At 42.6% G+C, this 72,089-nt stretch overlaps 2 protein-coding genes across 6 annotated transcripts in view; one reads left to right on the forward strand and one right to left on the reverse strand.

Moving 5' to 3' along the window:
• Positions 1–9,286: 9,286 nt before the first annotated feature.
• Positions 9,287–49,861, forward strand: fbxl16 (F-box and leucine-rich repeat protein 16). 2 transcript variants are annotated; one of them, XM_030725571.1, is made up of 7 exons: positions 9,287–9,619; positions 26,757–27,462; positions 33,795–34,037; positions 34,404–34,669; positions 42,611–42,695; positions 43,518–43,581; positions 47,324–49,861. In XM_030725571.1, the coding sequence occupies exons 2-7, from the start codon at positions 26,764–26,766 to the stop codon at positions 47,470–47,472; spliced, it is 1,506 nt and encodes a 501-aa protein (XP_030581431.1). In that variant the 5' UTR covers positions 9,287–9,619; positions 26,757–26,763; the 3' UTR covers positions 47,473–49,861. The 2 variants fall into 2 exon arrangements, with proteins under 2 accessions (XP_030581431.1, XP_030581432.1); XM_030725572.1 differs by lacking the exon at positions 43,518–43,581 and having other exon boundaries at positions 42,611–42,669; positions 47,383–49,861.
• An 11,722-nt stretch (positions 49,862–61,583) lies between these two features.
• The window catches only part of glyr1 (glyoxylate reductase 1 homolog (Arabidopsis)), a 20,088-nt gene continuing 9,582 nt past the window's right edge, over positions 61,584–72,089 (reverse strand). For 2 of the 4 annotated variants that reach the window (XM_030725528.1, XM_030725527.1), the window contains 10 exons: positions 71,872–71,925; positions 68,089–68,139; positions 67,850–67,923; positions 67,629–67,728; positions 67,316–67,426; positions 66,642–66,743; positions 66,319–66,481; positions 64,805–64,984; positions 64,471–64,595; positions 61,584–64,314 (listed from right to left, as the gene is read on the reverse strand). In XM_030725528.1, coding sequence (XP_030581388.1) covers positions 64,240–64,314; positions 64,471–64,595; positions 64,805–64,984; positions 66,319–66,481; positions 66,642–66,743; positions 67,316–67,426; positions 67,629–67,728; positions 67,850–67,923; positions 68,089–68,139; positions 71,872–71,925 — 1,035 coding nt within the window. In that variant the 3' untranslated portion in view covers positions 61,584–64,239. The remainder of the gene's footprint in view (positions 64,315–64,470; positions 64,596–64,804; positions 64,985–66,318; positions 66,482–66,641; positions 66,744–67,315; positions 67,427–67,628; positions 67,729–67,849; positions 67,924–68,088; positions 68,140–71,871; positions 71,926–72,089) is intronic. The other 2 variants (XM_030725530.1, XM_030725529.1) reach the window with 2 other exon arrangements.

The raw sequence follows: 72,089 nt of genomic DNA on the forward strand, positions 1-72,089 counted from the left end.
AGATGTAACCCAGTATTTCACAGCTATCTGAGCTGATCTCCATCCCCTACACTGACAGCATACAGGCTGTAGAAATGTTGGATTCAGTGAATGAATCTCAGCATCAGCAGCTTTGATTCAAACTCATCTCTGCTGCACTGATGTAACCTGTAACTCTGACCATGAACACAAACACTGTGCTCCAGTCCAACACAGAGCTTTACTGTAAATACAGTACAACAAGATAACCTGTTTATTACGTACTAAACTGCAGTATTTTCATACAATCTTTGAATAACACAAAGTCAGCATACTTCAGTTTATTTTCCAGTCCTTACCTTTAAATCTAGCCTCTCTTCTTCCTCTCCTGTCCTCTTTCTCCATCTCTGAGTGAACTTCTCTCTCTTTGCTCTCCCTGAAATACAGCAGCTCTTCTTTTAGCTAGCAGACACACTGTGTGACAAACTGCACACACTTTGTGTGTTTGCTGATATTTGTTGAGCATTTAGAAACGTTGCATTTACCTGCCACACGTTACTCCCTTCATGCTCGCTCCTCTTCAGTAGTGCTAGCTAAGCTGTTTATGTGCCGCAGCGCAACTTACGGACTCGGTCCGGCCCGCTGTGACCCCTGATTATAGCGCTATAAATGAGACATTAATTATATGGGTTTGTGTATTTAATCCCTTTGTACCCGATAAGCCCCGGTGATGGAGGATACGCCAGTATGATTGTCTCTTATATGTTAATATTCCTCCAGCTCAGATCGCTTGATGACTGACGGCGCACTGACCGAAAACGCAAACTTCTCCCTGACGTGTTAAAAAGTAACGAGTCTGTTTGAAAATGTAAGAAGTAGAAAGTACAGATACTTGTGTAAAAATGTAGGGAGTAAAAGTAAGAAGTACTCAGAAAAATAAATACTCAAGTAAAGTACAGATACCTAAAAAATCTACTTAAGTACAGTAACGAAGTATTTGTACTTCGTTACTTCCCACCTCTGACTGTTTGAATGTTGGTAGTGTGCTTGAAAGGGAGACGTGGTTAAAATCTCCAGAGATGAGAAAAAATGAGTCTGAGTATTTTCCTTATAGTCTCACGATAGTCGCGTGTACTATGTCACAAGCCGATTCAGCATGTGCTCACATGGCAGGTAGTACAGCGTTAAACTAACAGCACAAGTTCAATGTCCTTGTTACAAATACGCTCCCTGAGTGTCACATGCCCCAGGTTACAACATTTGTTGTTCACAAGCAGAGCCAGGACCCCACCTTGACTCTTACCGCTTGCTTTGGTGTCTCTGTCCGCACGGATCGCCAGGAAGCCGCTGATGCTGCTGTTGTTTTCTGGTATAGAGTCCATTAACCACGTCTCTGTAAAGCACTAGAGTTTCTGGCCTCCAAGGAGGGGCTTGAGTTCCTTCATCTTGTTGTGTATGGAACGAACATTTCCCATAACGACGGATGCAAGTGTCAGTCTGTAAATCTCTTTCCATGCTCTTCTCCATCTCCAGTTCCTTTTCACCCCAGCACGTGTGCCCTGACATCTACTTTGTAGCAATTCTGCCAGAATGTTGTGTTTCATCCTGACATGAGAGAACGAAGCTAAGTCTAGTAGCTCCTGTTGGGAGTAAATAATGGCCGGCCAACTCTGCTGCTCTGCTCAGGTAAATCCTCTCAGCATCTAGAAACCTAGTAACCCTTACAAAAATCCACTATGGTTAACTATGGCATAAAAACCATAGTGGATTTTCGTAAGGGAACAGACTGATCCGCTCCATTCTACTTGTGGTTACAGTAGAAAAACAATATCAGAGCAGAAGAGATAGGTACTAAAAAACGATTTATAACAGGCCATGAGCTAAAAACTAAGCAGCTGAGAAGCTGCTGTAACAGGATGTTAATCTGTGGAAACCATGTTACACAGAAGACTTGATATTGAAGTAAATGGATGGATGTATAGAGAATTAAAGAAAAATTAAGACAAGGTCACAATTTACATTATTAAATAGCTTGAAAGACCTATGACACAAAGTCAAACTTGAATTTACACGGTTTTTTGAGTAGATATAACATGTTCTATTTAGTAAATCCAAAATAATTGCCATCCAGATTGAGTAAACATTTTCCTTTTGTAATTGATTTATATTTACTTAATATTTTTGGGCTATATTGCCTCATTATTTTTAAAACTACTACTAAATCCAACACATTTATTTTGTTTAAATATAGTTGATGTATTCATCCCATCCATCCATTCTCTTCCGCTTTTCCGGGGCCGGGTCGCGGGGGCAGGAGCCTAAGCAGAGAAGCCCAGGCTTCCCTCTCTCCAGCCACCTCCTCCAGCTCATCCGGGGGGGACCCTAAGGTGTTCCCAGGGCAGCTAAGAGATATAATCTCTCCAGCGTGTCCTGGGTCTACCACGGGGCCTCCTCCCGGAACACCTCACCCAAGAAGGGGCCCGGAGCCATCCTAATCAGATGCCAGAGCCACCTCAACTGGCTCCTTTCGATGTGGAGGAGCAGCGGCTCTACTCTGAGCCCCTCCCGGATGGCCACACTCCTCACCTTATCTCTAAGGGAGAGGCCAGCCACCCTTCGAAGGAAACTCATTTCTGCCACTTGTATTCGCGATCTTATTCTTTCAGTCACTACCCAAAGCTCGTGACCATAGGTGAGGGTAGGAACGTAGATCGACCGGTAAATCGAGAGCTTCACTTTCACACTCAGCTCCCTCTTCACCACGACAGACCGGTGCAGCGTCCACATCACTGCAGAAGCAGCCCCGATCCGTCTGTCGATCTCCCGCTCCTTTCTCCCATCACTCGTGAACAAGACCCAGAGATACTTGAACTCCTCCACCTGGGACAAGAACTCATTCCTGAGCTGGAGAGGGCTCTCCACCCTTTTCTGGCTGAGGACCATGGCCTCAGACTTAGAGGTGCTGATTCTCATGCCAGTCGCTTCACACTCGGCTGTGAACTGTTCCACCGTTGATGTATTCAATCCATTTAAATCAAACTTAAATCTCTTTGAATGTATTCAATCTATTGAATGGATGTGGATGTTTAGGACTGAAATCTTTCAGGCGTTACTACTTTGTTGTGGTTGACTTTAGAAAACTGCAGAGCAGACTCCACAACCAAGATAATGTACCAAGTTTGGTCATTTGTATTCGCAGCCTCCTGACGATCCTGGGGAGGATATTGGATAACTTTTGGAAGAGGTCACTGCATATGTGAACACAAGCATGGCAGTATGGACATCTGGGAAGGATGCTGTTGGCTTTACAAATCTCAAAATGCTAACCGCATATGATATTGGCCCCATTGTGTATTGAACCAGGTGAATTAGAAAAAGTGACGTTGGTAGTTGGACTTATGTTTTGCTTGAGCATTTCAGGCAGTTATTTTACTGTGGTAGCTCAGAAAAAGCCTTTCAACATAAATATATATATATATACAATATGTATAATATATTTATACATCATCCATCCATCCATCCATCCAGTTCAGGGTCACAGGGGAGCTGGAGCCTATCCCAGCTGTCACAGGGCGAGAGGCAGGGTACACCCTTTACAGGTCGCCAGCCTGTCGCAGGGCCAACACAGAAAGACAGACAACCAGTTACACACATATTCACACCTATGGGCAATTTAGAATCCCCCATTAACATAACCTCACTAACTGCATGTCTTTGTCTAAGGAAGCTGGAGTAACCGGAGACATGCAACATGCACACTCCACACAGAGAGGCCAGATGGTGGATTATTTATATATATATAAATATTATATATTTTTGCAATTGCACTCATTTTAGAATCCTCTCAATTGCTGAACTAGTGACTTACATCATTTTCTAAGTGCTATAATACACACAAACACACAACCACAGTGGTCTGTTCCTCAGCAACCGCAGTTACTAAGAGACTGACTGCAAAGAGGCAGTGTTTCCATGGCAATGCTTGTGGCTGAGTCATCTTCACTGCAGTACATGCTTTTATATGAGTTCACATATATTTGACTGTGATTTAATGGACACTTATTTATATTTGTTTGGTTGTAAATACAATAACTGGATATTCTGAAAATCTAAATTATTACTTGTTTTCAGAATGTCACATCAGTGCCAATGATAGCACAGAGTCAGGGCTGGAATAGACTGACAGATGATTTTTTTTGCCTTAATTTGGAATAAAGTGTAGGGCTATCCAGGAATTGAAGCTCCAAACAAATTTCTCTATATTTTTTCACTCTTTTTGTCATTAAATTAAAAAAAAAAAATGCATGTGGACGAGGTGAAAAAGTAGCAAATTCCCACGTTACTGCACTGAGCCAGCACTTTGTATTTGAAGTGCTGATTTACACACTGGTGCTTAGGATGGGGTGCATAATCCTTTTCAGCTTCTGCTACCTGTTTGTAAAGCAGAAAAGCAGCTTGAGTAAACCTGATTGGCCACTTAAGCGGACATTCCAAGTGTCTCACATAGAGTTGTAGTACACCCTTTTGGATGGTGGCGAGTTAGGTAATGAAGAGCTATTCCACCTAAATGTTATTCATCCATCCATTTTCTTACACTTATCCGGGGTCGGGTCACAGGGGCAGCAGCCTAAGCAGGGAAAGCTAGATCGCCCTCTCCTCAGCCAACTTCTCCAGCTTATCTGGGGGAACACCAAGGCGTTCCCAGGCCAGATGACAGATATAATTTTTGCAGTGTGTCCTGGGTCTGCCCTGGGGCCTCCTTCCCTTGGACATGCCCAGAACACCTCACCCAAGAGGCCCCCAGGAGGCATCCTAGTCAGATGTCCAAACCACCTCAACTGGCTCCTTTCGATGGGGAGGAGCAGCAGCTCTACTCTGAGCCCTTCCTGAATGACTGCACTCCTCACCTTATCTCTAAAGGAGATTCCAGCCACCCTCAGGTGGAAGCTCATTTCTGCTGCTTGTATCTGCGATCTCATTCTTTCGGTCACTACCCAACCACCATAGGTCAAGGTAGGGACATAGATCAACCAGACCAGATCGTCAGCAGTGTTCACCACCCACATACCATGTCTCACTTGCCAGCCTCAGTAGCTGGGGCTTGACTTGTCAGTGCCTCTGCCCTTGATTGTTACCCACTACACATTGCACCTGACCCCTTTGATCCCTCCTGCAGGTGGTGAGCCTACGAAGGGGGGTGGCATGCCTCCTCTGGCCCTCATCCAGGACCAGTTTACCTTGGGAGATCATGGGGCAGAGCTCCCAGACAACATAGTGCCTGAGATAGACTTTATTTACTTTTTAAATACACAAAATGCAAAGGAAAATTATTTAACTGTGCTTTAGATTTAATTTAATGCTGATGTAAATTATTCAGGTAATTAATTCATAGACCATACCTTGGACAGTGAAGGAATTTTTGTAATTTGCCTCTGTACACCACCACAGTGGATTTTAAATCAACCAGCCAAGATGTGATGGAAGTGCAGCATCTCAGCTTTAACTCAGACTTTAACAAAAGTACTGCAGAGTCTTGCATTTTTCAGAGGCTCAAATGTTCTGTACAAACTAACATCATTTGATATATTGGGATTGTTTTAATACTTTGCTGAAAATCCTTTGCAGTCTAGAACCCATGGACATCACCAGATGCTGTGTTTCAGAAACTACTTTTCAGTCAATTTACCAATTATTTTTGAGCCTCTGAAAATGATGGTGGTGGTGGTGGGGTATTATAAAAATGGCTGTAATCCCTAATATTATAGCCCTTGATTAATAATAACATGATTAATAATTAATAACATCTTGATTGTTTGATTTAAAATCGCCTGGGGTGGTGTACAGAGGAGGCCAAAGTCCAAAACTTGAGCCATTATCCAAATGTATCATTGTCTCCACTGACTACAATCAGCACACATGTTAAAATGGCACTGGAGTCTACTTGTTCACAATAATTACAAGAATTGAGAAACTGGCACATTTCACACATTTCCCCAATCTTTTTTTTTTATTACTGGTGCACTAAGAGCAGTGGTAGTCGATTTACTTTCATATCACAGAGCGAGTTTATCTAAATGATAAAAAAGACAGTTTTACAACAATTTGTTGCAAAACAGTTTATATTCTATAAGTATAATTTGTTGTTTGGAAGGCATAACCATAAATCCATCAGTTTTACTGCTGTTTCAGGCAAAAAGATCAAAGAAGACTTTCAACTCAGTTTTTAGTGTTTATGTTTAACAGCTGTGTCAGACAGCATTAGGCTATTGCTATCACTTCTACTGCTGTTACTACTACTACTGCTACACACACACACATGAAAATGGATGGATTCTTTACAGAAGCTGGGACTCCTTCCCCCTCTATCCATTCTAGGGAGAGTTCCTCTTTTCCTGCTAAGAATCCTGCATTATTAATGCTGTAGTGTGTGCATATCTAATTCTAGGTTTTTATTAAGCTTTGCTTTTAATCCTGCATAAATGCCTACATTTACTTTAAGCATGTATGTGCGTGTGTGTGTGTGTGAGTGTGTGTGCACGTGCATGCGTGTGTATACATGCTTTGTGCAGTAAAATGCAATCTTTTGTTTTGTGCTTGAATGCACACTGTCTACGGATGCTTTGTGTGCATCTATGTGGGTGTATCTCTTTGTGCCAAAGTGGGTGGGAGGCTGAACAGGCTTGTAGGATTCTAAAAATAGAAAGCTCTCCAGCTTCCTGCCTCTTTGGACTGAGAGAGAGAAGCAGAGGAAGAAAGAAAAAGGGAGAAAATGGAGAGTGGCTGGAGAGAGCAAACATAGGAGGAGAGGCTACCATGGCGTCACTTCCTTATCAAGGCAGTGCTTATAAAAAGATACATTTCCAGTGGGAAGCAGTTGTTCTAATAGACTATAGAAAAGCTGGACCCAGCTTCTGGATCTAAAACTGAAGTCGGTACTGAGGCGCCTTAAATCTGCATCCTGGATGATTTGCTAATGTCTTTGGATCAAACCTGACCTCAGGTTTGATCCAAATGTTGCCTAAAGGTACCGTATTACTACATTTATCAGCACCACATATTAAGAGCCAGATGTGACATTAACTACCACAGCCCCTAAATAATTATCAATCAAATAAACATATCACACTTAAACACAACACAAACAGCAGGAACAAGCTTGTTACCTGGAAAAAAGTCACTTTTGGTTGAGAGGTCCTGTGTGTGACTGTTTGGAATATTGAGGAATAAATGATAATGTCATATAGCGGTTGCAACTAAAAAGGAAGCCCATTTCTCAGTGTTCACAGCTGTGCATCTTTCCTGCTTCAGTTCTTTATGACCTCTAATGAAGTCATATCGTCCCTCATTTAGTCTTTGGAGCTTTTTGGCTGACCTTAAGGCTGTAGGGGAGAGTGGGGTAAGATGAGCAGCTTTTTACTTTTTTGGTTCTACAGACAAAATTAAAGGACACAGGAGTACAGTGAAAACGTCAATGTATAATTTGGATTGTTGTCTAACAAATGAAATTATAAGAATGAGTCTATAATAAACAGCTTTGGAAATATGACATCACAAAGAAAAGTTTTCCAGTGGCTCAGTTTGCCCAAGGCGCGGGGTAAGTTGAACCAGTTCACAGGGTAAAGCGACCCGTCTATTTTTTCCTGTATGTTTTAATACAGGAAAAAATAGACGCATAAAAAAAAAATTCCAGTCAAAGCCATTTAAATTTAGGTTATGTGAAAGAACACAAAACCAGCTGGGAATGGTTTGATTTTCTTTTATTTACCACTGATAAACAATAACCTTAAGGTGAGGGTGTAAATGGTCCGTGTACTTTGTGGCCAACGCATTTTCGTTTAGGAATCAGAAAACAAAAATGGGAAAACTGCTTATTTCCTGATCACCATTTGAAAATTGGTAAACCAAAAATGAAAAATGAGCCATTTCCCATTTTTTAATTTGTCAAAAACAAACGGAAAACAAAGAAATGAACCATTATCTGATTTAATTTAAATGCTTAAAAAAAATGTAATTCTGGATTTTAAAAATCCAGTGTGGAAATTTTATTTCTCATTTTGTGGTGAATTTTATACATTCTTAGCATACATTCTTCTGCAATGTGAAAAAATATGGCTGCCAGTTTTTGGCTTTGGGCGGGGGTAAGCTGAACCACGGCCTTTGGCTCACTTTGCCCCATAGCAGCCATTTTGGACAAAATGGTCCAGTTTAGCTAATAAAGCTAATTTTTAACAAAATGATTGATCTGGTTTTATAGTTTGGCAATCCACCAATATATACCATAAAATACCTTAAAATAATTCATCTTGATATCATTTTCATTAAACATCAAATGCTAAAAATTTACCTTGACAAGGAAAAATTGGTTATTTGTGGAAAAAAAAATCTTGTACTTGTCACATATACTTGTCACATATACTCCTGCCTTTATCAAGATGTTTGCCACCTAAAAGCAAGGTCACATGAACGTAGACAAGCATCTACAGGAGGCGGGTCATCTTACCCACTCTCCCCTACTGTGCTCTGTTAGTTAGATATGACAAAGTTTTCCCATTGTCCAGTTTTAACTGTGATTGCCATGCTGTAGCAGAAAATAGTCCATCCTTCTCTTTTCCTGTTTTGGCCCATGTCCAGACTTTCTACAGTGCCCGTGGTTTTTGCTCACTCCTCGTACCCTTCTACCAGAAGACCCTGGAGGAAAAACTTTCACTGCTGATCATGGCTTCCAAGTCTCAAAGCATGAGGATAAGCATGCTTATCCTGGATCAACACTCTGAACTTATATTCTTTAAGTGATGTATGCATAACTGCGGCTGGACTGGTAGTTTCTTCAAAGGGTTTTTCTCAGACCAGCAGGGTCCATCCCAATGCTGGAATACTTAGAAGATATCTTGAAGTGACCAAGATGGTGGCAAGTTAGGCAATGACAAATAACCAAAAACGTTAGCTTTTTATTGAGCATGTTTATTCATGACTATAGAAGAAAAATGTTTGATATAAGTTGCTGTTCAGTGCTGACACACACACCCCAACATGAAGCAGCAGTTCAGTGAATTTTTAGCATTTGCTGCCTGTCATTAGTGGGACCTGCTAAATGTGCTGGTGTGTGACAGAGAAATGAAACTTCCTCCAGGAGGAAGAGGGGCCCGCTGCACGTTTTACACATCCAGTTACACACACACACACACAGTGACACAGGTGAAGCAGTGCTGAGCTTTCGGACAGTGTAGCATGCAGAAGCTGCTGCTCGGGTTACATAAGCAGCAGACACAGCGGCTCTGCGCGCTGCTGCTCCAGCTGCCCTCGCCTATCTCTTTAAATGAGACGGAGCCGCTCCGCGCTGCGTGTGTGCATTTGTGTGTGTGTGTGTGTGGAGGAGAAATTACGAGACAGAAAGGGCCACTGTAGGACTCGGCGATCGAAAACACAATAGAGAAGCTATTCTGCTTAGTTGTGAACGGCTTTGCAGAGGGACCGTGAATCGCTTTTTGTGTATGGCCGCCGTCGCCGCATCTTTCGCTCAGCGATAGGACGCGGGGCTACCGCCTGATCATTATTTATTTCGCCCATTCTGCGCCGCAGCGTTGGGAGAAACGTGATCGAGAGGCAGCGACAACGACGTGCTGATCATGGATTAATGCCCGAGTGATTTTTCATCTGAAAGGTAAATTGCGAAAAGGGCCGGGCGAGGAGTGTGTCCGCGGTTGCAGAGTGTAGGTGTGTGTGGCTGTGATGGATGGTGTCACTTTATGGCAGCAGCAGCATCCACCCGCAGCACCTCCGCGCACACAGCGAGGAGAGGAGACTGCAGAGAAACCGGGGTGATGTGGGTGAGCGGCGGTGGGTGTTTTCGCTCTTTGTGTGCACGGTGAGGCCTTCAGGAGCAGGAGCTGATCAACCGCATCGAGCTGCGTATTATTAACAAACACAATGACGTCAGCGTCTGTCAGTGACGCAAGCTCTTTCGTTCGCGTTTGTTTCGCAATGAAATTTCCTCTTAAATGAATTTTTACCGATATGTTTCCTTTGTTTTGCTGCTGTCGGCCCGGTTCCACCCATGATGCTCTGTCAGCTCTTTTTCAGTCCGTGGGCCTGGCAGCGTGTTTCTGCCGCACAGTTTACAGGGTCCTTAAGTAGGTCAAATGCTGAAAAATCAGCTTGCTACTTCGGGCAGGATTTAAGCAGACTATAGATGAGACACCTTTAATAATGCAGCTCAGGATGTTGGTAGACTGAGCTTGGTAAAGGTCCGGATCCTCTCAGCTCCACATCGCTTATTCTTTAGGTTAGAATCGAATAAATTGGGGTCGTGTCTCCTTTCATAATGACGTCTCAATGGCATCATGCGGGTTCACAAAGATCCTCCAGAAAAGAAGCTGTTCAAGATAGCAACTGCTGATATGTGTGAGCTGTGTAATAACGGCATAAAGTCCCGTTCAGGCGTGCAGTCATTTCCTTTAATCTGACAACTGCTGTTCTTAATATTTCACATGGCTTCATTCACATTAACAACACTGACAGAACAACCTACGATTCTTGTGCAGTATGTTTGAGATTTGATGGTGGTGAAGTCACATCTCCATCTCCAACTGAAAGTTTACATACACTCATTATGGACATAAATGTTTTGAAAGTACTGGAGTTCAATAATTTCTTTAAATTGTTCTTTTTCAGAGGTGAATGCTCAACCTGTGTTTAAGAATGCACTTACAAGTTTTGCATTTCCATAAATAAACACAGGGTCAAGAATAAGCAAAAAAACACTTGCAATAATAATCTAGCAGTGCTGTATCTCCAGAATGCCACGGTAAAGTCCTCTTGCCTTTCTTTTAGTGATCATGAGTGACTACAACTGGTAGCTTTTCTGTATGGACACAAGTGAAAAAGAGGATTGTAGGTTCATAGAAGTCAGCACTGCCTCTTGAAGCCAATATTTAAGACTCTGTTAGAGTAGCCACTTGAAAAAGACCAAAACTGTCACTCAGTGGAGAGGAAGGTGGTTCAGAACCAACCCAGGAAAACTGGAAACTCTTGGAATAACTGCCACTCCTCACTGTCAGATGAGTTTCCCATCACTGTGGAATGAGACACTTTCACAGCTCAACAAAGGTTTACAGCTAACCACATGAACAAAGAGGTTTTTGGAGGGAAGCTTTATGGTGAGATTACACAAAGATGCAGTTAGTTGAGCATAGTTACACTATGTTACCAAAAGTGTTCACTTCCACAGCCACAGGTGTATAAACCAGCACCTGTGCATGCAGACTGCTTCTACAAACATCAGTGAAAGAATGGGTCGCTCTCAGGAGCTCAGTGAATCCCAGTGTGGTACCGTGATAGGATGATACCTGTGAAAGTCAAGTCAGCTGTTAGGGGTATTATAACAAAGTGAAAGTGATTTGGAATGACAGAAAATCAGCCACAAAATGGTAGGCCATGTAAAATTACAGAGTGGGGTCAGTGGATGCTGAGGCAGAGGTCGCCAACTTTCTGCAGAGTCAATTCAATTTAATTCAGTTCAACTCAATTTTATTTATATAGCGCCAAATCACAACAGTCACCTCAAGGTGTTTTATATTGTAAGGTAAAGACCCTACAATGATACAGAGAAAACCCAACAGTCAGAACGACCTCCTATGAGCAGCACTTGGTGACAGTGGGAAGGAAAAACTCCCTTTAACAGGAAGAAACCTCCATCAGAACCAGGCTCAGGGAGGGGGGGTCATCTGCTGAGGGGGGAGAGAGACAGAGATTAATAATAACTAATGACTAAATGCAGAGTGGAGTATAAACAGAGTAAAAAGAGGTGAATGAACAGAAACAGTGCATCATGGGAACCCCCAGCAGCCTAGGCCTATAGCAGCATAACTAAGGGAGGGTTCAGGGTCACCTGATCCAGCCCTAACTATAGGCTTTAGGTGCTCTATTGGGATGATACGGTACTATGAGGTTTTTGAGATAAGATGGGGCCTGATTATTCAAGATGTGAAGATATATGTGAGGAGAAGAATTTTGAATTCCAATCTGGATTTAAAAGGGAGCCAATGAAGAGAAGCCAATATGTGAGAAATCTGTTCTCTCTTTCTAGTCCCTGTCAGTACTCTAGCTGCAGCATTTTGGATCAGCTGAAAGCTTTTCAGGGAGCTTTTAGGACAGCCTGATAATAATACTGCCTAAGGGAAGCATATATAATGTAAATAAAATTGGTCCTAGCACAGAACCCTGTGGAACTCCATAATTAACCTTAGTGTGTGAAGAAGACTCCCCATTTACATGAACAAATTGGAGTCTATTAGATAACTATGATTCAAACCACTGCAGTGCAGTACCTTTAATACCTATAGTATGCTCTAATCTCTGTAATAAAATGTTATGGTCAACAGTATCAAAGCTGCACTGAGGTCCAACAGGACAAGAACAGAGATGAGTCCACTGTCAGAGGCTGTAAGAAGATCATTGGTAACCTTCACTAATGCTGTTTCTGTACTGTGATGAATTCTGAAACCTGACTGAAACTCTTCAAATAAACCGTTCCTCTGCAGATGATCAGTTAGCTGTTTTACAACTACTCTTTCAAGAGTCTTTGAGAGAAAAGGAAGGTTGGAGATTGGCCTATAATTAGCTAAGACAGCTGGGTCAAGTGATGGCTTTTTAAGCAGAGGTTTAATTACAGCCACCTTGAAGGTCTGTGGTACATAGCCAACTAATAAAGACAGATTGATCATTTTTAAAATTGAAGCATCAATAATTGGAAAGACTTCTTTGAACAGTCTAGTAGGAATGGGATCTAATAAACATGTTGCTGGTTTGGAGGAAGTAACTATTGAAGTTAACTCTGAAAGATCAACTGGAGCAAAAGAGTCAAAACAAATACCAGCAGTGCTGAAAGCAGCCGAACATGAAGAATAATCTTTGAGATGGTTATGAATAATTTTTTCTCTAATGTCTAAAATGTTATTTGTAAAGAAATCCATGAAGTCACTACTAGTTAACGTGAAAGGAATACTCGGCTCTACAGAGCTCTGACTCTTTGTCAGCCTGGCTACAGTGCTGAAAACAAACCTGGGGTTGTTCTTATTTTCTTCAATTAATGATGAATAGTAAGATGTCCTAGCTTTACGGAGGGCTTTTTTATAGAGCAACAAACTCTTTTTCCAGGCTAAATGAGCATCTTCTAATTTAGTGAGACGCCATTCCCTCTCCAGCTTTCGGGTTATCTGCTTTAAGCTGTGCGTTTGTGAATTATACCACGGAGTCAGGCACTTCTGATTTGAAGCTTTCCTTTTCAGAGGAGCCACAGTATCCAAAGTTATACGCAGTGAGGATGTAAAACTATTGACGAGATAATCGACCTCACTGGGAGCAGAGTTTAGGTAGCTGCTCTGCACTGTGTTGGCACTGAAGAGCATAACAATGAAGGAATTAGATCCTTAAACTTAGTTACAGCACTTTCAGAAAGACTTCTACTGTAATAAAACTTATTCCCCACTGCTGTGTAATCCATTAAAGTAAATGTAAATGTTACTAAGAAATGATCAGACAGGAGGGGGCTTTCAGGGAATACTGTTAAGTCTTCAGTTTTTATGCCATATGTCAGGACAAGATCCAGAGTATGATTAAAGTGGTGGGTGGGCTCCTTTACATTTTGAGAGAAGCCAATTGAATCTAACAATAGATTAAATGCAGTGTTGAGGCTGTCATTCTCAGCATCTACATGGATGTTAAAATCACCCACTATAATTATTTTATCTGAACTGATCACTAAATCAGATAAAACGTCTGAGAAATCAGACAGAAACTCTGAGTAAGGACCAGGTGGACGATAGATAATAACAAATAAAACAGGTTTTTGATTTTCCCAATTAGGATGGACAAGACTAAGAGTCAGGCTTTCAAAAGAATGAAAACTTTGTCTGGGTCTTTGATTAATTAATAAGCTGGAATTGAAGATTGCTGCTACTCCTCCTCCTCGACCTGTGGATCATTTTTTTTTGGACACCACTTTGGACAACCAGCAATTTAAGGAGAACATGAGGCTAAACATGTCACTTCCGGTGAGGGGCCCAGACAAAACTACAGACCCCGACATTGTTTTGGCAAAGTTAGACATCAATTCAGTATTAAAATTAGTTGCTTCCAACTGATGTAACCGGATGTCAGTACTGTTGACATGATTTATTATTTTACAAAATCTAAGTTTATCCTCACCTGCTCTGGACCCTCGAAGACAATCAGCTATGGTTGCTGGTGTCGCTAGCTTCACATTTGTCAAAACAGAGTTGCCAATAACCAGAGTTTGTTCCTCGGTAGGTGTGTTGCTGAGTGGGAAAAAGTGATTCGAAACATGAACAGAAACATGAATGAAGCAATCTCCTCATTCCAGTCAGATAAAAGGCCAGGAGCTGATGGATTCTGTGCACAGTTTTATAAAAAAGATGACAAGCAAAGCTAACAAATTACTACAATATCCATCCATTCGCTTCCACTTATCCTGTTCAGGGTCGCGGGGGGGCTGGAGCCTATCCTGTCATAGGGCGAGAGGCAGGGTACACCCTGAACAGGTTGCCAGCCTGTCACAGGGCCAACACAGACAACCTTTCACACTTACATTCTCATTCACACCTATGGGCAATTTAGAATAGCCAATTAACCTAACCCCAGTAACTGCATGTCTTTGGAATGTGGGAGGAAACCCACACAAGCACGGGGAGAACATGCAAACTCCACACAGAGAGAGGGAGAGGCCTGGGCCAAGGTGGAATTGAACCCAGGCCTTCCAGATGGTATTCTATCTGTGAGACAGCAGTGCTAACCACTGCGCCACCGTGCTGCCACTCCAATATGTGTTTAATAAATCTTTTGAAGAGGGGGAACTCCCAAAATCTATGTATTTAGCTCAGATTATAGTTATTCCAAAAAAAGGGAAAGATCCAGAATTATGTGCTTCCTATTGCCTGATTGGCCTACTTGGGGTGGATGTTAAAATACTTTCAAAAATAATGGCTAATTGACTAGAAAGAGTGGTGACTGATATAGTCACTGCAGATCAAACAGGGTTTATAAAAGGCCGTACTTCATCAAATAATACAAGACGTTTAATTAATATTATTCATTACCTTAATTTTTTATCAAATTCCAAGTGCTATAGTAACGATGGAAGCAGAAAAAGCATTCGATTGTGTTGAGCAAAATTACATGTTTGACGTGCTGAAAAGATTTGGCTTTCAGTCAGGTTTTGTTAGATGGGTTCAGCTTTTATATAAAATGCCTGTAGCTTCAGTCTCAACAAATGGTTTAGTTTCTGCTCAATTTCAACTTAATAGACGTACAGCTGAAGGATCACCATTATCACCTCTGCTGTTTTCCTTAGTAATAGAACTATTAGCATTTGCTGTACAGCAATCCTCTACTATTCAAGGAACAGTTACAGGGACAACAAAGCATAAAATTTTGTTGTACGTGGGTGATATTCTTTTGACATTAATAGAATAGAATAGAATGCCTTTATTGTCATTATACAGGATGTACAATGAGATTTGGAGGGCCACTCCTGTTCAGTGCCATGCAACAGAAAATCAAACTCTCTAAAATAAAAATAAAAATATTATAATCTAGTTTAATCAAGAAATATACAGAAAATAAACAATGTATAAAATATACAAAAAATAGAATGTATAAAAATATATACATACATTGGTGCATCTGAACATTGTAAGAAAAGTAAATAAGTGTATACATATAATAATGAAGATGATGAATATTGCACTTGGTGAATGAATATTGCACTAGTGAATGAATACTGGATATTACACAATATAGGAATGTTAGATATTGTTCAGTATGAATAATATAATATTGCACAGAGATGTGGGTGTTGCACAGACCCATCAAACTCAATACCTGAACTAATCAGCTGTGTGAAAGAATTCGGTCAAATTTCTGGATATAAGGTTAATTTTACAAAATCTGAAATTATGCCTCTTGGTTTTTCATCCTAACTTTGTAAAACCTTTTTGCTGGGCACCGGAATGAGTTCCATATCTGGGGGTTAAAATAATACCTAAAATTAGTCAACATTATGTTGAAAATGTTAACCCCATGATAAAACATATTAAGGCTAGGATGGTGGGCTTGAAGAGGCTTCCTGTATCCTTTCTTGGCAGAATCAATCTGATCAAGATGATAATTCTTCCCCAAATTATTTACCCTTTATCTATGCTTTTCATATCTCTGAAGAGAAACAATATTAAAGACATAAACAAAGCCTTATCTGAATTTATATGGGCTGGCAGGAACCTAAAATTAAACTCGATGTCTTCCAATTACCCAAAGAAAAAGGAGGATGGGGCCTACCTAACATTACAAACTATATAACCTCAATGCAAGCTAGAATTATTTCAATATGGGCAGCCACTCAACCTAAACCACCATGATTTGAGATTGAAGCAACCTTCTCCAAACCGCACTCTCCTATCAACTTACTTGATACACGCAGGAGGGAATTACCAATTATAGTGAAAGACAATTTCCTAATTACTAATGTGTGTAATACCTGGATTTCTCTATGGAAATTATTTGATGCTAAACATAAACTAAATTGTTGAACAACACTGACGACTAATCCTGATTTAGCCGGAGGGGGCAGTGGATCTAATTTTCAGAACTGGTCTGAAGCGGGAATTTACCATATGTATGATCTTTGGCATAGGGGAAAATTCAAAACATTCAAATTCTTACAGACCACATATAAACTACAAACGAAGGAATTTATATTGATTACCCAAGTAACTGGATAAGAAATACTTTTTTTCATATTAACAGTTCATCTGCATATTTTAACTTCTGTACTGCAGTTTGTCCCTGTGTGAAACAAACAGGGTGGATGGAGCAGCTACAAAGTTCTCTTTTCTTCACTTACTGATCAGGTGGTTGATGAAGGACCTCCAGCTGTTTCCCAGTAAAGGTTTAATGGAGGTTACAGGGACGAAAAGGCTTCTTTTGGACACTAGAAAAACATTTCCTTCTGCTCCATCAGAGCTCGCCGGCTCCGCCTCTTTCCGCTTGTGCAGACAGACTGCACGTAAATCAGCTGATTGCTACTGTTGCGTCATCAGTGTTCACGTGAAAAACTGGGGGCTGCATGAGCGCAATCTTGTAATGTTTTATATTTACAAGCATTCTCCTAAATATGTTTCTACTGCAGGTCTATATTTATCACAAATCAGGGATTAAAGTATCAAAAATATTTTGACGGGGAAGGGGTCCGGTACCGGACGGTCACTAGTAGTGTTGTAGTACTCGAGATCGGTCTTGGTCTCGAGACCGGTCTTGAGACCGCTTTTTGATGGTCTCGGTCTTGTCATGGACTCGACCGCATTTGGTCTCAGTCTTGTCATGGACTCGGACCTTGCGGACTTGGGATTTTATTTCAAGACCAGTCAAGACCACAGCTGTGGAAATATCACTAAATTGCCAGAATACTGTCCAAATTATTTGTTAACATCTTTGCTTTTATTGGATGCAAAACGTACTGATTCAAATCCCACAAAGATTGCGCTCCTCTGCCTCTCAAAGGAGCACCTCACACACTCCGCCCCAGCTAGGTCGCTGCTATTATCGCTGCTTACGCCTGTATCATTTCACCGCAGTTTGCAATCTACCACAGAGCACAGACAGTTTCATTCACAGTGTGTACGTTTGATCTCACTATGGTCACGCGTGTGCTGCATAAATCGAAATAACCGCATGAACACGAAGAGAAGTAGGAGGGAAACTGAAGATCAAAGGAAAATTTCAGGCTTCCGATTCAACAAAAAAATCCCAGCATGAAAGGTAAATACCAACCTTCATGTATTTTGATACACAAACTAAAAATTTAATGCAAGTTTTAGGGCTGCAACGATTCTTGGTATAACGCAATTCGATTATTAAAAATCCTCGACACAAATTTGTTGCTTTGATGTTTGGTTTCAGCTCTGCAGCTCAGGTGTCTCCGTGTAAGCGGAGCATTTCCAAAAAAACCAAAAACGACCCTTTAACGCGAGTGGATCGCTGAGATGTTTTTACACGCCCCCACTTCTCTGTGCTGTGAGTGCGCATGTTTGAATGTGCGCGCGTGTTGTGCAGAGGATGTCAGCTGTTATTTTTTTCTTTACGTCAGCTGTAGCCACCAGAACAGACCTATAACCACAGTGTACTGGGGAAAGGGGGGCTGCCATTAGCACTAGCAATCGTTCGGTGCCCCCCCACCCCCTTCAGTACAGAGGGGCTCCTTCAAAATGTTTTTATCAACCACCTGATCAGCAACATGAAGAACAGAGAACTTTGTAGCTGCTCCATCCACCCTGTTTGTTTCACACAGAGAAACATCTGCAGTACGGAAGTTAAAATAAGCTGATGAATTGTTAAAATGAAAAATTATTTCTTATCCAATTACTTGATTAACTGACGGAGTAATCAATTGAATACTTGATTACTAAAATAATTGATAGTTGCAGCCCTACTTGTATTCAGAAAGCCATAGTCAAACATTAGTTTTCAGCACCAGTAGAGCTATGAGAGGCCTTCAAGAATAAAATACTACAGTTCCCAGCAAGATGATGTCACTTCCTATTGTTGCATTAAAAACGTGATAGTTTATGCTCACAATATGGTGGCTGATATTTAAATGTAGGAAATGCTTTTAGCAGCCGAGGAATCTGGATTATGTTTTTGTTGTGTATTTTTTTATGTGATTTCTGCAAACACAGTGGAAGGAAACGGCACTCTGGGACACATTAAATGCTTGATGTATAAATGTAACTTTTCTGGATTATATGCAAAAATGATCATTCTATCAATCTAATAAGGCCTGATTTAGAGTTCTGCATTGATCCTTTGTGTATAACTGAAAATCCTCTCTGAAGCAAACCTGACATGCACCTCGAGAAATGTAACTACACGTCCAAAAAAACTGATTACTGCTTTCTGGTTACGTCTTAGGCCCCATCACTCAATTAACAAGTGGGAGCGGCATTTAGTGGTTAGTATTAGCTTACTAATTAGCATTAGCATTAGTGCTGGGGTGAGGAATATTTCTTGCTAGAACCCGGAAGTTACCATGGCCACCACCAATGGTAACAGCAGAGAAGTAAGTAAGTTGTTTCTCTGCCATTAGTACATTGAGCTAGTGGTGGGCAGATTGATCCTGATATCGATAATATGGATGCCAACGTTGGTATTGGTATTGATCAATATCAGTGTGATGAGATCGATACTTTGGCTTCAGTTTCTCTCCTGTATGCAGTGCTGCGGTTTCATTAATGATGCGAGCTGACTGTCTAAGTGTGGCTCCTGTCACAGCACAGAGCACTTTGCTCCTCCCCTCCCCACACTGTTTTGTTATACTGTCATGTGATGCATAACATATTTTATTTGGGGAAAAAAAGGATTTTGCTATGAAACATTTAAATCAAATTTAAATTTAAATTTGTAGAAAATTAGGGAATGAAGGGACATTTTTTATTAAATTTTTTTATTATACTTTCTGAAAAATCTACCTGGAAAAAAGTTTGCATTTGTTCTTGAGTGATGATTTTGTACACTTAATTTATGAAAAAAAAATCCAGACATCAATTTATGGGGAAAATTGTTTTATTCTATTGTTTCAGAACAATAACCTTTATTTTGATAAAGTATTTTCTACTTACATATAAACTTTGCCCAATTCTATCCTGGGTTTTAACTAATTAATGATCCAAAGGAAAAAAATCTCAAACCAGTTAAACTTCATGGAAATTCTTCATAATTATTAAAAAGTATTGGTATCAGTATCGGTGATAATGGCCCTGTGTTTACTTGGCATAGGATCGATACCAAATTATGAAGTGTTGCACACAACTACACTGAGCAGCATACACCAGGAGTGATTGACAGTGCTAAGACCCTCCTCCTGGCTCTGACTGGTTGTTTTTGACTGGGAGCGGTTCAGGGAGGAGGTGGAGGAGCTCCATTTTTTTCGCAGATTATCGGTCTCATATTGTCTGACATGGTGACAGTTTTAACAAATATGTAAAAACCAGATTTTTTTATAAAAGTTACATCCTGCAGCTTTAATCTGTATAAGATTAAAGGCTTTAGTTCTTACTGTTGATGAGTGTTTGCCATTTTTTCAGTTTTACACATTTAGCTATGTGGTTTTGAAAAAGCACCCATTTTTACAAAGGTTGTTGGTTTAAAAATAAACACAACTTTATGCATAGTTTATGAAAGGCAGAGAAAAGTTAAGACTATTGTGATGAACTATGAATAATTGTTTTACATTCTGTGATAAATGATGGAAGTCACCCAGGAGTATTAAATAAAGATGGTTATATTTATTTGAGCTGTGAGTGTTTAATATCAGGATGATTTTATGGGAATGTGGATCTTTCAGATCAATTTGAGAAGTGATTTTGATCATGTTTCACATTTTATTGTGTCATGTAGCATCAGGCACTGGTCTTGGTCTTGTCTCGGTCTCGCCCCCCCTCGGTCTTGGTCTCGACTGGTCTCGGACCCTAAAAGTCTTGGTCTTGTCTCGGTCTCGATACCCTCTGGTCTTGGTCTTGTCTCGGTCTCGGGTTAGGTGGTAATGACTACAACACTAGTCACTAGTGCTAATAGCTGCGCTTGCTAGCAGTATGTCCAGGAGCTGAAGTAGAGAAAAAAAATAAGAGCTGATTCTCAGCACAACACACAAACAAGGCAGAGAGCGGTGGAGGTGGAAAAACATGTCAGCGATGATCGCTCACTGTCAAAGGGAATCCGTCGCAGCGACGGAGGATCTGAGGGGGTTGTTTTCTAACTCCTGATCCCCCACTCCATTCCAGTAGGTGGCGGTAATGCAGCTCTAAGCTGGTTTGGGCAACTGCAAACCCACAAGAAGAAGAAGACGACTGAGCCCTGTAATGCAGCTAATGTGAGCGAAATGTTATTTAATTATCGGATTACATTTTTTAAATTTCTTTCTGATATCAGATCCAGTAATTTAGGCCAGTATCGGACCGATACCGATACTGAATATCGGATCGGCGCATCCCTAATTAAAATGGGTACTCTTAATTGCCCAGAGGACTGTAACTTATTAGAAAAGACTCTTCTTTATAGTCTCAAACAAGATCACTTTGTATCCAAATTTTATGCCAAGTTGCAACAATTCCATACAGACAGACTATCATTTCTAAGGAAATCATGGGAGATACATCTGAAAACAACAATAAACATGGCAATATGGGAGGAAATTTTAATTTTACCCGCAAAAATATCCATATGTAACAGATTCAGAGAAATGCAATATATGATCTTACAAAATGTCTATATATCCCCACATATGTATAGTAAATACTAGGGCTGGGACTCGATTAAAAAAATTAATCTAATTAATTAGAAGCTTTGTAATTAATTAATTGAAATTAATCGCATTTCAGTATTTAACATGAGAAATATTGATTTAAGTTTGGTTGATGAATGAATCAATATACATAAGCAACCAGGGGCTGCTGGGGTTAAAATTCAGCCTGGGAGCTTGGTTTGGAGAGGCAAACCGACAAACCATAATTTTAAGACAAGAGAACTTTATTTGCAGGTGTGGACTGCACCTGTGGCCACAGCTGCAGCTGCTGTGCTTAATTGGGTAAAAAAAAAAAAAAAAAATTCTGATCACTGGCCATTCGGGAAACCTCCCGAACCTCCCGATGGCTACCACGCCCCTGTCTGAATGAGTTATATCTGTGTTTAAACTTCCACTCAGTGGCGAAAACCAGCGGGAGGTTGAAAATGATGTGACAGCAGTCGGACGTTCTCTCCGGCTAAAGCGAACCTTGATAGTCCGGTCAGCTGACAGCTAGCAAGACGAGCTGCTGGTAGAACAGCGGCAACAGACAGTTCCGAAAACGGCGGAGCACTTTTTGTAAGTAAGTGACATGAATTTGGACACAGCTCATCACGGTTATCACATTGTGCGTCGATATAATCTGTATGCCTGGACTCCTGCAGTGAGAAACGTTCCACGGTGCAAAGTGTGATTAAAATGCATTACATTTTTTAATTAGTTATTTTCCCTGTAATTAATTATCGTAATTAACGCGTTAAAGTCCCACCCCTAGTAAATACACAACAGGAGCCTCATCAAACTGCCCAAAATGTAAGACTACTTTAGGGACAAGATTTCACTGCCTCTGGGAATGTGAAAAGGTTCAACAGTTTTGGCAAAAAATATGCGCTGAGGTCAGTGTGATAATCAAGCAGCAATTACAGCCTAATCCAATATTATGTTTATTGGGACCTATCCCTGAATCAGTAAGCTCACATAAGGATATTGTACACTTTTTGCTTATGTTAGGCTGGAAGGCTGTTATGACCAAATGGGTGGGAGATGAGCCCCCTTCAATACATTTATGGAAATCTTTGAGATCAGACTACATTTCTTTGGAAAAGCTAAGGTTCCATACTAACCATCAAAATGACCTTTTTACAGAAAGGTTTGGTAGCGTGTTGGAGTAGCTGAGAACTCAGAAGGCATCTTCCTGAAATATTATATTTAATAAGGACATTGCTGTGGGTGTATTTTTGACTGCTATATATTTTAAATAATTTGTAAATGCACTGTACTGTACTGTTATAATTTTTATTTACTTTTATTTATGTTTTATTTTTATTACTACTTTTGCGTTTTGTTTGTTTATTGTGTTTTTTTATATTATTTTGAAAATACTCAATAAAGAGAATGTTTAAAAAAAAAAAGAAACATGAACAGGTTCGTGGTGTACCAGGGGCTTCTGGTTACACTTCCTCCTCACAGTCACCCAGCCGGCCTGATTTCCCAGCTGCTGCGGGACAGTTTGCTGGGGGAGAGCTGATGCTGGCTGAGCTATCTTGATTTGCACAGGTACAGGGGCCTGGCTAGCTACTATATTTTCCAGGATGCAGAGCTGAGTTTCCAATTCACTGAGCCTGGCCTCCAAGGCTACAAACAGGCTACATTTATTACAAGTACCGTTACTGCTAAAGGAGGCCGAGGAGTAACTAAACATCTGACAGGAAAGTGCAGGGGGGACAGGAGAAGAAGCTGCGAATGCTGCTAGTGACTTGCCTGAGAGCTGAGCTAAGCTTCTCTAAGTTGGCAAATTCCTAAAGATACAATGAGTGAATACTGTGAATATAATTTATTCAGCAGAGAGGGTGCTTTGAAAAAAAGCATGTGAAGATTACACTATGAAATAAGTCATTAGTCATTCAGAGACTCATAAATGAGCGACAAATTCAGCTACACAAAAACACCATTGTGTAATGAAACAGGAAGTGATACGATACTACAATGAGAAGTAACACCAAGTGAGAGCGCCACAGTGTGGTTAGCCTCAGACTAGATGCCTACCATTATTATGCAGAACTTAGTTGGACTTAACATTTTCCTCTAATGATCTAACCTCTGTTCACAAACCAAGGAGCTGTATTGACGACATTAATTGCTTGATGTCTCAAAACTTTAAAAACTGAACAGAAACAAGGCAGAAATATTTGTTGTTGGTCTAAGTCAGCAATAATAAATTTGTTCATATTTATCATCCCTGTCTATAAAACATAGTGAGCAAGTCAGGAACCTTGGCATCATTCTGGACAGTGATTTTAGTTTTGATAATCACATCAACAAGGTTACCAGAACCGCTGGAAAAAGAGTTTGTTGCTCTATAAAAAAGCCCTCCGTAAAGCTAGGACATCTTACTATTCATCATTAATTGAAGAAAATAAGAACAACTCCAGGTTTGTTTTCAGCACTGTAGCCAGGCTGACAAAGAGTCAGAGCTCTGTAGAGCCGAGTATTCCTTTCACGTTAACTAGTAGTGACTTCATGGATTTCTTTACAAATAAAATTTTAGACATTAGAGAAAAAATTATTCATAACCATCTCAAAGATTTATCTTCATGTTCGGCTGCTTTCAGTATTGATATTTGTTTAGACTCTTTCTCTCCAATTGATCTTTCTGAGTTCAATAGTTACTTCCTCTTAACCAACATCTATTAGACCCCATTAATACAAGACTGCTCAGAGAAGTCCTACCATTACATAATGCTTTGATTTTAGTCCATTAATCTCTATTCATTGGCTATGTACCACAGGCTTTTAAGGTGGCTGTAATTAAACCTCTGCTTAAAAAGCCATCACTGACCCAGCTGTCTTAGCTAATTATAGGCCAATCTCCAACCTTCCTTTTCTCTCAAAGACTCTTGAAAGAGTAGTTGTAAAACAGCTAACTGATCATCTGCAGAGGAACGGTTTATTTGAAGAGTTTCAGTCAGGTTTCAGAATTCATCACAGTACAGAAACAGCATTAGTGAAGGTTACAAATGATCTTCTTACAGCCTCTGACAGTGGACTCATCTCTGTTCTTGTCCTGTTGGACCTCAGTGCAGCTTTGATACTGTTGACCATAACATTTTATTACAGAGATTAGAGCATACTATAGGTATTAAAGGTACTGCACTGCAGTGGTTTGAATCATATTTATCTAATAGACTCAAATTTGTTCATGTAAATGGGGAGTCTTCTTCACACACTAAGGTTAATTATGGAGTTCCACAGGGTTCTGTGCTAGGACCAATTCTATTTACATTATACATGCTTCCCTTAGGCAGTATTATTAGAAAATTACAATCCAGCATGTAAGCTTTCTAAATATGGAGTAGCTGATTATTTTTATGGCAAGCATGACAGTTTACAACATTACAAAAACAGTACTAAATCATTTCAATAATTAGTTAACTTGGTAGCAGAGTGGTGTGGTGGTCAGCACTGCTGCCTCACAGCAAAGCCTGAACCTGAAATTTTTTGCTTTATTCCCAGTAAGTAAGCATTATGTATTTTTGGAGTTTGCTTGGTCTTTCTGTTCTGCTTTCTGTGCTGATTGTGTCTTTGTATTACCCCTGCTTTAAATATTAGTCCAGAATTTGGATTCCAGACATTTATTTGATTCTGTTTTTGCCTGAATTCTTTCCATCCATTTCCTCACTGATGGGCTAAAGCCAGTCTCAGTTGTTATAGGATGAAAGGTGGGGTACACCCTAGACAGGTCAGGTCAGCCTGTCACGAGGGTAACTACAAATGTTCATTCTCACATTCGCACCTGCAGCCAATTTAGAATCACTAGTTATCCTAACATACATGTCTAGGGACTGTGGTAGGAAGCCGGAATACCCGGAAGGAACCCGTGCAAACAGGGAGAGCATGCAAACTACGCACAAAAAGCCCCCAGCTGGCCAGTGGATTCAAAGCCAGGACCTTCTTGCTGTGAGACAACAGTGCTGACCACTGTGCCCCATGATGTCTAAATTATTAAACACAACCTCTCAAAATATACAATCTTTTGTGTATGTATTTATTTAAAATTTCTGTCATCTGTAGGAACACTGTGGAAAGCAGCTGATGCAGACTATAGTTGATGCTTCCACAGTGGCTTTTCTGTGCCTGTAATTCATCCATCCATAATGTTGAGTAAAAATAACATATGAGGGATCAGATTACTGATATTCCCTGCAAATATCATCCTCACTGCAATAAACTGGCCTATAATGCAGATATTGTATGTGTGCATGTCTTTCCTCAACTCAGGAATGTTGGACTCAGTGAGTCAGTGTTGAAAGAGAAGAAGGCCTGTAATATGGAACAATGAACTAGGTCCTAAAATTAAGATATTCAGTGATGTTGTGATATAGCAAAGACATTTTGATATGGAACATGTTCAGTGCCAGTGATGTCACAGAATGGGATGTCTGTTACTGCTTATATCCTTTATTCATCCAGGTAAAAAGTCTCATTGGGATAAAAAAAATCTTCTTTTAGAGAGAGATTTTGCTGTTTCACGGTAATCAGTGAAACTGGTCTGACAACTCTGTTGTATCATGTAATGGATGAACCCTGTTTATGCTACAGCAGAGATGGTGCCAGGCTTCCTCTGCTAAGGAATTGACAAAAAAAATTAAAGTGATAAAATGCAAAATGATGCCCATGATGGCCTTGCTGAAAAGTGCTTTTTGTTGTGCATAGAGCGTGTGCACAACTCCCAACAGCTAGTTGTGTTAATAGAGTTGGACAGGGAGATGGTGTGTGTCTGAAGCCCTATAGTCACTATGTTATATAACTGAATGGTTTGAGCTTCCCTGCTACTAATACAGTGAGGTCACGGAGAACAGGCGAGATTACGCCTCATTTGCTGACACTATGTTGTGTTTCACTTGGATATGATGTCATGATTTGAATTTAACTAACAAGACTGACTATTCAAGCAGCATGCTGATGGAGGGTTTAGTCTCTTGTTTGTGGTCAGGTTAAATAATAGGTTATGGAGAAAACTCATTTTGACTAAACTAAGAAATTATGACGAACCAGGATACTTAGACAGATATCATGGGACATGAGCCCTGCTCACTGATATAGAACAGATTGATGTAATCATCTAACAAAACCACAGATATTATAGGAAAGGTATGCCACTGTATAAACATACAAAATCTCTGCAGTTTATATTGCATCACATCAAAGTTATTAGTCTCCTATATGACTATAATTATTTAAACCTAACATCAAAATAATGTCAACAGAAATGATCCTGCTAAAGACGTTTGCTACATTATTTTGCTTTGAGAGTGGTTGGAATAAAAATGGCTGCTCATTCATAATCTTCTCATTGGTCCAAGCAGTGAGTGAGGTTTACAAACAGGTTTACAGATTAGCCTCCACACACACGTTTTCAGTGTTTAACCTTGGATTTGTTCTCTTTCGCCAGATTCCCAATGTTGAACATGTCCACATCCAGTGAGCTGAAGTCCCCCTGCGTGACTCGCAACGGTCTGGTGAAGTTGCCCCCCAGCCAGCCCAACGGCCTGGGCAGTGCGAGCATCACCAAGGGGACACCTGCTGCCAAGAACCGCTTATGTCAGTCCTCCTCAGTACCCTCCATCCTTCCTCCTCCACCATCTTCTCTTTCCTACCATCACCACCACCTGGATGGTCCTGGCATGCCTCACGCTGCCGCACCTCTCTTGGCCTCTGAGCCTGGAAAACCTCTGGTGGGTCTGAAGCCATCTCTTTGCCAGCTTCCCCCTCTCACCCTACCCAAGCCTGTACTGCTGGAGCGTCAGCTTGTTCTGGATGAGAAGCTGCTCAACCGACTGCTTTGGTACTTCACCACAGCTGAAAAATGTGTATTGGCGCAGGTGTGCAAGACATGGCGCAGGGTGCTGTACCAGCCTAAGTTCTGGGAGGGTGTGACACCCATCTTGCATGCTAAGGAGCTGTACACCTTACTGCCCAATGGGGAAAAGGAGTTCGTCAGCCTACAGGCCTTTGCTCTGCGTGGATTTCAGTCTTTCTGTTTAGTGGGTGTTTCAGACCTCGACATTTGTGAGTTCATTGACAACTACCCACTGTCCAAGAAGGGTGTTCGCTCAGTCAGCCTCAAGAGGTCCACAATTACAGATGCTGGTTTGGAGGTAAGTCGGGATATGTTTGGAAAAGACACGTGGCAGAGAGTTCAGTGTGGCTGCAACATTAGAGTATTCGAAGCTGTAGCTGCAATGCTACAGGCATTGCTGTTTGAGCAGCCATTAAGGCACATCACAGATGTACCAGTCATCATGACCTGAGAGTGCCCATGAATTTGTTATCCTTATTTGTGGAAAGAGCCATTAAAAATATCCCTTTTATTTGCACGTTTTACAGTCCAAACTGCACTTTTAAAGCATTTCCTGAATGTTAACCCATTATGTTTGGTACCAAAAGCATTGTTTTCATTCAGTCATTATATCTATTTTTCTCCAGCGATCCAAAACTCCTGACAAAGCTGTTGGGAAAGTCACAGAAAACAATATACTGATTCACATTCAGACACAACATGTCGTGTTTTTATCACAGCGAGCATGACTAATTTCAGTGTATTTTGTGTCTGGAGCATGTATTTTGCTGAGGGAAAGTGGAGACATGTCACCATGATAACCAGGAAAACAGAGCTTTAATGTTGTACTTGAACACAAACCTTCACATTTAACAGATTTTAACTCTGAGTATTTATAAAAGTATTTATACTTTTCCCCAGAAGTCCTGTGTTTTTCTCCAAAATGTAGGCTTAAGCATCAGAGCTAGGCTTGGGGCTCTCACCACCTGGGCCTCAGAAGGTTAAAGTCATTTTAATGCCTAAACCTAACCAAGCAACATATTTCTAATAAATAGTAAAAATATTATAAAAGCTGTGTGAAGATCAGTGAATTGTATGACTCAAACCTCTCTGTTGGCAGTAGTGAAATGAGTCGTTCTACCACAAACCCTCCAGCCTGCAAATGTGTTCAGAGGAAAACATTTATTTTGTGTACATGGATGCAAATCAGCACACAAGAGAGCAGACTGATGAACACACACAGGCACACATGCATGCATGAATGCACACGCATGTTCTCACACTCACCGCGTGTTCTCATACACACACACACACACACACACACACACACACACAGACACACAGCCACACACACACACACACACACACACACACACACACACACACACACACACACACACACACAGAGTCAAGAATGTTGCAGCTCAAAGATGAGGTTGCTGTGTAAGTACAGTGAAAAAAAATGTCAAGTTTATTTGTTTTTGTGTTGATGGACCTAAATCACGTTTCAGGGGGCTTTAGTTCAGAGAGGTGACGTCTTGGGTGGGATGAAGATTTAAGGACACAGTGGGAGTTCTAGTTTTCTTTAAGGAAGGAACGTAGACGATTGATCATTTCCTAGTCAGCTGACGGAGCCTGTCCCATATAGGAAGAGAGACGGTGGACAGGTTTCCAGTCCATCGCAGGGTAACACACACACAGACTGACCAACACCACTCACATTCACACCTATGACAAATTTTACACCTTCACAACAATTTCACTGAACTGTGGGAGGACACCACAATGGAAACCCCACACAAACAAAGAGAACATACAAACTCCATGCTGCCAACCTTCTCACTGTGAGGCAACACTGTGCTGCCATTTATTAGAATTTAGTGATGCAGAAATGCCCACAACGCTAAAAATCCTTCTTCTCACCTACAAGGTCTTGAATAATCAGGCACCATCTTATCTCAAAGACCTCATAGTCCCATATCACCCCAACAGAGCACTTCTCTCTCAGACTGCTGGCTTACTTGTGGTTAGAGATAAGATAAGATAAGATAAGATAAGATAAGATAGTGTTTATTTGTCACATGCAGAGTTATACACAGTACAATGCACAGTGAAATGTATTTTGTACCTGCAACCATATATACACACACATATAAATAAGAAGAATAAAAATAAAAAAAAGTAATTCACACTATACACTATACTCTATATACTATACACTATACACACTTTTATAAATTATAATATTTACATTGTGCAATAATGGTCCAGTTAGGGCTCAGAGTTGAGCAGACGGATGGCTTGTGGGTAAAAACTCTTCTTCAACCTTTCAGTCTTAGCCCTCAGGCAGCGGTAACGCCGGCCTGATGGGAGCAGGGAGAAGAGAGAGTGTCCGGGGTGGCTGGGCTGTTTTAGGATCTTCATGGCCCTCAGCCTGCACTGCTTGGTGTAAATGTCCTGCAGGTTGGGGAGGGTGGTTCTGATGGTCCGTTCAGCTGAACGAACCACCCTTTTTAGGGCCATGAAGTCCTGCTTGGTGCAGTTTCCCATCCAGGTGGTGATGCTCCCACGCATGATGCTCTCAATGGTGCAGGTGTAAAAGTTCCTGAGCACCTTGAGTGGGAGCTTGAAGTCTCTCAGCCGCCTGAGGAGGTAGAGACGCTGTCTGGCCTTCTTCACAGTGATGTTTATGTGATGAGTCCAGGACAGGTCCTGTGAGATGGTCACTCCCAGGTATTTGAAAGTGTCCACTCTTTCCACCTCAGCACCACTGATGACAAGTGGATGGTAGTCCCTCTGCTGCTTCCTGCTGAAGTCCACGATCAGTTCCTTCGTTTTGCTGACGTTGAGCAGGAGGTGGTTCTCCCGGCACCAGTTCTCCAGGCGGGAGACCTCTCTCCTGTAGGCTGTCTCCTCATTGTGAGAGATTAGTCCCACAACAGCAGTGTCGTCAGCAAACTTGATGATGACGTTGGACTCTGACGTGGCCTCGCAGTCATGGGTGTACAGTGAGTACAGCAGAGGGCTGAGCACACAGCCTTGGGGGGATTCGGTGTTGAGGGTGAGGGAGGATGAGGTGAGGTGACCCACTCGTACCACCTGTGGTCTGCTGGTCAGGAAGCTGTGAACCCACCTGCACAGGGATGGGCCCAGGCCCAGGTCCAGCAGCTTAGAGACCAGCCTGGAGGGAACTATGGTGTTGAATGCTGAGCTGTAATCTACAAACAGCACTCTCACATAGTTCCCCTTACCAGTGTCTATGTGTGAAAGGGTCTTGTGGAGGAGGAAGGATATGGCATCATCTGTGGATCTGTCTGGCCGGTATGCAAACTGTAGTGGGTCGAGGGTGGTGGGCAGTGAGGAGGTGATGAATGTCTTGATGAGTCTCTCAAAACACTTCATCACCACAGAGGTGAGCGCTATGGGCCTGAAGTCATTGGGGCTGCTGGGGTGTGGTTTCTTTGGGACAGGGACTATGATGGACTTTTTAAAGCAGGTGGGAATCACACACAGTTTCAGTGAGAGGTTGAATATCAGTGTAAACACAGGTGCCAGCTGGTCAGCGCAGGTCTTAAGGACACGTCCACTAATACCGTCTGGTCCAGCCGCTTTCCTGGTGTTTACACGTCTAAACGCCCTCCTCACGTCGCGCTCTGTCACAGTGAGTGTCTCCGCCCCTCCGGCCGGGAGCGCAGCGGGCTGTCGGCTTCCTGACTCAAAGCGCGCAAAGAAGATGTTGAGTTCATCAGCCAGAGAAGCGTCGGCACTCACCGGGTGTGTGTGTGGTGCTTTGTAGTCCGTGATGGTGCGTAGTCCCTGCCACAGTCCCCTGGAGTCAGACTGTTGTAGTTGCTGTTCCAGTCTGCGGCCGTAGCGATGTTTAGCCTCTTTCACCGCTCTGCGGACGTTGTATGATGCAACCTTGTAGTCCTCCATGTTCCCAGAGGCGAGGCCGGAGTTGTAGGCAACGGTGCGGGACCTCAGGGCGTCGCGGACAGATTTATCCACCCACGGCTTCTGGTTGGGAAAAGTCCTGATGGTCCTCCTAAGTGAAGTGTCATCAACAACTTTCCCAATAAATCCCACGACAGTTTCCGTAAACTCCGCGATGTCTCCGCCCGCGCTGCTGCGAAACATGTCCCAGTCGGTTGAATCCAACGCACCCTGCAGAGCGGCCTCTGTTTGATCAGACCACCGTGTCACTTCTCTCACAGCAGGGGGTTCCTGCCTGAGCCGTTGTTTGTATTTCGGCATGAGAAGGACAGAGGTGTGGTCAGACTTCCCAAAAGGCGGAAGAGGCTTTGCTTTGTAGCCATCTTTGAATGGAGAATAGCAGTGGTCTAGGGTCCTCTCTCCTCTGGTGGGGCAGTCGATGTGTTGAATCAATTCCGGTATCAGCTTTTTCAAGTTTGCACTGTTAAAGTCCCCGGCTACGATGAGAGCCGCATCACGCTGGTTAGCCTGATAGGTGGACATCGCCTCATGTAGCTCGGATAGTGCAGTGTTTGTGTCCGCCTGAGGTGGAATATAGACGGCGCTGAAGATGACCGAAGTGAACTCGCGGGGCAGGTAGTGGGGACGGCATTTCAGGGTTAGGAGCTCCAGGTTAGGTGAACATGATTGTTTCAGAGGGACAACATTCCTACTGTCACACCAGTTGTTATTAATCATTAGGCACACACCTCCTCCTCTTGATTTTCCAGACTCACTCGTTCTGTCCGTGCGATGAACACTGAAGAACTCCGACGGCTGTACGGCGTGGTCCGGTATGAGGGGGGTCAGCCATGTCTCCGTGAGACAGATGATGTTGCAGTCCCTTATGTCCCTCTGAAACTGTATCCTGGCCCTGAGTTCGTCCAGCTTGTTATCCAGTGACTGGACATTAGCCAACAGGATGCTCGGCAGTGGCGTTTGGTGCGCTCTGCGCCTCAGCCTCTCTCTTACGCCGGCTCTTTTCCCTCGGGGCCTTGTCCGTGACCTGGTCCGTCCTTTGTTTGAGCTGGCCCACTGGAAACGCAGTATCTCCTGAGGCCAAGTCGGGTCGGGAGAAAAAGGTGTCAGAATACAGCCAGAGTGCTGTAAATTAAAAAGAGTCTGTCTGTCATACGTGATATGACACAGAGCAGGCGGAATTATAAAGTCCAAAATTAGAGCTAAACCTAATATATACAAACAAAGCGTAGGAGCAGGTACGACGGCTGCTGACCTCACCGGCGCCATCTTGAATTAAGTTCCTAGGGTACTTAAGAGTAGAATGGGAGGCAGAGCCTTCAGCTTTCAGGCCCCTCTTCTGTGGAACCAGCTCCCAGCTTGGATTCAGGAGACAGACACCCTCTCTATTTTTAAGATTAGGCTTAAAACTTTCCTTTATGATCAAGCTTATAGTTAGAGCTGGATCAGGTGACCCTGAACCCTCCCTTAGTTATGCTGCTATAGGCCTAGGCTGCTGGGGGGTTCCCATGTTTCTTTTCATTCACCTCTTTTTACTCTGTTTATACTCCACTCTGCATTAGTTATTAGTTATTATTAATCTCTGTCTCTCTCTCCCCCCTCAGCAGATGACCCCCCCTCCCTGAGCCTGGTTCTGATGGAGGTTTCTTCCTGTTAAAGGGAGTTTTTCCTTCCCACTGTCACCAAATGCTGCTCATAGGGGGTCGTTCTGACTGTTGGGTTTTCTCTGTATTATTGTAGGGTCTTTACCCACAATACAAAGCGCCTTGAGACGACAGTTTGTTGTGATTTGGTGCTTTATAAATAAAATTGAATTGAATTGAAGTTACAGGTAATTTTAGGTGAGGTCTACATCAGTGACTGGAGAATTATTGGAAATTTTCATTAATTAAAAAACCGGCTTTCATAACAGAATTTATGGTTGTCGTGATCAGTGTCATCATTAAGAAGGTGAAATCTGAAACCCTGTGTGCTGATGTGCTGGATCGACTCAGCCAGCTCAACTCTGAAATTTTTCATCACCTTCTTTTGCAAAATTCATCCATTAATAATTTAGTGAATGTGTAAAAAATGTAGAAAATCTGCCAAAATTAGCTCAAAAGGAAAAAAACATTAAAAAAAATTTTTTTTTAAATGCTCTCTGGATTTAATGTGTGTGTTAAGCACTGCACAAAGACAGACTGGGGGATTGATTCTCACTGGTTAGCAGTACTCCATTAAGCAGCTCCATCGTGGCTTGTGCCACTAACCTCAGAGGCTTGCTTTGTCTGTGTAACATTTTCAAATCTTATTCATGTATCTCAGCACAGATGACAGCTGTGCATCACCAGTGATGTCACTGATCTCATCAACCTGCCACAAACATGGTTGATCTCTTTCTTGATAGCATAATTTAGCACCTCACCAAGATCAGAGATCAGATCATTCTGACTGCTTCCCGTCGTCCACATAAAACCGGAGGTCGAGCACAGACAGCTCCTCCAAAAAATCACCTCAGTTTAAAGGATTTTCTCTCCCTGTCATGTCTTCTGAAAGCACTTTGCTACAATACAATAACTTATTAAGACAATATGTTTTTAAATGATTGCTGTGTAGCAAACATTTTAAAATAGGATCATAGAGCTTTATAGTGTCTATGGATTAGTCAGGGACTGTCTATTTAAGCTCTTCTCTAGAACCACATTTTGTGTTTTGTTTCAGGTGATGTTGGAGCAAATGCAAGGCCTGATGCACCTTGAACTGTCAGGCTGCAATGATTTCACAGAGGCTGGCCTCTGGTCCAGCCTCAAGGCCCGGCTAACTTCCCTCAGCGTCAGTGACTGCATCAATGTGGCAGATGATGCCATTGCTGCTATCTCACAGCTCCTGCCCAACCTGTCAGAGCTGACCCTGCAGGCTTACCATGTGACTGACACGGCCATGGCCTACTTTACAGCCAAACAGGTAGGATGTTAAAATAAGCAATAAGAATTTAATAGTCAAATTAATTGAAATTCATTTTATTATGGCTCTTAACTGTTTGATTTCATGTGCAGTATGTTATTAATATTACCAGGGACAGAAGTGGAAAAAACAAAAATAAAGTGCTGCCTGGTTTTGTAGAGTTACAAAAAAACTGCCCCACCCTCCTTCTTTCTTCTAATTCTTTGTTCTTGTGCACATTAATCCTCCCACTCATGACCTCAGCCTTAAAGTTCTGTATATTCGTACAACCAAAGAGCTGTGTGTTTCTTAACAGCAATACAGAAGAACTAAGTTGTATTCAATTCCTCACTATTTACTGACATAATAACTAAAATTCATCCACAGGGTTACACCACCCACACTCTGCGGCTTCACTCATGCTGGGAGATCACCAATCATGGTGTGGTGAACATGGTTCATAGCCTTCCAAACCTGACCTCTCTCAGTCTCTCCGGCTGCTCCAAGATCACAGATGATGGCGTGGAGCTGGTTGCTGAAAACCTGCGCAAGCTCCGCAGCCTGGATTTGTCCTGGTGCCCTCGGATCACTGACATGGCCCTGGAATACATTGCCTGTGACTTGCACAAACTGGAAGAACTGGTGCTAGACAGGTCAGTGCTGTTTGCCATCCAGTATGTGTAGACAGAATCTGTAGTCAAGTCATATTTATGTAAGAGGAAGAAATGTTTAGCAGGAATTACAACAGTGAATCAGCTTCAGTGGTTGTACAGAAATTAATTACTAATCAACGTCATTAGAAACTCAGTTAATATCTCAGCAACAAATGGCTCTGCTTATAACTCATAACTGCTTGTATTTACTTTGCTTCAGTGAAACAATCAATCATCGCTCAACCAGGGTTGGGAAGTGTGTTTGCTGCTGTTTTGAAAAAGGAAATTTAAATGATACTATAAAAATGTATTCACTCACCATCCAGATCCCTGAGTTCAGGTGTTCCAGTCACTTCCACAGGTGTATAAACCAGCACCTGTGCATGCAGACTGCTTCTACCAACATCAGTGAAAGAATGGGTCGCTCTCAGGAGCTCAGTGAATGTCAGTGTGGTACCGTGATAGGATGATACCTGTGCAACAAGTCCAGTCACTGCTAAATATTCCACAGTCAGCTGTTAGTGGGATTATAACAGAGTGGAAGCGATTGGGAACAACAGCAACTCAGCCATGAAGTGGTAGGCTACATAAAATCACAGAGTGGGGTCAGAGGATGCTGAGGGTCATAGTGCACAGAGGTCACCAACTTTCTGCAGAGACAATCACTACAGACCTCCAACCTTCATGTGACCTTCAGATCAGCTCAAGAACAGTGAGAGCTTCATGAGATGGGTTTCCATGGTGTAAAGCACGCCGCCACTGGACTCTAGAGCAGTGGAGACGTGTTCTCTGGAGGGATGAATCACACTTCTCCATCTGCCAATCTGAGGGAGGAGTCTGGGTTTGGTGGTTGCCAGGGGAACAGTACCTGTCTGACTGCATTGTGTAAAGTTTGATGGAGGGGGGGTTATGGTGTGGGGGTGTTTTTCAGGAGTTGGGCTCGGCCCCTTAGTTCCAGTGAAAGGAACTCTTAATGCTTCAGCATACCAAGACATTTGGGACAGTTTGATGCTCCAACTCTGTGGGAACAGTTTGGGGATGGCCCCTTCCTGTTCCAACATGACTGCACACCAGTGCACAAAGCAGCTCCATAAAGACATGGATGAGTCAGTTTGACTGGCCTGCACACAGTCCTGACCTCAGCCTGATAGAACACCTTAGGGATGGATTAGAGTGGAGACTGTGAGCCAGGCCTTCTCTCCAACATCAGTGTCTGACCTGACAGATGTGCTTCTGGAAGAATGGTCAGAAATTCCCATAAACACTCCTGAACCTGTGGAAAGACTTCCCAGAAGAGTTGAAGCTGTTATAGCTGCAGAGGGTGGACCCACATCATATTAAAGCCTCTGGATTAAGAATGGATGTTACTCAGGTTCATGTGTGTGAAGGCAGATGAGTGAATACATGGCAATATAGTGTAGCTCCATTTTGATCCTTAGCTTAACAGTTATTTGAACATCTTGACTTCAGACCTCCAGCCTTAACCTCATTACCTCTGAGCACCTGCCTGCCAGTATGAAAAGTGAAAGATGAAAAGACGAGCAAAATATCCCAGCAGTCTGAAATCTGCCACTCTATCAGTCTTCCCACTGCCTAATGTTCCCTCAAGTCATGTAACTGCAGTGCAATTCAATTCAAATCAATTTATATAGCATCACATCACATCAAACAGTTGCCTCAATGTATTTTCTATTCTAAGATAAAGACTCTACAATAATTACAATAATATGCTCTAATCCTGTCTCTTTATCTGGCTCCCAAACGTTTTCTTACTCACTAAGCTTCCTAGTATACGCATGAGAGCTCCCTAAGTGCCAGCTTGAAAGACTGAAATTTTTATACATAGTCCCCCACCTGCAGAGGCTCAAAAGTAACTGGACACCTTAAAATAATATTAAATAAGATTGTTTTTAATATTTGGATGAAAATCCTTTGTGATGCCTGAAGTCTGGAAGTGTGGACATCACCAGCTGTTGTTTCCCTGCGCTGCTCTGCCAGGCCTTTACTGCAGCTGCCTTCAGTTGCAACGTAAACTGTTCTTGACATAGAAAAGCATCCATATCCATAATATACATATCATCTGTTTGTACATGTTATAGCCATTCACATTTAATGTTTTTCATGTAGCCATATCTCTGATTCATGAACTGTCCACCTAATAACCCACTGGGTTTATCCCAGGGCTCCCTCAGAATGCAAGCCTGGCTCATCGTTCTGAAGAGTTTAAAGCTTCAGTACTGAATCATTAAAGGACTGATTATGCATTTAGACTTATTTGGTATTACAAGGCCCTTCCTTTGTATATAATTCACCATGCAAAGTGGCACATCTCTTGTAGCACTTGTAGATAAAGTCACTCATATTTGAGCTGGAAACTCACCCAATGTGCCATCCAGTGGCAGTCAAATCACAGCTGTCAGTGAGCCAGCGTCATGCTCCCCACCAGTGTCCATCTCATGTTCATGAAATATCCATCAAACAAAGGCAACACTGGATGCATTCCCTGCATATTGTTCTTGATAGAATGGGCCGACCGTACCGGGCTACACTGAACAGGTGTTACAATACATGTGGCAGTCCGTGTAGTAAATCTACATGGCTGTGAGTTCACGCTGGATTCAGTTCTTTATCCACTGTAATTATACATCAGCAAGTGATACAGGCAGCTTTTTACAGCAGGCAGAAAGTGCCAGAGCCACGACATCCTGTATGAACACTGACTCATGTGCTATGCTGCATGGAACAGCTACTCCTGAGAAGTTGGGAGAAGTTATGTTCTTGCCAGCTGCTGATCTTAGGGGGACTTATTTAGTAAAGCCAGCTGTCAAAGTGAGATCATCGTCACTGTGGATTATCATTATAAATGTGGAGCTCAGCTGATTAAGTTCACCAACAAAGTCATTAACAAACAGCAGTTTCATGAATCTACCAGCAGATGTCACCGCAGTAAGTCTGTCCAGTCTCACCACCCTTCATTTTTCTGATTTTTAAGGTGGAAAAAGGAACAGTGTAAAAAAAAAATTACATCACTTCCATCCATCCATTTTCTTCCGCTTATCCGGGGCCGGGTCGCGGGGGCAGAAGCCTAAGCAGAGAAGCCCAGGCTTCCCTCTCCCCAGCCACCTCCTCCAGCTCATCCGGAGGGACCCCAAGGCGTTCCCAGGCCAGCCGAGATTCATAATCTCTCCAGCGTGTCCTGGGTCTACCACGGGGCCTCTTCCCGGTGGGACATGCCCGGAACATCTCACCCAGGAGGCGGCCAGGAGGCATCCTAATCAGATGCCCGAGCCACCTCAACTGGCTCCTTTCGATGTGGAGGAGCAGCGGCTCTACTCTGAGCCCCTCCCGGATAGCCGCACTCCTCACCTTATCTCTAAGGGAGAGGCCAGCCACCCTTCGAAGGAAACTCATTTCTGCCGCTTGTATTCGCGATCTTATTCTTTCGGTCACTACCCAAAGCTCGTGACCATAGGTGAGGGTAGGAACGTAGATCGACCGGTAAATCGAGAGCTTCGCTTTTACGCTAAGCTCCCTCTTCACCACGACGGACCGGTGCAGCATCCGCATCACTGCAGAAGCAGCCCCGATCCGCCTGTCGATCTCCCGTTCCCTTCTCCCATCACTCGTGAACAAGACCCCGAGATACTTAAACTCCTCCACTTGAGGCAAGAACTCGTTCCTGAGCCGGAGATGGCACTCCACCCTTTTCCGGCTGAGGACCATGGCCTCAGACTTAGAGGTGCTGATTCTCATGCCAGCCGCTTCACACTCGGCTGCGAACCGTTCCACTGCGAGCTGGAGGCCCCCCCCTGATGAAGCCAACAGAACCGCATCATCTACAAAGAGCAGAGATGAGACTCTGAGGCCACCAAGGAAGAAGCCTTCCGCCACCTGGCTACGCCTAGAAATTCTGTCCATAAAAATTATGAACAGAATCGGTGACAAAGGGCAGCCCTGACGGAGTCCAACACCCACAGGAAACAAATCCGACTTATTACCGGCTATACGGACCAAGCTCTCACTGTGGTTGTACAAGGACTGAATGGCCCACAACAATGGGCCAGACACCCCATACTCCCGCAGAACCTCCCAAAGAACACCCCGAGGAACATGGTCGAATGCCTTCTCCAAGTCCACAAAGCACATGTAGACTGGTTGGGCAAACTCCCACACACACTCGAATATCCTTGAGAGGATAAAGAGCTGGTCCAGCGTTCCACGACCAGGACGAAAACCGCATTGTTCCTCCTGAATCCGAGGTTCGACTAACGGACGCACCCTCCTTTCCAGCACCCTGGCATAGACCTTACCGGGGAGGCTGAGTAGTGTGATCCCCCGAAAGTTGGAGCACACCCTCCGGTCTCCCTTCTTAAAGATGGGGACCACCACCCCGGTCTGCCAATCCAATGGCACTGCCCTAGATCTCCACGCGATGTTGCAGAGGCGTGTCAACCAAGACAGCCCTACAACATCCAGAGCCTTCAGGAACTCAGGGCGAATCTCGTCCACCCCAGGGGCTCTGCCACCAAGGAGTTGTTTAACTACCTCAGTGACCTCACCCCCAGTGATGGTAAATGGTAAATGGACTAGTTCTTATATAGCGCTTTTCTACTCAGTATGAGCACTCAAAGCGCTTATACAACCTGTTTTGCATTCACCCATGTACTCCCATTCATACAAGCACTTCCATTTTTACAAAGCTAAGTGCTTTTTTAATTAACTAACATTCACACACATTCATACTCCGACAGAACGGTCGGAGAGCAACTTGGGGTTAAGTATCTTGCCCAAGGATACATTGGCATGTAGCCTGGAGTAGCCAGGATTCGAACCGCTGACCTTCCGATCAGTAGGAGACCTGCTCTACCTACTGAGCTACAGCCACTGGGGATGAGGGGTCAAGTCATCCCCCTCATCCCCAGACTCTGCTTCCACTACAGAAGGCGTGTCAGTGGGATTCAGAAGGTCCTCGAAGTATTCCTTCCACCGTCCGACTATAGCCTCAGTTGAAGTCAGCAGCACCCCCCCCCGCACTATAAACAGTGTGAGTGAAGCACTGCTTTCCCCTCCTGAGTCGCCTGATGGTTTGCCAGAATCGCTTCGATGCCGTCCGAAAGTCTTTTTCCATAGCCTCACCGAACTCCTCCCACACCCGAGTTTTTGCTTTGGCCACTACCCGAGCTGCATTCCGCTTGGTCTGTCGATACCTGTCAGCTGCCTCCGGAGTCCCACAGGCTAACCAAGCCCGATAGGACTTTTTCTTCAGCTTGATGGCTCCCTTCACCTCCGGTGACCACCATCTGGTTCGGGGGTTACCACCACGACAGGCACCAACCACCTTGCAGCCACAGCTCTGAGCAGCAGCCTCAACAATGGAGGTGCGGAACATGGTCCATTCGGACTCAATGTCCTCAGCCTCCCTCGGAATGCTGTCGAAGTTCTGCCGGAGGTGGGAGTTGAAGATCTCCCGGACTGGGGCTTCTGCCAGGCGTTCTCAGCGCACCCTCACAATACGTTTAGGTGTGCCAGGTCTGTCCAGGGTGGGGCCCCGGTAACCCTATCCCGGGCAGGGTAAACTGTTCCCTTGTTTTTTCACTCATAAGGGTCTTCTGAACCGCTCTTTGTCTGGACCCTCACCCAGGACCAGTTACATCACTTCAGGCAGCTCATTAAAATATAAGTTTTCCTTAAGTTTTCCTAAGGGAAATGAGTATTTTGTTGACTGACCACTTTATACGGCTGCGTTGTTTAATTTACAGTTCCTCAGTTTCAGCTGCTTATCAGAGCTGTAAAATTACAGATGCCATAAAATATGTCTGCAAACAAAAGCTGCTGAATGGCAATTAGCACTTTTCCACTGTTGTCGTTATTAACAACAACAACTAATACTATACTATACTATACTATACTATACTATACTATTACTACAATTCCTTATAATAGCATCTTTAAAAAGAGAGTTACAAACTGCTTTGACAGATCAGGCACAAGCAGAATACTCAAGGTAAACAGAGCACCAGAGTCACACAAGAAATATATAATTAAAGAAAAAATAATCAGAGGTGCAAAAAGGGATGATTTCAAATAAAAATCTATAAAAAACTAAATTGGGCAGAGTAAATGTACAGAAAACTGAAAGCTGATAACCAACAAACATCAGAAATAATGGCATCACATAAAAGCAAGCCTATAAAGGTTCATTTTTCCAAAATCAACACGGTCATCGCCAAAGTACTGAGGAGAGGACTGAGCTTCCAAATCCAGCGCGCCTCAGCCTCCTGAGGAAGTAGAGGTGCTGGTGTGCCTTCCTGACCAGACTGGAAGTGTTGTTACCCCAGGTGAGGTCGTTACTCAGGTGAACGCCCAAGTACCTGTACCTGTGGGACCACTTCCACCGCAGATCCTCCAATATTCAGGGGGAGGAGGGGGTGTCTGACCCTTCTGAAATCCATGATCATCTCCTTTGTTTTTGCCACTTTGATGCAGAGATTGTTCTCTCTGCACCAAACCTCCAGGTGTTCCACCTCCTGCCTGTAGCCGGACTCATCATTGTTAGCGATGCATCCGACCACTGCTGTGTCATCTGCAAACTTCACAATATGACAGCCTGTGGTACATAGCCAACTAATAAAGACAGATTGAGCATTTTTAAGATTGAAGCATCAATAATTGGAAAGACTTCTTTGAACAGTCTAGTAGGAATGGGATCTAACAAACATGTTGCTGGTTTGGAGGAAGTAACTATTGAAGTTAACTCAGAAAGATCAACTGGAGCAAAAGAGTCTAAACAAATACCAGCAGTGCTGAAAGCAGCCGAACATGAAGAATAATCTTTGAGATGGTTATGAATAATTTTTTCTCTAATGTCTAAAATTGTATTTGTAAAGAAATCCATGAAGTCACTACTAGTTATTGTGAAAGGAATACTCGGCTCTACAGAGCTCTGACTCTTTGTCAGCCTGGCTACAGAGCTGAAAACAAACCTGGGGTTGTTCTTATTTTCTTCAATTAATGATGAATAGTAAGATGTCCTAGCTTTACGGAGGGCTTTTTTATAGAGCAACAAACTCTTTTTCCAGGCTAAATGAGCATCTTCTAATTTAGTGAGACGCCATTCCCTCTCCAGCTTTCGGGTTATCTGCTTTAAGCTGTGCGTTTGTGAATTATACCACGGAGTCAGGCACTTCTGATTTGAAGCTTTCCTTTTCAGAGGAGCCACAGTATCCAAAGTTATACGCAGTGAGGATGTAAAACTATTGACGAGATAATCAACCTCACTGGGAGCAGAGTTTAGGTAGCTGCTCTGCACTGTGTTGGCACTGAAGAGCATAATAATGAAGGAATTAGATCCTTAAACTTAGTTACAGCACTTTCAGAAAGACTTCTACTGTAATAAAACTTATTCCCCACTGCTGTGTAATCTGTAATTTGTAGTAGTAGCATTCCAACAGTTCCCTGTTCTCATCCCTTTACAGTTATGTTGTATCCATATCACACTAGCCCACGTATCGTCAGTATGTCCTGGTTTCTCAACACCTGACGCAGACCTTATTAATCCAGTGACGTCCAACAACAAAACATAATTTGCTATTTTAACATGTCAGAATTAAATCCTTAGCTTTGTAGGAAACTCAAACACGTATGATCAGATACGTGTTTCATACTCTCCAGAATATCTCCTGGATGATATGATCTGCTGCTTTGAATCCTTTTCATTTTTAAGCTATCTGTGGTTTTCACCTGCTCACCTATGAAAAGGTAAACTGTGGCTTACAGCAGTGTAAAGTGCTTTGAGCAACCAGTAAGACTAAAAAGGCGACCTGTAAATGCCCGTCCATTCCTTTCTAAATTTTGTTCTATAAATGACTGTTCTAACAATGAGAGTGTGGATCTTTAGTTTTCTCTACTGTTTTCATTAGATCATACTGCATCTGATTTTAGGTGTGTACGGATCACAGACACTGGCCTGGGGTACTTGTCTACCATGTCATCATTAAGAAGTCTCTATCTGCGCTGGTGCTGTCAGGTAACACAAACATGAAAGATTTACAGTTTGTGTTTGAATTAAAACAAACAAAAAAACACAAGTTTGTATTATAGACACATTATCTGAATCTGAGTAGAAATGTGAATATAAAAATTTGTAGTATAGCATTCTTTAAACCTGTAAAGCCTCAAACATGCTTAGAAACTTGAGTGTTAATCTGACAATTTAATAAAAACACATTAAATATCAGTTTGTATAGATGAGCTTTAATTTGTATCATTTTTTCTACATCCGGCATGTTTGTGCAGTTTATTTAGATTTTCAGAAAAAATCCCACTGATAACGCAAAGGTCTCAGAAACTCGTGAATCAAATACGAGACAGTTACAGCTGCCATCACAGCTGGTTCTGTATATGGTAGATGGACTAGTTCTTATATAGTGCTTTTCTACTCAGTATGAGCACTCAAAGCACTTATACAACACGTCTTACATTCACCCATGCACTCCCATTCATACAAGCACTTCCATGTTTACTAAGCTAAGTGCTTTTAATTAGCTAACATTCACACACATTCATACTCCGACGGAACGGTCGGAGAGCAACTTGGGGTTAAGTATCCTGCCCAAGGATACATTGGCATGTAGCCCGGAGTAGCCAGGAATCGAACCGCTGACCTTCCGATCAGTAGGTGACCTGCTCTACCTACTGAGCTACAGCCACCCCATATAGTTCTCATCTGTTTTCTAAAATAAATATTGCAGCTTCTGTTAATCTTAGTGAGATTTCAGTTCTCAAATATTGTATGGAGGCTAAGCAGATTTGGATTTTGAAATTTCTGTTTTTGGTGGTGTTTTTGTAGGTGCAGGATTTTGGGTTGCAGCATTTGTTTGGAATGAGAAGCCTTCGTCTTCTGTCTCTTGCAGGTATGATGTTCCTGATCCATCTTTCCCAAGTAAAGTCCTTCATACAATTGTATGAGTTCCATGCTTTAGCATACAGCCCTGTTTCAAAATCTTTAATTATGTGAAATGCAAATTAAAACAGAAGGCAATGCACACATTACATTTTTAACATGCAAAATATTGAAACTGAAAAATGCTATTGATGTCAAAAACATATACTCATTTTGCACCAAAACATAAAAAAGCTGGGATGGGGCAATTAAAAGGACTGGGAATGCTATATACCAGGGCTGGGTAATTCATTATTCTGAGGGGAGGGACTTCACTAATAAACTCAACTCAGTTCTGCTCAGTATTAATTGCTACTGATAAGAGTAGCTGTTACAATTAGGCAATGAAAATGTGGGGCAGGCATAGTAACCCGCATTTTATCACTAGTTCAACATTCCCCAAAACAAGTTGTGGATCTTTTTGCTATTTGACTTGTAGTTTAATGATTTCAGCTGCAATTTTTGCAATGAGAGAAATGGAGCCTGTTTTAGGCTTCAGGGTCAATGACGTAAATGGCAGGTGATCATCACTGAGAGGATCACTGAATGCCTGCTCACATATCATCAACCTCTTAAAATAAAGGCCTAAGTCATTTTTTCAGGCTTTTCAGAAACAACAAAAACTGAAACAAACATTTAAAATATGATTTAGGAAAGAATAAATGACTGAGGTCATTATTTTAATAGCATGATGATATGAAGGTAGATCTGAAGAAAACCGGCATCTTCTGAATGTATGGAAATGTCTCGTCTCTGAGATAAGAACATAAGTTCAGTGGTGATCCTGACTTACAGCGTGCTGCCAACACTCAAACATCAGTCTGTGATTCAGTCTGTGACTCAGTCTGTGATTCAGTCTGTGACTCAGTCTGTGATTCAATCTGGGACTCAGTCTGTGATTCAGTCTGTGACTCAGTCTGTGATTCAGTCTGTGACTCAGTCTGTGATTCAATCTGGGACTCAGTCTGTGATTCAAACTGGTACTCAGTCTGTGACTCAGTCTGGGACTCAGTCTGGGACTCAGTCTGTGATTCAAACTGGTACTCAGTCTGTGACTCAGTCTGGGACTCAGTCTGTGATTCACACTGGTACTCAGTCTGTGACTCAGTGTGGTACTCAGTCTGTGATTCAGCCTTTGACTCACTCTGGGACTCAGTCTGTGATTCAGCCTTTGACTCACTCTGGGACTCAGTCTGTGACTCAGTGTGGGACTCAGTCTGTGATTCAGCCTTTGACTCACTCTGGGACTCAGTCTGTGATTCAGACTGGGACTCAGTCTGTGATTCAGTCTGTGACTCAGTCTGTGACTCAGACTGGGACTCAGTCTGTGATTCAGTCTGTGACTCAGTCTGTGATTCAATCTGGGACTCAGTCTGTGATTCAAACTAGTACTCAGTCTGTGACTCAGTCTGGGACTCAGTCTGGGACTCAGTCTGTGATTCAAACTGGTACTCAGTCTGTGACTCAGTCTGGGACTCAGTCTGTGATTCACACTGGTACTCAGTCTGTGACTCAGTGTGGTACTCAGTCTGTGATTCAGCCTTTGACTCACTCTGGGACTCAGTCTGTGATTCAGCCTTTGACTCACTCTGGGACTCAGTCTGTGACTCAGTGTGGGACTCAGTCTGTGATTCAGCCTTTGACTCACTCTGGGACTCAGTCTGTGAATCAGACTGGGACTCAGTGTGGGACTCACTCTGTGATTCAGTCTGTGACTCAGTCTGTGACTCAGACTGGGACTCAGTCTGTGACTCAGTCTGCAACTCAGCTCTCCCCTGATGAACTTAACTATTATAGATACAACACATCACCTCCTGCTGTGTAACACAATGCAAAAACACCTGTTTCAGCTGTGGGTTCACTTCACTCACTTTCTCACATCTACTTCAGAATTCAAAGTTGGGCAGTCAACACCTGCCAGTTTGTCCCATCTGAGCATGCACTTACCTGTATGAGCAGATCACTGTCAGAGTGCCTTTCACTGAGCACATTGCTGCCAGCTCCTCTGTAATTCCAAACTCTTTTCTTATCCCACGCACAAAGATGAGGAACTTTGTTGCAGACATAGCAACACCCAGAACCAAGTAGGAAAAGTTAGAAGCGAAGCTCCAGATTTCCTGCTGTGTCCTCGCTCTGTCTTGTTACGGTTGGCCTGGATTGGGCACATTCTCCAATACTTATTTTTTGCCAGGATATAGTAGCAGAGTGCACCAAACTCCAAACACCAAACTCCCCATCAGAGAATGGATTCCCATTTTTGATGATTTCCTTTTGATGATTTCCTGGAGAATCACAAAGCTGATGTTGACTGCTCCATCCATGGATGTGTAAAGCTTGGTGAAACATCCTTGCATTTGTAGTTTTGCTAACAGATGTCCATTCCTGCCCTGCACCAATAGAGTTTCTGTATTTCTCTGTGTGCTTAAGCACAGCAATCTGCTATCAACAAACCAAGCACACGGCTTTGCCTATGACTTCACCAAATAAATACATAGAAGTCCCTGTCTTGTGAAAAACTCTTTTTTTCTGCAACAATCTGTCTTTTTTTAATGATCTGACATTTTTCAGGGCTGGTAAACTCAATTCGCTCATAAATGTCTGTTCCGGTGGATTTACAGTGAAGCTGCGTTCGCTTGCACACACATATGTAGAAAATAAAGGCAACAAAGTTACGCTATGATTTCCCACCAAATCGCAAAAAACCCAGTAAGCCGTTCTCTGTTGGGCAGTTTATCAAAGAGTGTTTGGGACAAACTACATGTGTACTTACTTACCTCTGAATCGGAATTTCCCATTGACCTCACTCAGGCCTTACAGGGACAACCAACAGACCGGATCCTGTGGGCCACATCCGCCCCAGGTATACTGTACCAGTCAAAAGTGGGTGAATGTGTCCAATCTATTGACAGATACTGTAATACTAAAAATAGTGGAGAATCCCACAACTAATTAAGCTAACTAATGCTCAGTTTTTTTTTCTAAACTTTTCAGTAAGTATGGGGAGGGCTTTGCCAGCCGCCCTGCAGAAGCCTTGCATGGTCAGATATTTCAACAATTTAAGAACATTTCTCATGCTGGTGACACACTTCAGTTCCTCTGCTGGAGGCCTAGTAGAGGAAATGCAGTTCTATGCAGCTGTTCCTACGACTGCACACTTCTGGACTAAGAACCCAGAACTAAGATGTGGTGCCTGGAATCTACTCGGGCCACACTCCTAGCTGGGAAAATGATGAGAATGTGATGGTATGGCTTCACAGTGACTAACTTCACATTCATTGGAACTCGAGCCACCTTTGAGTGATTTTGGACTGAATTATTGTAGGTTCTTTACCTCACAATTTAAAGCACCTTGAGCACCGTGTGTGTTGTGATTTGGGGCTATATAAATAAAATGGAACAGAATTGATGTGTCCATCAGAATAATTAAAACACTAAATAAAAGAATAGAAGCTTGTGCGATCAGCGCGCAGGTGCTGATCTGGTGCCCTGTGGGAATTTCTATGATAATATGTGACAATAAATTTGGGTTATGCAGTGTCACTGTGCAGTAACAGGCCATTAGAGAATATCACTATCACCTTAAAATCATGAATGGTGTTTTTCACAACTGACTGAATTTTTATGGCACTATTATTAATGACTTGAGAGGAGCGATCGGTGTTCTTCTTTCCCGAGTCCACAGCTGAAATTGTCCCTCTGCTGCATTCTCCTAGGCTGCCCCCTGCTGACCACCACTGGCCTGTCAGGCCTCATCCAGCTGCATGAGCTAGAAGAGCTGGAGTTGACTAACTGCCCTGGAGCAACTGCTGAGCTCTTCAAATACTACTCCCAGCACCTGCCCCACTGCATGGTCATCGAATAAGACCGACCCATGATCAACAGACCACCATACTTCCTCTTTTTGTCACTCTTATCCTAAATGCTACCCAGGATGCTAAGTGCTCCTACTATACCACACTGTTGCTCATTACCCCATACCCAGCCCGTCTTCCTCCACACCACTCCATCGAGTAGACTGACCCACAGCCGGACAGAGAGGCAGGAACTCAGATGATGGTACATGCCAGACCGGCACGGTAATGGGATGGTGTCTGAGCTTCATTTGAGAAGATGCTGGAGTGAAAAGTTTGATGTAACATCTTGTCTCAGAGCAAGTTTCTTTTTCACAATCACCAGCGGGCTTTTGCCTGCAGAAGACGGCATCTTTAAAGACTCTGTGAGGGTTTATTTTGACTTCATCAATACTGAAGGGAGCGACGGGCAGATGCAGCCCAGAGGAAATAAGAAACATGGAAATAAAGATTTGTGTGTTTTAGCTGTTGGAACTCACATACGCGGCCATACACCGTAAACACACAAACATCCTACATACAGTGAAAGAAGTCAAAACCACGAGTTCAGACTGACTTCCAGCACCTGGTGTAATATAAATGCTTTATTCATTCTTTTCTCAGAAGTATTCAGCGCTTCAGTTTGCTTTGTTTAGGGAAAGCCATATGCCATACTACCATACTCCATATGCCAGCTGGGAAAAACAAGATCAGAACTAAAGGTGCAGTTCAGTCAGCAATGACGGGGACGGGACCATCGCTCTTTTTCTCCTCTCTGTGTGTGACGTGTATGTTGTGGACTCACAGCCACCCATCGTTTTGGAATAAAACCACATTCCCACTTCTGTGTCTTATCCGAAGTCAGAAAAGAAAAGAAATGAAATAAGAGGCTGAAAATGTGAAAAAAAAGGAGGAAGAACATCAGTTTACATTTGCTTTTTTTTGTGTGTGTGTGTGGGGGGGGCTTGATTATTCTTAGTTTTTTGTGGTCTCTTCTCCAGTTGTTGCAAACAAATGTAGTTGACAGATGTGCTGCTGTAACTGCTGAATGTTGAGACGGTGCAACACGATCGACCCGTCAATCAAACGTAAAGCAGAGACTGTGATGCTTTTCTCTGAAACAGGGACCAGAACAGAATTATGAATTGCTAACAAAGCTAACTGGACGTAGGCTGACACTGGAAACCTGATATTTCTGGAGTTCAACAAATAAATAAGTTGCGTTAGCGGAGGGGTCGGTGAGGAAGTTTGTGGGCTCGGAGAATCCTGGTTTTGGAATGTGCTGTTTAGTGTCTGAATTTGAACTCGTGCTCACTGAAGCTGCTTATATATTGTGTGCAATTTGCTAAAGCCAGGTTACTTTATGGTAATAAATAAAGGTGCACTGAGTGCAGTGTTACAGCGCTTCAACAAGGTCCACTAGAAACAAGAGTCTGAACTCTACAGGAGCTCAGGGCGACTTTATTTAGTTTGTGAGAAATTTTCCTGCCACCCAACAGTTATTTTGACAGTTAATTTAATGAGCTGGACATGAGTTATAATTGACAGTATAAATGAGTTGGTATGATAACGTCAGCGGCTGTGAATGCAGCAGAACCAGACGGTAGGAAGCAAGGTGGATTGTAGGTATGCTAACCCTAACCAAACCCAGCTGTTGAGACCAGATATTGAACTATATATTGACATCAGATATTAAGAGATTTCTGTAAACTGAGCAGCACAACACTAAACAGGGCTTTGTACTGCTAAACTACTAAAAGGCATGCGTTTGATTCCACTGTAGGAAAACCAGTCATTTCCCATAAGCCAAAGAATCTTTAAGCAAGTGGTCATTTTTTCTCTTCTAGCCAATATGAAAAGAAGCAAAGAGTGAGCCCCTGTCCGGCCTCCAGCTGTGCTGACTGCCAGCTGCATGGATCTGCCAGCGTCAGCCGTCATCAGGCTGTGACAAAAGCATCAGCAGCACTGCACAAATGTGGCTGCTGACTGCGGTCAAATGGACTCAGTGCTGCATGAACAGTGACGTGCGCGCATGTTTTTAGTTGGTCTGCTTTTTGTTACAGAATGGTTCATTTTGGATGTTGTTCAGCATTTCTTCATTGCACATGAGTATATTTATTTATTCATGTATTTATTTATTTACATTGATTTGTGTCTGATGAAATTTATTTATTTGAAGAGACATTCTTAAATCAATTTTGTGTTTGAGAACTTGCTTTATATCTGGGCTTATTTCATTTATTGTTGTTACTATTATAACGGTTATTATGATTATTATTGACTCTTAGACGCCATTAACATCATCAACAATGAATCTTCAGAATACATAAAAGTGTATTTTCTTCTGTTCAAGTCTGTGTCAACTATGGTCCCTTTCTTAAAATAAGGGAGCAGACAGTGGTAATTTTATAATGATTTAGAATTGTCATGAACATGGCATATATATATATATATATATATATATATATATATATGAGGAAGGCAAGGACTGCAGATTCGGTGGAATCTTCTTAACAAAACTGGATTTGATTGAAATGTAAATAAGATCTGAGCATGATCCAGCACGCTTGTTCCCCTTTCATTAGTTTAGAGAGACTTTTAGCATCTTTCTGGTGGCATGATGATAAACAGGTGAGAATCTGTAACAAAGGTCCTGCTGATTCTGTTATTCGTCCGGCTGGCTGCTTAAGTGGAAATGTATTTTTATACCTCACCAGACTCGTTAATGAAGGCACTTATTTACTGCGGCCTTCCCGGCTACCTGCAGATAAACTGTCACCATCCATTTCTGCTTTTCTTTATTCGGTGTGGCCGACGCACTTTCACTCACACTTTGGGAGAACTGGAGACAAACGTAAACCAGACAATAAAAATCAAAGGTCAGTTTAGTTTATTAGCTCTGATGGTGATAACAGAATGAAGGTTAATGTTTTTTTCTTCTGTTTAATAAGTCATATCAAAATGCACAACGTGCAAAAATCAAGTGATTTCAATTGTGTTGCTCAGTTGTCAGACTGTGTTGTAGCTACGCTCCTGTACTTTCTAACCTTTCATTTGGTTCCTGATCACAGCTGTGTTTGTGCTCTCAGTATTTTTGCTTTTGGTGAGCTTCCAAAAAATTCACGTGTATGTTTACGTAGGAACTCTGGGATGCACAGTCGTATCCTCACTACAAACAACGAGAAACAAACCTAAGAGACATCATCTGTGGTTATTTGAAAGAGAAATCATTTCTATTACAGTATTGCGCCTACATCTGTCGCCATTTTGCTATAACTCTTGTAGAGCACAACTATACGTAAGCAGCAAAATAAATAATGACAGTTTACTGGACGAACACACACACACGCGCACACACACACACAGGCACGAACACACACGCACACACACACACACACACACGCACGCACACACACGCACACACACACACGCACACACCCACACACGCACACACACACACACAGGCACGCACACACACACGCACACACACACACAGGCATGCACACACACGCACACACACACACACGCACACACACACGCACGCACGCACACACACACACACACGCACGCACGCACACACACACACACACACAGTGTGTGCTCTTGTGTGTCCTGAACTGACCATGTACTGACTGAAAAGAATTGCTGGCCCGTGACCTTTATATGTTGTACTTGTATCTGCAGATGTGGACCATTTGAACAAAGAAATCTTTCAGTGGTTTGGATTTCTGACATGAAAAATGAAACATGAAAAGAACTGATGTGTGTAAATTTAGTGACAAGATTAACTCAATTTTGTAATACTAGTTAAATAAAAATGTAATGCTCTTAACTACAGGGTGGACTAAATAACAACCGTTTCCACTGACAGATTGTGTCCTTTACCAAAATATTCTTAATTTAAAAAGACCACTTCCTGTGTAAGCTCCCAAACACATCATCCTTTTCACTTGATAGATGCTCTCGAGCTCCAGGAAACGCTGGTCAGACCGTGCTGAGACTCCTTTGCTCGTGTGCAGGCTGACAGGAGCAGAAAAATCACATCCAATTATCTCTATTCAATTTCTAACCTCCGCTCATAACATACACGACTCCTCCATCAGCCACAGTATTTGATCAGTGAGAAGAAGAAAGAGGCTCCTCCAGAATAACAGAACGAACACTGCTGATTATGATTGCTTTCTCACATGCATTTGGCTTTCCTGTACTCTGTGTCAGTAGAGTAGTACTACTACATAATGTACTGCTCAAGAACATGAAGCAAACACACATCACAAATCACACACTGGATCAGCCACCCTCAGAGGGAAAATAAAAATCAAGAAATTGGTGCACATATTTATTTTGGATTTTCTAAAATGGGTTGAAAATGCAATACGATGCAAAATCTGTTAACATTCCTGGAAACTGTCAGGAAAGAAGAACAGAATAGTTTAACACTATCCTTCCAACAAATTGTGACATTAAAATATCCCTTTGAATGTTGAAAGCATGCTGGAAAGAGCAGGTACTGTGCAGAGATGAAGTTCTGTGAAGGGATTTCTGTCTTTGTAATGCATCCATTAATGAAGTGACTTTAAATTTTAGTTAAAATCTAGTGAATTTATGTATATAGGTAGGTATAATATTTTATATTAGATTATAGAATATTGAGTGTCACTGTTTATGCTGTGAAAAGTCATTTGTTTCTCATACATCCCTTTTTAACAGCTTGTTTATTACTTGGAAAGGGTGAACTTCACCACTCCATTCGGCGATCAAGTGTCATTTGATGAGAATGGTGATGTGATACCAATTTACGATGTGATGAACTGGTTGTGGCTCCCTGATGGAAGCACTAAAGTTCAGAATGTGGGTGAGGTTAAGAGGTCAGCTTTCAAAGGTGAAGAACTCATACTTGATGAAGACAAAATCTTTTGGAACTTTGAATCCAAAAAGGTTATATATCGTTATTCAGACTTTTATCTTTTATCACATGTACAGTATACATAATTCTAGGAGGTAATATTTAGATTCATCCTATAGCCACCTCGATCAATATGCAGTGAGAGCTGTCCTCCTGGTACCCACATGGTGAGAAAGAAGGGGGAACCTGAATGCTGTTTTGATTGCATCCCTTGTTCTGAGGGAAAAGTCACTAATAGGAGCAGTAGGTGTTTTAGCATGGTATATTTCATTTCATATATATTAAATATAGTATGGATTTCATCATCTTCCCCTTTCTGTCAGACTCCTTGGAGTGCACCAGTTGTCCAGAGGATTTTTGGTCAAACCCCCAGCGTGACCACTGTGTACCTAAGAAGACAGAGTTCCTCTCTTACCTTGAGCCTCTGGGTATTTGTTTGACAGCAACCTCATTGCTGGGCACATTTATATGTGCTGTTGTTCTTGGGATTTTTATCTACCATCGCAGAACACCCATAATACGGGCCAACAATTCAGAACTTAGTTTCCAGCTATTGCTCTCACTTAAGTTGTGTTTCCTGTGTTCACTGCTATTCATCGGACGACCCAGGCTGTGGACATGCCAACTCAGGCATGCAGCATTTGGGATCAGCTTTGTGCTTTGTGTCTCATGCATCCTGGTAAAAACCATGGTTGTTCTGGCTGTGTTCAAAGCCTCCAAGCCAGGAGGGGGAGCCAGTCTGAAGTGGTTTGGTGCTATGCAGCAGAGAGGAACTGTTCTGGTTCTTACATCTGTTCAGGCAGCCATCTGCATTACCTGGCTTGTCTCATCCTCTCCAGCTCCACATAAAAACACCCAATATCACAATGATAAGATAGTTTATGAGTGTGCAGTTGGGTCCACTGTTGGTTTTGCAGTTTTATTGGGTTATATTGGTGTGCTGGCTTTCCTCAGTTTTCTAATTGCATTCCTGTCAAGGAATCTTCCTGACAGTTTTAGCTCATCACATTCAGCATGCTGATCTTCTGTGCTGTGTGGGTGGCCTTTGTCCCTGCTTATATCAGCTCACCAGGAAATCTTGCAGATGCAGTGGAGGTATTTGCCATCTTGGCCTCAAGTTTTGGACTCTTGATCACACTGTTTGGACCCAAATGCTACATAATCCTGCTGAGACCAGAGATGAACACAAAGAAAGCTATAATGGGTCGTGGCATTGAGTCATAAACAATTCATAAAATTTCAAAAAAACAGGCAAAATATACAGTACAGGCAGAAAAAAATATATACATTTGAATTAATCAAATATTAATTTTAAATTGAATTAAATCATAAAGTTTTCCGTATAGAGTAGAAAACTACACAGTAAATAAATGAATAATACATTTAAACAACTGCATTGGGAAAAAACAGTCTTTCTGAAAGCACCATGAGAGTGAGAACATATGGTAGCTATTCTGCTTTCATATGTACGCTTCATTTTGTTAATCAAAATGCCACTAAAATTTAAATCGGTTTTTAAATGCTAGTATTGACTCTGGGACACTTCATGGTGAAATTTAACCTTATGCATAATAGAACTGTAAAAGACATTGTCTGGTTCCTCAACATGACTGCACACCAGTGCACAAAGCAGGTCCATGAAAACATGGATGAGCAAGTTTGGTGTGGACCTGCACAGAGTCCTGACCTCAACCTGATAAAACACCCTTGTGAGTGGAGACTATGAGTCAAGCCTTCTCGTCCAACATTAATGTCTGACCTCACAAATGTGCTTCTGGAAGAATGGTCAAAAATTGCAGTAAACCTTTGGGAAAGCCTTCCCAGATGAGTTGAATCTGTTATAGCTGCAAAGGGAATGGGAATGTTACTGAAGTTAATGTGTGGGAAGGCAGATGAGTGAATACTTGTGGCAATATAGTGTATCACAGCAACCATTTTTCTTTTCATCTTTCTTTCATTCTTTGAATAGTGGTGGAAAACAAGCACCACATTCATGCTAAGATGATGAAAGCATATTTCAAAATGAAACACTGAACAAACTGATCAACAATAACCACATAAACCACAGTGGTGCATACAATATAAAATTAATATACACAATGTATCAAAAATAATAAAATGAAGAAATAACTTAATAACTGAAAAGAGTGTACAGTTGTGTCAACAATGTTGAAGTAAAAAGTAGTGCATGATGTCAAACAACATTATGATAACAGTCTGAACAAACTGATTTAATGGTACTTGACCAGTTTGAGTGGCAGCTTAAAACATCCACTCACCTCTGGATATGTCACATGCATATCATTCTCACCTTTTGAATGATAATTCAAACCTCATACTGTATTCAAATACAGTATGGCTCAAGAGCTCAGCAATCATGAATTATTAAGAAAATTAAAAATAATTAGGAAAAAATAAGACGCGGTTTCACCATAAACCTGGTGTGGATTTCTGCTGTTTTCCACATCCTGAAACAGATTATAAGACCAGCAAAACACTTAGAACCAGACCCCAAAGCCCAGGACCACCTGAACTCTCAACCTGCTGTGACATCAGCCATTAGCCAGAGTGCCTGCTGACCTGTTTAACCACTGTCTGTTATCACAGTTCACCAGAGCTATTCTCTGTGCAATGTGGAGTGTTCCTCTGTATGTTTAGCTGTAGTGAACATCCTCCAAGACAGAATTATTCCATCTAAGCTAGCTCAGTTGCTCATCACATATTTTGCTCATTTATAGTTATCACTAATAATGTGATATGCTGATTACCACCATATGTTGTTATTGTTATTGAATTGTTATATGCTGTAGTAAAACTAAGTCAGTTAAACAAATCGTTGATATAATAATTTTATTTAGATCATGTGCATGCCCTGAATATATAATTTATAGATGTTTGTCCTTGTGTTAAGTTTCTTTAATGCAAATCTCACTGAAGGCCTCCTAGAAAATGTGGTCACTGTCTGTGTTAATATTAATTTCCAAAGCTACGACCAGTAAAACTGCAAGAAACAATACTGAAAACTTTAGGAATGTGGACATGTGATGCCAATCAGAAAGAACACAAACTGTTTGGGGCGGTTTTGATGTTCCTACAATAATGACTAACCTCATAAGTAAACAAGTCAATGACAATCATTAATTTTCTCTGAGTTATAATGGACATTTGAGGCATCCAATCGGAGAGACAAGCTAAAGAGTCTGATTCGTGTTGTGTTTTCACCATATCAGAGCAATTATACAGGATAGCAGAAACTTAAATAATGATGTGGACATCTAAGCACTTTCCACATACAAAAAAAAAAAACATAAAACAAACAAAAAACCAACCACCAACAAAAAGAAAACAAAGACAAACAAATTATGGGCAGATAATGCTGATGACAAATCAGAGTGCTGGCATCCCAAATCAGGGATCTGAACAAGAAGTAAATCACATTAGATCATATAATTCATGGATTTATGGAGTGCTAAACATCAACAAATGCATAAATTGAACATGAAGTGGCTACACAGTGCTTACAAAAACAAATTAATCTAATGCCTTCTGTTGTTAAATGAACATACACTAAACTGTGCAGCCACGTACCGCCATTTATCCTCAGCAAGACTGACATCTGCACAGAAGGGTAGAATAGTAGGACAACAAACAGATTGATAAGGCCCATGTCAACAACTGGTAGACCTAGTATGACCTGAAGGAAAGGTAAAAGAGATAAAAAAAAAAGTGACAGTAGGACATACAGTTTAAAGAGATCTGTCTACTGCTACTGTTCAGTGAAGTAGGCATGCCACAAAAATGTAAGTAAAATAAAAGAAAGAATAAATAAATAATTGATAAAAAAAATAACAATAATAAAATAATTATAATAAAATCTTTAATTATTGCCATTTTTAAGTGTTAACAGCTACCCCAGACATTAAAATTAACAGGAGGGTAGAGGGAGGCTACGCTGTAGTGAGCGACATTTTGATTTCGGGAATCTCTGCAGTATTGAACATAGCGGCACATCATTGATTACAAACATTTAATTCATTGTTTTTTCACCAATTCGTTAAACAAAAAAACTTAAAAGCAATAAAATATTTCTAGCTAGATTTCCAATACTTTCAACACTATGGAACACGGTGAAAATCTGGACAGTTTACAGCTCTATATTGATGAGCGAGTTGTCATGGGACAACCAGACAAAACACCAACTCCCTCCAGCAAAGGGGCTCCGTCCACCCAAGAGAAGCTGGACTGAAGACTCCCCGGATGCAGCCTCTCCACATACCAGCAATATGGTGGAAATTTTGGAGTCTATGAATAAAAAAACTGTCCAGCTTTGAATAATGCCTGGCCCTCGTGGAAATCCTCCACAAAGAGTTTCAGGCTCTGCAGGAGTCAGTGGAGTTCAGCCAACAGTAGGTGACGCCACTACGGAACACTACAGAAACGCCAAATTCAGGGAGTCAGTGAAATCCCTCACTGGAGGAATGACCCAGCTCTCAGAAGAAAATAAAAAATTTTAAAAAATCGAAGAAACTGTTATTAAGCTTTAGGCCTGCAGCATGAGGGAGCACCTTGTGTTTTCAGGAGTACTGGAGAAAACAGATGAAGACCCGGAAACAACGGTGAAAGAGTTTTTATACAAACTCACCTGATGCTCCCAGAGGACACAGTACAAAGCAACATCTTCCATCGTGTTTACCGCCTGGGATGGAAGTGACCCAATGGACGCGGATGCAGACCCAGACCCAGACCGATTGTGGTTAAAAAATTTAAGCAAAATAGCTGGCAAAGAGCCACGGCTAGGAGCTGAGAGGGATGGACTTCAGCGTAAATGACCAGTTTCCAAAGGAGATCCTGGAGCGACGCAAGGTTAAAACAAACTTTTCAAAGCTGTTTCACAAACTGCAATCAAAAACAAGTATGCAAGCAAAAGCATGCACTGAAAATAAATTGATCTGCATTGCAAATAGATGATCCTTTGCTTTTAAAGCTTTTCTCTTTTTGCATCACAAAGACTTTGGCTTGCAAATCTTTTGAAACTTGGCACAGATACTCTTTGGCTAAGTCTTTACAAAATAGAGGAGACAGATTTGGATCCTGTACATTGATGTATGATTCCTGATCTTCTGTTATTCCGAGGCCGGCTCTTTTTAAACTTATGAGTATTCAGAGTGCAAAGTTCTACAAAATGCTTCAAGCTTTTTATTTTTCTCTGACTACTTCTCTCTTATTTATTGGCTGAATCTTCTGAAACTTGCTACAAGTGTTCTTTGGGCAAATCTACACAAAATACTTTAATACCAGGAAATCCTGTGGCCTGATGTTTAACTTTGTTGGCCAATTCTTGGTGTGAGTTCACTGGGCAAAGGTCTGCAGAATGTTCCAGACTGATTTTCAATTTTTTAATTTTTTTCTCCATCCATTTTCTTCTGCTTTTGTCAGTGTTTTTTGAATCTATATTAACATAAAAGATGAGGCTTTATTGTCAGTGTGTTTACACAATGAAAGCTCACAGAGACACAGCAATAACAAATTAAATACAGTATGCGATCAGATAAAAATAACATAAGACATCCATCCATCCTCTTCTGCAGCAGCCTAAGCAGAGAAGCCCAGACCTCCCTCTACCCAGCCACCTCCTCCAGCTCATCCGGGGGGACCCTAAAGCACACCTCACCCAAGAGGCATCCAGGAGGCATCCTTGTCAGATGCCCGAACCACCTCAACTGGCTCCTTTCGATGCGGAGGAGCAGCGGCTCTACTTTGAGCCCCTCCCGAATGGCTGTGCTCCTCATCCTATCTCTAAGGGAGAGGCCAGCCACCCTTCGGAGGAAACTCATTTCTGCTGCTTGTATTTGTGATCTCATTGTTTGGGCACTACCCAAAGATCACGACCATAGGTGAGGGTCACGCTCAGCTCCCTCTTCACCACGACAGACCGGTGCAGCGTCCGCATCACTGCAGAAGCAGCCCTGATCCGTCTGTCGATCTCCCGCTCCCTTCTCCCATCAATCGTGAACAAGACCCTGAGATACTTGAACTCCTCCACTTGGGGCAGCAACTCATCCCTGAGCTGGAGAGGGCTCTCCACCCTTTTCCAGCTGAGGACCATGGCCTCAGACTTAGAGGTGCTGATTCTCATGCCAGCCACTTCACACTCAGCTGTGAGCTGTTCCACTGCGAGCTGGAGGCCCCCCCCTGATGAAGCCAACAGGACCGCATCATCTGCAAAAAGCAGAGATGAGACTCTGAGGCCACCAAGGTGGAAACCTTCCCCCACCTGGCTATGCCTAGAAATTCTGTCCATAAAAATTATGAACAGAATCGGTGACAAAGGGCAGCCCTGACGGAGTCCAACACCCACAGGAAACGAGTCCGACTTATTACCGGCTATACGGACCAAGCTCTCACTGGGGTTGTACAGAGACTGAATGGCCCCCCAACAACAGGCCAGACACCCCATACTCCTGCAGCATCCCCTATAGGATACCCCAAGGGACACGGTGGAATATCTTCTCCAAGTTTCAACACATGTAGACTGGATTTCAAGTTTTATTGTCATATGCACAGTAAAGAAACATGTTTCCCTGTACAATGAAATTCTGTCTTGGTTGTCCACAACAGATGCCAGGCAAGAAATAAAAAGATCCTCATATAAAAAAGATAAACAGAACAAATGATTTAGAAAACACACAAAAACAATAAAACAGCATATGAGATACAATAATAAATATAGACATGTAATTATTTAACTATGCAAGTATACAAATATAAAAATAAGAATCTGGGCAGCAATAGGCTACATACATATTTGAGTAATGTATGGTACATCAGTTGTATAGTGCAGTAAACAGCAGTGTGTGCAATTACACATGTGCAAATTGTAAACTGTAGAGAGTCAAATACAGTTGCATGGTGAGGTAGATCACGGTTGTAAAGGGTAGAAGTGTGATCAGTCCATGTTGGAGGTGTGAAGAGTCTTTCAGGATGGAGGCAGCTGTCCTGTGGACTCTGCGATAGTAGATGCTCTGCAGAGAGGGCAGTGGAGTCCTGATGATCTTTTCAGCAGTCTTAATCACTCTCTGCAGGTGTTTTCGGTCTGTAATATTAGCATTGCCGTACCACACGGTGATGCAGCTGGTCAACCATCCAGCTGTAGAAGTTGCTGAAGATCTTGATCGACACACCAAACTTCCTCAGCAAGTACAGCCGCTGTTGAACCCTCTTAACCAGCTGTGTGGTGTTAAATGTCCAAGTGAGGTCCTCACCAATGTAGACATCAAGGTATTTAAAGCAGCTCACCCTCTCCACTTCAAACTCCCGAATGAACAGTGGTTGGTGGGGTCTCTGCTCCTTCCTCATGTCCAGTATCATCTCCTTTATCTTGTCAGTGTTGAGGGTGAGGTTGTTGTCCTTGCACCATGACACCAGACTGGTGACCTCCCTCCTGTAGGTAGCTTCGTCCCCACCAGCGATGCATCCTATCACTGCAGTGTCGTCTGCAAACTTCAGGACAGCATTATCCTTGTGGTAGGCGGCACAGTCATGGGTGAACAGGGTGTAGAGCATTGATCCTCAACTCCAGGCCTCGAGGGCCGGTGTCCTGCAGGTTTTAGATGTGTCTCTGCTTCAACACACCTGAGTCAAATACAGAAGTCATTAGCAGGACTCTGTAGAACTTGACTGCAGACTGAGGAGGTAATTCAGCCATTTGATTCAGGTGTGTTGGATCAGGGACACATCTAAAACCTGCAGGACACCGGCCCTCGAGGCCTGGAGTTGAGGATCCCTGGTGTAGAGCATAGGGCTGAGGACACATCCCTGTGGAGTGCCTATGCTAGTGATGATGCTGGCTGAAGTTTTGTTACTAGTCCTCACAGATTGGGTCTGCCAGTCAGAAAGTCCAGGAGCCAGTCACACAGGGTGGGGTGCAGGCCAAGTGTAGACAGTTTATGGGTGAGTTTGTGGGGAATGACCGTGTTAAAGGCGGAACTGTAGTCAATGAAGAGCATCCCGACAGTCGAGTCTTTATTCTCCAAGTGTGAGAATAATGTAGTGCAGCAGCAACAGCGTCTGAGGCAGGGTTATTATAGTTTTGGATTTTATATTATAGTTTAGTTTTAGTTCATTTTTACTCTTTAGTTACTGTCTTTTTAGGTAGTTTTCAGAGTGGTTTTGCTCATTTTTATTTTTTGGTTTAATGCTTAGTTTTCATTAGTTTCAGTTTTTTCATACTCTGTCAGGTGCAAGAGTGACTATTGTGTAATAAAAACTCGACAAAAGATACCGTTTAAAGACAGTTACCAGACAGTCATGACCCGTTCCTCGGCCCAAAGGCGCAGGGAAGCAACCCTCTCATCCACCTGTGAGAACTCCAACGTACAGGCAGCAAGCTGGAAGGGGGGGGTACAAGAATACCCACCCAGCTCATTGCCTCTCACTGAGGGCAACTCCAAACTGGAACAGAGTCCAGCCCCTCTCCAGGAGACTGGGCCATGCATTGAAGTGAGCCCGACTATATCTAGCTGGTATCTCTCAACCTCACACACTAGCTCAGGCTCCTTTTCCACCAGAGGTGACATTCTATATCCCAGTAGCCAGTCTTGATAGCCAGGGATCGGTCTGCTGGGGCTTCTGCCCTTGGTCCTTTTGTATTTGTTAAGATGACAGCAGTGGCCACTCAGGAGATGCCTCTTCATATGCTGGCATTTGGCATGAACAGTTGTGTCCTGTCTAGCGCTGAAAAAGGTGAAATACAGCAGGTTCCTGTTTTGGATTCAGAATTATAAATATACTAGATGTAGAAATCCCAGGATTCACAAGCTCAGGGCAGGAAAAACTGGGCCAGTCCAGGAGTCAAATCCAGTCAATCCTGCCTGGGAACATTCCTGATATTATAGTCCATAATCACATAACAGTTTCTGCAGGTTCCTGTTCCACCACATGCCAAAGGTGCTGCTTTAGGATGAGATGGGCTGACTGTGGAGGCCATTTAAGTGCAATGAACTCTGGGTCATGTTCAAGGAGCCAGTTGGAGAGGATGGTGTTATCCTGCTGGAAGCAGCCGTCAGAAGATGATTACACTGTGGTCATAAATACTGCTAGTAGTGCACAGTCAGGTGCTTTCTGGTCTTACTGACCACTCAACGCATCTGACACTACAGGTCACATTTCCCTGATCATCAAATTCAAATGTACTAGTAATATTAAACTGTTAAAGATAAAACAGGCAGTGAACACACGTCACCAATTAGGAGTTTAGGATTTATTAAACAGCACAAAAGTCTTGGTATTTCCACATGTACACAAAATCATAAATATCCCCAAATCCAAACTCCATCCACCTTCCATCAATGGGATCCAAGTCATTGTCATTTCATCGCAATAATAAGCCAGATTATATAAGCCATATATTTATAAACCATTTACATTTGAACTGAACAATCTACAGTATTAAAACACAGATGTTAGACATTCGCTCTGTAGAGTGAAAACCCAAAGTTTCTTCATTAATCCTGATTACTGTAGATAGAAAAGGAACCCTACTTAGCCTAATGTGCTATTTACATCTTCTAAAAACAGCTCTTTAAACTCGAGAGCGTGTTGGAGAAACCAAAATTAAAACCTAACCTCGGATAACAAAACGTTTCTCAGGGAACGCTGGATTCCTACCACACAACCAAACTACTGTTTGACCAACTCATTCATTGAGAGCTTCAGATGAGAAAACCATGAAGAACAAATCACCGTGAGGACCTTTTTTCCTGCAGGAAAATCACGTGGGGAGGTCTGAAGATCACCCTCCTCCGTTTTGGTTTCTTCATGTCATACTGGACAAGTTATAGCAGAACAGCAGAGGGACCTGGAGCTACAAACGCACACTCTTCTTGCACTTCCCGACTCACAACTTAAAATCAGACAAAATGAACTGCAGCTCATTCCAAACGTAAGAGACACCTTAAATTAGTAGAATTCCCTTAGTCGACTGGATACAGAGAAGATCCATCAGAACTTTGAACAACTGATTGGAACAGTGTGTATGCTGGCCACTGATGCAGGTCTTCACAGGGTCGAAAACTGAGGCACCAACACAATAAAATAAAAATAGAACACAATGAAGATCAGTAAGCCCTTATCAGACGGGAATGGTTTGCTTCATATCATTTTTGAATTCAGTGTGTGCGACTGAAAGAAACTCGAGTCACACAACAGTGCTGTAGTATAGATGTTAGAAGTTGTAGTCCCAAACACACCTAAAACAATTCTGCACTTACGTGTGTGTGTGTGTGTGTGTGTGTGTGTGTGTGTGTGAGTGTGAGAGAGATGTCTGACAGAACGTCGTCAGCCTGATGAAGCGTCCGTGTTACGTATTCCACGTCTGGAAAGGGCTGAAACCCACCGCCCAATCCTGAGGAGTCCATGTGTGGAAGGGAAATGTTGCCCCGCAGCTACGGAGCAAAACCGGCTGCTCCACAGACTGTGTGTGAGTGTGTGTGTGTGAGCGTGCGTGTTCAAACAACCATAACCACCCGGGCTGGACTGAAAACCATCTGGACTTCACTACTTTGCTTTCTGCCCTTAGAAGAAAACAGATTCAGCGGCAATCAAAGATTTGAGTCAAAACATGAAATAAATATAAGATTAAAACAATGATTTGTTCATTGAAACATTGAGACCAAGTTTCAGGGTTTTCTAGTGTAAAATCACCTTTCCAGAGTTCTTTGGTCGACAAACTGCGTAATTGAGAGCTCAGAAATCTCTTTGGCATTTCATTTTAATGATCAGCACTTTGAGCATCTGTCACAAGCTTGGTCAAATTAATCAATCAGGTCTAATCAAACAGAGCTGGCCTTTCAAACTGCTGCCCACTGTCATGTGACCATCTGCTCTCAGTTTTGAATGCAAAGTGGAAGAAATGAATAACAGATTTGGTTTGAGGCCCAGACTGAGAGCACAGCCGTGTAACAAACAGTTTATCTGAAATGAGATGTTCATTAGCCTGAACTGTGTGTGGGATTAATTCTACAGCTTTAGGTGTCAATGTTGAAACCTTTCCTTAGTTTGGTTTCTAATACTTTCATCCCACCGCAGTCCAAAACCGACTTTCAACTCTGAACCACGATCCTTTAAAAAACGAACACGTCTGACACGAGAGGCTCCACTACGAGCTCAGCGTCAGCTCAGAGGGGGCTGATCTAGTTTAGTTAAAGAAGAAATGAGAACTTGTCCAAAAGAAAGGATGGAGCGGAAATCTCAATTACTGCTGCATTTTAAGGCCTCAGCACATCTGCTGCTTCAAGACGAATCATAACACTCATGGAAAAGCATAAATCATGTGGTCTCACACAGAAAGAAGCTATGAGCAAACTGCACCAACAACAGCTGGAAAGAGGCATAAATAAATACTCTGAACTGAACGACTCGAGGGTTACAATATTAAGGCAATGCAGTGGCATGTTGTTGTTTACTCTCATGGATTTCTGGCAAAGATCACACTATCAAACACAAGGGTCGGGAAATAAACTAAAACATTTTAGGGCTCAAATCCACATGGTAATTTCTCTAGCTTCACAGCAGCGCCCCGCGTTACTTACACTGGTTTTACAATGAACCCGGCAACGTGGCCCTGCAGAGCGCAGTAGTTCAGCCTTTTTTGAAGCATTCTTACAGCATAAAATTCCCACCGTACAGTCAGTGCACTGCTTAATGTTGCCTCTAAAACATGGAATTACAATCCCAGGACTTGTGAGCAGGTAACGCGGCCGGCACTGGGGTGAAATGAAATAAAACAACTAGAATTTAAAATAAAATAATACTAAAAAAAAAAAAAAAAAACTTGGATGAGAAGGGAGAAATAAGGGATTGAAGACTGTGGTCCATGGCTGGGCCACACCTCGCTCTAGTGAATGTAGGCTCTGTAAACAGCAGAAATGTCGTTGTCCGACTGGTCCAGGGCCTTGGCCCTCTTGTAAACCTGCACAGGAGCAAAAACAGCAACAATGTGACTTGTTTTGCACAATGAAGTTATTTTAAAAGAAAAGCTAGGGAAAAAAAATCGTTTCTATAAAGAAAAATAAAGAATGACAGACACACCCTAGAGACAAACATGGAGGAACAATCAGAGCTGTACCTCATTGGCAGCTGCAGCCATTGGGGTTGGATGGTTGGCCATGTCGCCCATGGAGATGGCTAGCCTCAGGTCTTTCTGAATGTGTTTCAGATAGTAGTCTGGTTTGAAGTTACCCTGTAAAATATCTGGAAGAGGCAGAAAGAAAGGTTATTATAAGCACAGTACGGTATTTGAATAGTCACTGATCCTTCCCAGTGAAGACTTAAAACTAAACCAAAAGGGGGCGCTACACTACATTTGAGTGGGCAGATTCTTCAGATGCCCTTCCTGATCTTTCACTTGTCAGGCAAATGTGAAAACCACCAAACTATGAAAATGAACAAAGCTGACTTACTCTGGCATTTCTGGTCCACAAAGGTGCTCGCCATCTGACCCTGGCAGAGGATGTCCAGGAAGGTCTGCTGTGATTGGCCAGTGGCCTGTGCCAAGGTTAGCCCCTCTGCAATGGTGGCCATGAAGCTGCCCTGAACCATGTTGAGAATCAGCATCATCCTGGCTGCATTCCCTGCTTCACCTTAACACACACACACACACACACACACACACACACACACACACACACACACACACACACACACACACACACACACACACACACACACACACACACACACAGAGTCAAGAATGTTGCAGCTCAAAGATGAGGTTGCTGTGTAAGTACAGTGAAAAAAAATGTCAAGTTTATTTGTTTTTGTGTTGATGGACCTAAATCACGTTTCAGGGGGCTTTAGTTCAGAGAGGTGACGTCTTGGGTGGGATGAAGATTTAAGGACACAGTGGGAGTTCTAGTTTTCTTTAAGGAAGGAACGTAGACGATTGATCATTTCCTAGTCAGCTGACGGAGCCTGTCCCATATAGGAAGAGAGGCGATGGACAGGTTTCCAGTCCATCGCAGGGTAACACACACACAGACTGACCAACACCACTCACATTCACACCTATGATAAATTTTACACCTTCACAACAATTTCACTGAACTGTGGGAGGACACCACAATGGAAACCCCACACAAACAAAGAGAACATACAAACTCCATGCTGCCAACCTTCTCACTGTGAGGCAACACTGTGCTGCCATTTATTAGGATTTAGTGATGCAGAAATGCCCACAACGCTAAAAATTCTTCTCCTCACCTACAAGGTCTTGAATAATCAGGCACCATCTTATCTCAAAGACCTCATAGTCCCATATCACCCCAACAGAGCACTTCTCTCTTAGACTGCTGGCTTACTTGTGGTTCCTAGGATACTTAAGAGTAGAATGGGAGGCAGAGCCTTCAGCTTTCAGGCCCCTCTTCTGTGGAACCAGCTCCCAGCTTGGATTCAGGAGACAGACACCCTCTCTATTTTTAAGATTAGGCTTAAAACTTTCCTTTATGATAAAGCTTATAGTTAGGGCTGGATCAGGTGACCCTGAACCCTCCCTGAGTTATGCTGCTATAGGCCTAGGCTGCTGGGGGGTTCCCATGATGCACTATTTCTTTTCATTCACCTCTTTTTACTCTGTTTATACCCCACTCTGCATTAGTTATTAATCTCTGTCTCTCTTCCACAGTGTCTTTTGTCCTGTCTCTCTCCCCTCGCCTGGAAGACGACCACAGAACCCATGTTTTGATGTTGTCGATATGGGTTCGTGCAGACTGACGGGCAAAGGTGAATAATAATAATAATAATAATAATAATAATTCCTTTGTTCTAAGACCTTTGCTCCATGTCACTGTCTGCTGTGTCCCTTCTGTGCCCACCTCCAATAAGGACAACTTGCCAAACAATTCGTCTCAGTCTCAAGGTCTTGTTTTTGCCAAAACAAGTGCACTGATCTGCCTGCACACAGTTACACTCTTCGTACCCAGAAAAAATGAGGTCTTGCCCATGGCCTGGAAGCAGCTGCTGCAGTCCTCATAGACCGTTCTGTCACCAGCTGCCAGAATGACCAGCATCCCGTCGTTGGAGAGCTGCTGGCTTCCTGCCACTGGAGCTTCCAGGAAGCGGCCGCCCCGTGATGTGATTACCTGACATTCAAACAATGAGTAAGAATTTACCAGTACTACTCAAACACTCACAGGTGCTCCTCCTATAAATATTTCTAACCATGAAGAAGGGGGTTTAAGACAGTTCAGCAGTAAGAAGTTTTAGGATCATTTTATTTTACGGCTTCATGTTGGTGTGTACCTGTGAGAGCTCTGTGATGGTCTCTGGATCTACCGTCGACATCTCTACGTAGCATTTTCCCGGTCGGATTCCCTGTAGCACTCCACTGGGTCCCAACACCAGCTGTGGAAAACAGAAACGTGACCCCTGTCAGATCATCAAGCTGTTAAATTAACAGCTTGGTCACATTCGTCAGTGCGTGAATCCGACGTCCATGACATTAACACAAAGAAGTGTGCAGGCAGGACCAGCCTGCTGACACGAGCTGGGAACTCCTGGCTGGTCATCAGGTGATCGCCCACTACTAAAAAGAAAAACACTCTACAGTGGGCCACATACTTTACACTTAATGTTAGAGGTGAAGCAGATGAACCTCCAGCATGTGTCAGTCTGCCTGGAAACAGATGGAAAATCTTTTGATGAGCTCTGGTAAAACTTTACCTTACCTTTAAAACTGCTTCAAATAAAATTCTGCTGTCTTTGTTTGTATTGGCAACATTTGGGAAATGATGCTGATATATCGGGATTCTAAATAACCTTTGACCTCAGTTACATTTCACATCTGCTCTGAAATTCTCTGATTCACCAATGGAGCTCCTTCACGGTCCAGTTCTGAATTTTACTTTTCATCTCTTTCTGCCGTGTCTCTTGTGCTGTTTTTAATGAGCATTTCACTGCATTTGAGTGGTACTCACATCCCTTGCAGCCTTAGGGTCAGAGACACAGGAGAAAGTGATGTCACACATGGAGGCCACCTCTGCAGGAGTGCGGCCTAACCTCGCCCCCTCCTGGATGAACAGGTCACACTAAAACATGACAGGGAGGAATTATCAGGAGCAGCAAGCGCGCACACACACACACACACACACACACACACACACACACACACACACACACACACACCTGATTTGACATTTTGTTAAAAAGGTGCCCTATCAAGATCTCCTCCAAACAAATTAAATGTATTTATGTTAAGGCCGTCTCATGAATGGGGGCTGATGATGGTACCTTTTCTGCGGTGCGATTCCACACTGTGACGATATGACCCATTTTCAGCAGGTTGGAAACGATGCCGCTACCCATCAACCCCAGACCCAGGAAGCCTATTCTGTACAAAAGAACACACAAACCAAAACATGAAAAATGAGTCCCGTGAGCGCTCTGATTGGCTACATTTGGCAGGTTTCAGAACACTGTGGTGTAACGCTGCAGTGAGGCTGTGCCAACACCTTTTATCTGTGGGTGTGATGCTGCCATTGATAGCTGTGCTGTCTGCTGCTTGGATGGATGTTGACCCCGTGACCTGCACGATCAAAAGCAAATCTGTGGAAATCACGCTCAAAGGCACCAGACATTCAACAGACTGTGTTCCTGAAATGCTGCCAGTGAACACAATCATTACAAGTTTGAAGCAAATCAAAACTCTGCCAGCAGAAAAAAAGCATTTCATATCAAACTTTCACTTTACCTCCTCGATGATCTTCAGGCGCTTGCTGATGGGTTCCATTGATGAGGCTGGCTGTGAGTGCACACAGAAAAACAAAAGTAAAAATGATGCACCTTATATTTAAGAGCCATTTCTAAGAGGTATAATTCAGATCCCATATTTTATTTTCACATAAATTAATAGTCACATATCCCCAGTGTAGCCAGCAGCCCCTCACTCATTGTCCTGACGTGCTAAACCAGCAAAGTGAGAAGTTGGACAGATGGTATTTAAAAATGATGAAACTGAGGAAATCATCATCTGTATCACATTCTTTATAGAACTGGTAATCAGCAAAATTATATTGAGGTGGCATTATTAGACTTATTTACCAGTTAATTATGTGATGAGCTGTTATTTGTGCATGCTTTGTAACCACACTTGATCTTTTTTAATTAATATTAAACAGCTTAGACTTAGGCAGGCAATTGAGGACATTTAACTTTGATGTTTAGTTTAAGTGTTGCAGGCTGACTGGAGCCAACTGAGCCTGAACGCAACACAGGCAACACAGGCACTGCCATCATCTTAAATCTGATATCTAAACCAGTCTTACACCAAAGACTGAATTTCATCAGCTGTGATCTGGTCAGAAGTTTCCATCCACTCATCATGGACATGAATGTCATGGCAATTTGGGACTTTTCATGATGTCTTTGAACTCTTCATAAGTGGTGCTGGCAGTTTCTACGGTGTCTTAATGTAACAAGGCCTGTTAACCTCTCGTGAATGATCATGATTGACTACACCTGGCAGTTTCTCTTTGACAGCATAAAAAAGGCAGAATTTGAACTGGAGCCATTTCTAAATGCAGATTACAGGATCATCACTTTAACTGTACGCAAGTACAAGTTATCTGGATGTGTCACCACTGTGCCATGGTCTGGAAGAGGACCTAAACCGAGGAGATGATCGTGGACTTCTGTCAGAGAATTCCCCATAAGCCCGTTGTAATTGATGGAGAGAGCATTGAAGTTGTTCAGTCCTATAAATATCTGAGTCCATCTTGACAAGCTGGACTGCTCAGTGCACATGAATGCAGCCTATAAGGACAGAGCAGACTTTTTTTTTGAGGAGGCTCAAATCCTTTAATGTCTGCAATGAGTTCCTGCACACTTTTTTACCATTCTGTTGTGACAAGTGCTGTGTTCTTCACGGTGACTTGTTGGGGAAACAGCATCACTGCAAAAGACTGCAACAGGCTTGATAAGCTGATCAGAAAGTGTGTTTCTGTGATGGGTGGGAGAGCAGACTACGTGGGGGAGCTGGTGGAGAGGAGGGTGAGGTGTCTTATGCAGACCATCCTGAACTACAGCACTGCAGGAGACTGTGGCAGGTCAGAGAAGCAGCTGCAGTAACAGGCTCCTCTGCTGCACTGTAGGACTGAGAGGTTCAGGAGGTCCTCTGTTCCTCCTGCTGTAAGGTTGTACAACACCTCTTCCTGACGTGCATTTACAGGGGTTGGACAATGAAACTGAAACACCTGTCATTTTAGTGTGGGAGGTTTCATGGCTAAATTGGACCAGCCTGGTGGCCAATCTTCATTAATTGCACCAGTAAGAGCAGAGTGTGAAGGTTCAATTAGCAGGGTAAGAGCACAGTTTTGCTCAAAATATTGCAATGCACACAACATTATGGGTGACATACCAGAGTTCAATAGAGGACAAATTGTTGGTGCACGTCTTGCTGGCGCATCTGTGACCAAGACAGCAAATCTTTGTGATGTATCAAGAGCCACGGTATCCAGGGTAATGTCAGCATACCACCAAGAAGGACAAACCACATCCAACAGGATTAACTGTGGACGCAAGAGGAAGCTGTCTGAAAGGGATGTTCGGGTGCCAACCCGGATTGTATCCAAAAAACATAAAACCACGGCTGCCCAAATCACGGCAGAATTAAATGTGCACCTCAGCTTTCCTGTTTCCACCAAAACTGTCCGTCCGGAGCTCCACAGGGTCAATATACACAGCCGGGCTGCTATAGCCAAACCTTTGGTCACTCGTGCCAATGCCAAACGTCGGTTTCAATGGTGCAAGGAGCGCAAATCTTGGGCTGTGGACAATGTGAAACATGTATTGTTCTCTGATGAGTCCGACTTTACTGTTTTCCCCACATCCGGGAGAGTTACGGTGTGGAGAAGCCCCAAAGAAGCGTACCACCCAGACTGTTGCATGCCCAGAGTGAAGCATGGGGGTGGATCAGTGATGGTTTGGGCTGCCATATCACGGCATTCCCTTGGCCCAATACTTGTGGGCGCGTCACTGCCAAGGACTACCGAACCATTCTGGAGGACCATGTGCATCCAATGGTTCAAACATTGTATCCTAAAGGCAGTGCCGTGTATCAGGATGACAATGCACCAATACACACAGCATGACTGGTGAAAGATTGGTTTGATGAACATGAAAGTGAAGTGGAACATCTCCCATGGCCTGCACAGCCACCAGATCTAAATATTATTGAGCCACTTTGGGGTGTTTTGGAGGAGCGAGTCAGGAAACGTTTCCCTCCACCAGCATCACGTCGTGACCTGGCCACTATCCTGCAAGAAGAATGGCTTAAAATCCCTCTGACCACTGTGCAGGACTTGTATGTGTCATTCCCAAGACGAATTGACGCTGTATTGGCCGCAAAAGGAGGCCCTACACCATACTAATAAATTATTGTGGTCTAAAACCAGGTGTTTCAGTTTTATTGTCCAACCCCTGTATGTCTTCCTGTCTGGTTATACTAGGTGTGATTTGTTTTGTTTTGTGATGTGATGTACACCTGTGTGTAGTTGCTGCTGGACAAATGAAGTTCCCCAGTGGGGATTAATAAAGGAAACTGGTTAAGATGTTCAGGAACAACTCAGGAACCACCAAGACTCAAGCCTGCCATGAACTGCTGGGACACCAGCATCACCGTCCACAGTGAAGCCAGTTTTACATCTCCATCGACTGAGGGGGTGTCAACCATGAAAGAAGCCCCTCCTCCAAAATCTACACCTTCAAGCACGACTGAAATTTGCAACAGCCCGCATGGATGAGCCAAATGGCTTCTGGAGAAATATTTGATGCTCAGACGAGACAAAGATTGAGCTTTTTGGCCACAATGACAAGAGGTGTTTGGAGAAGTAAAGGTGAGCTTCGAAACCTAAGAATCTGTACCAGCTGTCAAGTGTGGTGGTGGTAGCATCATGCTCCGGGACTGCTTTGCTGCCAGTGGTACTAGTACACTTTACAGAGTGGATGAAATAAAGGCGGCGGCAGACTCAACTTCACCTCAAATCAGCAACTACAGAGTTGAAACTGTTGGGTGTTCCAACAGGACAATGATCCCAAACACAGATCCGAAGTGGTTTTGGAATGGATAAAGCAGGCTAACATTTAGCTGCTGGAATGGCATTCCCACATTCCTGACTGCAACACAATCGAAAATTTGTGGACTATGCTGAAGACCCAAGCCTATGGCAGGAAATGAACCAACTGAAATGAACTCTACTAATTCTGATAAGAGTGGTAAAAATATCCAGCCAGAATTATACCAGAAGATTTTGATGGCTACGAAAAGGGTGGTCGAGGTGCAACGTGCTGAGGGACATTTAACCAAATATTAGTGGGGGAGTATGCATACATCTGAGCCTGTATGTAGACTTTAGACCCTGCGTGGATCAGAGAAAATCCAACATGAATTCAAACTTGTGCACCCAATTCTTGGTTTTGAAAAAGAAAAATCACAAAGTGTAAACATCACAATGTTGACCAACATGCCTCTGCTTACCTTTTCAGACTGGCTGAGCAGGAAGTGATGAAAATGTGGGTCATCCTTCACAGGCTACAACACAATAAGAGTTCAGTGGATGAGTGTTCAGACAGGCACAATGATCTGATGCAGGGCTTCAATGTGGCTGTTTGTGATGTTCCTGGTAACAAATCTAGAAGTGGTTCAACCCACGGCCTAAAGATGGTCTGATTGTATGCTAGAGCAGCAAGCTGAGC

The sequence above is a fragment of the Archocentrus centrarchus genome, unplaced genomic scaffold, assembly GCF_007364275.1.
Source record: "Archocentrus centrarchus isolate MPI-CPG fArcCen1 unplaced genomic scaffold, fArcCen1 scaffold_58_ctg1, whole genome shotgun sequence".
Taxonomy (NCBI): domain Eukaryota; kingdom Metazoa; phylum Chordata; class Actinopteri; order Cichliformes; family Cichlidae; genus Archocentrus; species Archocentrus centrarchus.

Excerpts from the sequence above, each read along its gene's own strand:
- fbxl16 (XM_030725571.1), top strand. The coding sequence starts at position 26,764 with ATGTTGAACATGTCCACATCCAGTGAGCTGAAGTCCCCCTGCGTGACT. Across the intron at positions 34,670-42,610 it reads GAAGAACTGGTGCTAGACAG|GTGTGTACGGATCACAGACA; the intron begins GTCAGTGCTGTT and ends ATCTGATTTTAG. Across the intron at positions 42,696-43,517 it reads ATCTGCGCTGGTGCTGTCAG|GTGCAGGATTTTGGGTTGCA; the intron begins GTAACACAAACA and ends GTGTTTTTGTAG.